This window comes from Mytilus trossulus, chromosome 6 (assembly GCF_036588685.1).
Source record: "Mytilus trossulus isolate FHL-02 chromosome 6, PNRI_Mtr1.1.1.hap1, whole genome shotgun sequence".
Taxonomy (NCBI): domain Eukaryota; kingdom Metazoa; phylum Mollusca; class Bivalvia; order Mytilida; family Mytilidae; genus Mytilus; species Mytilus trossulus.
Window position 1 is genome coordinate 52,582,844 of NC_086378.1, and position 72,089 is coordinate 52,654,932.

The following is a 72,089-nucleotide window of genomic DNA, read 5'->3' on the forward strand; positions in this document are numbered from 1 at the left end:
CATGGTCGACATGAAGAACGTTTTCATTTATTCAGCCAGGTATGAATCAAAAACTAATATGATAAAAAAGGTAGACACCTAAGATACGTATTGGTAAGGTACCAATTAATGTTAAATGATCGGTGTTTGCGACAATTGTATTAAGCTTTTTCTGGTTATATGTCTATGTTCCGGACCATACGAGTATTTGGACCATACGCGTATGGTCATGACCATATGGGTATATACTCATATGGTCCGACCATACGCGTATGGTCCGACCGTACGCGTATGGTCGGGGTAATTAACAGGTTTACTTCTAGTTGTCACGTCATTATTAAAAAGACACTACCAAAGGTATTTTTTATTATAGATCTATAAAAAAATTATTAATAACAAGATTAACAAAATGAAATAAGCAGTTTCACACAGTAAATTTCATCACTAGTCAAAACTACAGTAAAAACATTGTTTTTTCATTTTTCGATGTGTTATTATGAGTGAATGGCAAAATGTCGACCTGGGAAGATAACTTCTAAACATATCTTAATGAACTGTTACACAAGAAATCAATTGTTTTACTAATAACTGACATAAAAGTTGACAGAATAAAGAGTCTAATAATTTGCTTACTTTTGAAACTTTATATAATTAGCATTTATTTAGCAGTGCAATATTCAGAATTTGTATACTAATACGTGTTTTTGTTGTTAACAAAATGAATGACGTAACCGGCAAGGACCCTAGTTTAATTTTCTAAGTTGTCTGGTGATATGATGCACTTCAGTCGTGTTACGATATTGGAGATTTAGAGCTTTTTAAAAACATCGTAGACACATCGGAATGACCCAGTACCCAAGAAAAGCTATGGTACCGTATGGAAGTAAATGTCACTCTACGCATACAAGCAAGAATACCATTAGCGATGAAACGAGCTTTGGCATAATTATTTAGTGCTATTTGCATTGTAAATAATACTAATGCATGTAGAAATCATTGTTTTTATAAAGTTTTCTAATGCATATTATTGAAAAACAAATACCTATATGGTCCAAATACTCATAAGGTCCGGAACATCTATTCATAATATGTATCTAATAAATTGCAATTTTTTACAAATATTTTACAAATAAAACTTTATAACTGTACAAAATACAACTGTAGTATGTTCCTTCCTTTAAAAACTCATATAGCGGATAGACAAAATTCATCATACAATAACCAGAAAAGGAAATTTAGTTTAGCTTTCGCAAAACTTCGTTGTTCTCATTTCTGACCATTAATCTTTATGAACGGAAATTGCTCCGTACGATTGTTTCTCATCACAACAGTGCAAAATTTATAATACAAATAAAGCTGTAAAGATGATAAATAAAATAACTGTATGTTACAACACTATGGTGCAAACATGTCGTTAAATAAGGATATTTTATAAGAGTGTATTTCATCAATATGTTCTGATTAGAAACAGCCAACGTAATACAGACCAATGCTTGCCTTCATTTTCTATTGAAACGCATCAATAAATGTATGATATATATTTTTTGAAGATTTTTAGGTAGTATGTTTAAATTTTTATCGACTGTTCAAAACTGAAATGTGTCCGCTATGAATCATGTGGTTATAAGTAGAGACCCATATATATTTTCTGTTTTTAGCCTAAGTCTCACAATTTTGCATTAAGCCTTATATCAGCAGTGGGATGTGGAGTATCCATTTTCTTTTTGGTCATCACAATTCTGATTCATTATGTACTTTGGGGGTAAGTTGTAATATAAGTAAAAAAAAATGCATAGTTCTTATTAACATATTGATGTCCTAGATATGCATGTGGTATGCATTTTGGTATTACCTATTGGATTTAAAATATCAATCCACTATCTGGCATTATACTTTAAGATAAAAAAATTATTTTTAATTTCCATAATTGAACACAGTTGCTCTTTAATTGCAAGAAATTACAAACAGTCGGCATTTCGATGGAAATAACTTTGTAAAAATTTAACAACAGAAAAGATGATGTCAGCTTCCTGATGTTCTACTCCGAGACGCGCATGCATGCGGAGTATAATTTAATCGAACACCATCTCGAGTTAATTGATAGTAATGGAATATCTGTTTGACAGATGATAGAGGTTTTTTCTAACATTGTTACTACAATCCCGTATCTTTTCCCCGAATACGAATAACCGAATAGGAATTATTACTGGGATTGTACTTACATTAGCAACTCAACGGTACCACATGTAGAGCATAATTATCCTTTTAGAGCACTGGTGGTGTTGGTGTTGCTTAGTTTTTAGATTTGATGTTGTGTTTTTGTTTTAGAGTTTGCTATTTGTCTTCTTTTTTTTGCCATGGTTTTGTCAGTTTCTTTTTCGATTAATGAGTTGTATGTCACTCTGGTATCGTTCACTTCTCTTTCTCCAGTAGAACCTATCACATGCAACAGTCTATCGAGACATATAAGCAAATTGTAAGCACCTGATTTCTGGTAAAATAGTTTTATTTTGATACATAACGATCATATAAAAAAGAAGATGTGGTATGAATGCCAATGCGACAACTCTTCACAAGAGACCAAAATGACACAGAAAGTAATAGCACGCTATTAATAATCTAGTTTATATACATAATTACACAGCATATAACATCAAGGAAACTTTTTGACTATCTAATTTATTAGGTATGTTTAGGTCACGCATCATTGTAAATAGAACAGACGAGACTGTCAAATAAATGAAAGGTTTAGCGCAATACAACCAGGTTTTATCCACCATTTTCTACATTTGAAAATGCCTGTACCAAGTCCGGAATATGACAGTTCTTGTCCACTCGTTTTTGATGTGTTTTGTTATTTGATTTTGCCATGTGGTTATGGACTATCTGATTGGATTTTCCTCTGAGTTCAGTATATTTGTGATTTTACTTTTTATCATACAAATGAATGATTGAAACAGAACAAAAAACAAAGTCCTTGCGTTTGTTATAAATATCATTATTTGTACAAAAATATTAAGTCGAGCTCTTTTCAAATTATTTCAATGTTGGATCTTCAACAATGATTTCAGATGAACATTTTTTATTGGGTAATTTCAAAAGAAGTAAATAGCTGTCTCAAATAAGAAGGTTTCTAAAAAAATAAGTACTATTTGTACGCGGCAATAACTCGAGAGAAACAAAAAAAAATTAAACAAATAGGAATAATATTTTAGAATTTTGCGTTTTGTTATTCAAAGTGTGTTAAAAACTGTTAAATGCTTTTGTCTCTCATTATTTTTTGTAGATATGTGAAAAATGATAAAACAAAGATATTGATGAATTTATGTGTTGCTTTAATTCTGTCATATGTCATATTCCTAGCCGGCATAACACGCACAGAAATCAGGGTAAGAAATAATAAAAAAGGGAATACAGATTTTTATAACTTACCTACATGTACATGATGTAGTAATTATTATGTTTCTATAATGAAAGTTTTGACAGTATCCTGAATATATCACAGTTAAATATAAGTAAATTGATCACGAACGTATCATTCTGATTTCGTTACAGACGAAATAGACTAAAATAACAATGAGCAAGAACGATTGAAAAATTAGCGCTTTATTAGAGACAACACTTTAAATATTCAATAATAAAATATCAAAATTAGAAAAAATTACAATTTCGATAATCGTTGTCATTTCTAAGGAGAATAAGGGTAGAACTGGCTGTTGAAGGAAATATATAAGAGAGTGGCAAACATACCAATAAAACCCCTTTCAAACTCATAAGTCAACGCCATAACAAACAAGACCAAACATAACAAAAGACAAACTACAACACACAAAACACCAATGAATGTGTAATACGAACCCCACCGAAGCTGGTGGTGATCTCGCGTGCTCCCAAAGTGTAAGCAAAACATATTTACTTCTGCAACTTCACTATCACTTGAAAAGCCTTGATAAATCACATAAGGTATAATTAATAGAAAGATAGTTTTAATGACGCCTTAAATATTCATCATTCAATTCTTTGATTACGTCAATGTGATTGTAAATTTAATGTATATATTTGTTTTGCTTCGAAAGCTAATTCGCTGACCATTATAATTTATTATATGATATTCTTTTGGTAATTGGTTTATTTTATTCAAAGGAAGTCTGTACAGCGATTGCAGTAGCCTTACACTATATGTTCCTAACCGACTTTTGTTTGATGCTAGCTGAGGGAATTCAAATAGTGAGAATGGTTGTCATAGTATTTTCAACAAGATCTATTATTCATTGGTTGTTACCTCTTTGCTGGAGTTAGTATCCTGCTTTAGATATTCATTTACGTCGTCTACTTTTGACATTTAGTTCTTATTTGAATATTGCCAAAACGGTTTCATAACAAGTATATACATATAAGCAACCATTTTTCGTTTTTTCGTTTCTCACGATTATCAATAAATGTTTGTTAGAAAACTTTTTTAGAACAACGGTTGTACAATAAACAAACAAGTTTTTCTTCATGCTTTTGCACATACTATTGTGTCAAAACGATACAAGATTTGGTCGCAAAATTAAAAACAGTAGTTGAACAGATATTCTCAAATTGAATTAAAATCAGTAGGCAATACGTGTATTTCATGTGCAAAAGATTAAATTTCTTAAAAATACATGTATATAAATTCTACACAAAATTATGTTATTATAATGCAGTTGAAATAGACGTGATACTATCTAGACATCACCGGGACAAGTAAATAAAATAACATTGGATATGTTTGAATAAAAACTTCTATATTTCTAGTTGCACCTGTTATTATTGTTGGAATTTCGGCCGGCGTGACCCAACTAGAAGGTTATGGCAACTTTCAGTTGTACGTATCTTATGAGTATTAATTAAAATTACAATCATGTATTTCAACCCAGAAATGTTGTTGAAAGGTTTTAATTGTTTTTGTATTTATCTAATTAAAAGGATAATTTAGTTATGTCAATGAGGAGTCATTCCATACAAATATGATGAGAGTTGAGTTTTTCATAAAAATAGCTTGATCAATTATGGTAAATAAACAAGAAGAATTTTGCAGATGATGGGGCAAAAATTAAAAGTGCATCCCATCTCCATACATTTATTTCTGCAACAGCCTTATCTTAAAGCAGCATGGTCATCTGATATTCTATGATTAATTCTCCAAATATTGTACATGTTCCATTGAACAAGGGACTTATTAAACCAAGAATTCGAGATGGTGCAGTTGACATTATCCCTTCGTAAATTGTACGGACGCCATCACGTGTTGGTTGACTGTTATGGAATATCCCTTTCTCAGATGATATTGGATATGTTTCTTACGTCGTAACTACAATCAGTTCTCTTTTTACGAATGTGACCTACCGATTAGACAATTTACTGGGTTTATATTAACATGAGCAACACGACGGATGCCGCATGTGGAGCAGGATCTGCTTACTCTTCTGGAGCACTTGAGATTATTCCTCCCAGTTTCTGTTGGGGTTCGTTTTGCTTAGTCGTTGGTTTTCTATGTTGTGTCGTGTGTACTATTGTTTGTCGGTTTGTCTTTTTCTTTTTTAGCCATGGAATTGTTAGTTTTTTTCGAACTTTGTGTTTGGATGTCCGTCTGGTATCTTCTGCACTCTTTCATTAACAAATTTACAATAAAAGTCCTCTATTGTTATTATATAATTTAAATTTGTTGTTACAAAATATTATAAATTATTTTAAATTAAGGAATGTATCTCCCTCATGCAAAGCTCTGATTCCTTTCACGAATTTGACTATACTTTTTGGACCTTTTTGGATTATAGCTCTTCATGTTTTATATAAGCTTTGGATTTCAAATATTTTGGCCACGAGCATCACTGAAGAGACATGTTTTGTCGAAATGCGCATCTGGTGCAACAAAAATGGTACCGTTGATTTTATTACTACCACTGGGTCGATGCCTCTGCTAATGGACTATTAGTCTCCGAGGGTATCACCAGCCCAGTAGCCAGTACTTCGGTACTGGCATGAAAATACGGATTTTTTATGTTATTAAAATTTGTTGTTACAAAATATTATAAATTATTTTAAATTAAGGAATGTATCTCCCTCATGCAAAGCTCTGATTCCTTTCACGAATTTGACTATACTTTTTGGACCTTTTTGGATTATAGCTCTTCATGTTTTATATAAGCTTTGGATTTCAAATATTTTGGCCACGAGCATCACTGAAGAGACATGTTTTGTCGAAATGCGCATCTGGTGCAACAAAAATGGTACCGTTGATTTTATTACTACCACTGGGTCGATGCCTCTGCTGGTGGACTATTAGTCCCCGAGGGTATCACCAGCCGAGTAGCCAGTACTTCGGTACTGGCATGAAAATACGGATTTTTTATGTTATTAAAATTTGTTGTTACAAAATATTATAAATTATTTTAAATTAAGGAATGTATCTCCCTCATGCAAAGCTCTGATTCCTTTCACGAATTTGACTATACTTTTTGGACCTTTTTGGATTATAGCTCTTCATGTTTTATATAAGCTTTGGATTTCAAATATATTGGCCACGAGCATCACTGAAGAGACATGTTTTGTCGAAATGCGCATCTGGTGCAACAAAAATGGTACCGTTGATTTTATTATATGTTAAAAACAATACTTTTTTTATATAATACTTTTGTCCTGAGAAAGAAAAATGCAATTAGATAAAATAAAAATTTTGTAAAGTAAAGATAATATCAATGTCTTAATAAAATATTAAAAAAAATTATTTAAAAAACCAAGTCTCATTTATCATATATTTACACTTTGGTACATTGGTCGTAAAAGAGAAACACATTTTGGTTCAAACAACACATTTTTGAAATCAATTATTCAAAAAGTTCACTTGAAAGTATTTGGATTCAAATATTAAGTGCCAGTCTTTGTAAAAATCAGGCAATTTAGGTAAAAATCAAAACATGATAAGAAAAAACCCACCGAGCTAATCATACTATTTAATACTAACCATCATTCTGAGTTAAAAATTATTAGTCTTTCGTTTGTGTGTGTCTGGTAATGTCAAATAACTTGGTTAGAAAACGAGTTATCCCCCCTTATTCGTTAATTTCTAATGCATTTCAACCAAATTGTATCTTTTATTACCAGAACAGAAAACGGAAATGAATGTAATTTTTGTGCATTACTACATATTATGAACTGAAATCAATGTCAAATTGGGTGGGTTTTTTTGGTCATGTTTTCACCACTGCCTGATTCTTAGGCAGACTGGCACTTAATGACGATCTGCAAAAAAAATCTGCATAATACTGAAACTCATCAAATTAAACCAAGCTTTCAAGTGGTCTAATTAATTCGAATATATGACTTAATTATTTTTATTATCAATTCAGTTGCTGGTTGAGCCTTGAAACAAATCTAATATGGGCATTTATAGGACCGGCATTGCTTGTAGTTTTGGTACGTATCGAAAGTAAAGGTAGGGATTATATCTATTCGAATTCAGTTCTACTAACTTATGAATATAATTTGTCACAAACAGTTTATACCGTATACATAAACACCTGCTTTCATTCTGTATATTGCGGACACCAAGTGGCACTTTATCATTTGCCTATTGACTTCATATAATTGTGACAACAATGCTACCCGCCTTTCTTAGAATGTGAAATATCGAGTTAAACCATGCACCGGGTTTGTACTAGCATGTACACAGGACGGGTGCCCTTCTCGAGCACCTTGATATCAATCACAGTTTTTGTTTGTGTTTGTGTTGCTCAGTCTTTAGTTTTATATGTTGTGTTTTGCGTATCGTTATTAGTATATTCATCGTTTTTCGTTTTATTGCCATATTGTCCGCTTATTTGGTTTGATGAGTTCAAATATTCTTTTGGTATCTTTTACCTCTCTACTCTTAAAAAAACCTTGCCATAAACATGTGTGCAGTACGTGATCTCATAAATTCGGACGAAACGTGCATATCCCAACAGTACACAGGTGCTGTGTTATCTTTTTTTTTTTAACAAAATCATTGTGTATTGCAGATTAACGTTGTTATATTTGTTATAATGGTACATAAAATGTTGACTAGTAGGGGAATAGCTGGAAAAACACTTAAGGAGAAATCTAAGTAAGTTAATACATTACTTTCATTTTAGATTTGTTTTATACATTTTATAAAACGTTCCCTGGAATGAAAACAAAATGTTAACAAACCCTGTACAAGAATTATCAACAACATAGCCTATATAATCAAGGAAGAAACTTAAGAATAAACACAAATAACTCATACCATATGAATATTTATATAATTCTTGTAATCATGATCAGTTCATTTGAAAAGAGGAAGGAGTACAGAAAAGGCTAAGAAAATGTAATAGTTATCTAGCTACATAATGTATAACTAATATTCAGATGTATCGAAGGAAATACATGTATATAGAAAGCTAATATGAGAATGAAATTGATATCTGCTTTTAATCATATATTCCAAATGTGTTTGAAATACATCGCTACTATTCAATCAAATTTGAAAACTTTTATATCGTCTGCTCCAGGATTGGTTTGAAAAGTATCTGCATTATTTTGCCATTGTTTGGAGTAACATGGGTACTTGGTGCGGTTTCTGTGAATGATGATTTGGTCATGTTCCAATACCTATTTGCAATTTTCAACTCTCTACAGGTATTATTTATTTATCTACAAGGGTATCTATACAATCTGCATTTTTTTCTATGATGTCAATTTCAATTAAAAAGATATTGACATATATCCCAACGCATACATTACGGTCGTACCTGAACATGCTTGAGAGACATCGATAAAAAATATGACAATCTAAAATAATGAAAATAAACGACTGAAATCAACAACTCACTAGTTTTAAAGTCACCGTAACAAATACGTTTTATGAAACGATTTAGCTGTGTTTTAACTAACTCGCAACATGCCGTGCGCAATCAGAATAATCGTAAGATTAAACCGATTTCGTCCTGTGTCCAATCGTTTTGTTTCACGGTTGTGACATTTCGACAGGTGTCGATTCGGATTGCAGGAGAGATCCACGGGTAGCAGGCGATGCTCTTTTGTTTCGCTCCTGTAAGAGTTAAAAGGATTACATCAGTTTTTGTTTCTTTCCTTGATTTGTATCTGCTCGATCGATGATGAGATTTAGATATACACACAATTGTTGACAATTACAATTGATGTAACCTGCTAAATAATCCAACTCAATGTTAAACATCATTTTTGCTTTTGTATAATCATCAGTCATCTCGGAACATTTAAAGTTAGAATAATTATTTAAGTCAGAATGAAAATAGATGTATTAAATGGAGATAAATATTTTTATAACAGGGTTTCTTTATTTGTTTGTTCCACTGTTTCTATAATAAGCAGGTGAGTGTTACTGTAAAAATAGAAGAAATATTATAATGGGAAATAACTATTTAAGTTTTTTGTACCAATAGTCGATTGACCGCAATCAAAACAATCTTATTTACATCAGTATATCGTCGTGTTTGTAGCCGTATTTGTCTACTTCCCATTACTATTGATATACTTCTAAATGACGTTTTAAATCATTCATGAACAAGACACAAAACGAATCCGTCAAACTTGCATTAACATTGTACATGTGTTGTAATTTGTTTTAACTGTTACTCAATTCCTCAATGCTCTTCAACTTTGTATTTATTTGGCTTTTTAACTATTTTGATCTGAGCGTCACTGATGAGTCTTATGTAGACGAAACGCGTGTCTGGCGTATAAAATTATAATCCTGGTAATTTTGATAATTATTTACTCCCATCGGAGTATTCAGTGATCAGGTACTGGAATGACGATGATTTCTTAAAGTGCAAGTGCAAATTAAATGTTTAAAAATTAGTATCACATCTTTATTTACGAACATGAAGATTACAACTACATAACAATTAAATAAGATAAATACATTTGATTACACATATCTTTATTTTACTATTACGTTTATACATGAGAGTGATCCATAATTATAAGATTAATTGGCAAATGTCTTTAAATGGAAAAATTTGAATTAAATAAAAACCTGTAAAGAGAATAGAAAAATGACATAAATGATGATTATCATTTAAAGTAAAGTATACTAGAACTTACAATCATGGTGAGTGTTTCTATTTCATATTGCACTTATCTCTTATATAGATAAATTTTTCAACATGTGCATATATGTGTGTTAGTCAAGTTGTTGTTCACGTTTATTTGCAACTGAATGGTTGCTAACTGTAATGGTTCAACAACATTAACACTTACCATTCATGTATTGAATATTCGTCTGATATTTACATTGAACGATTATATTCCTTATTTTGAATATTTGAGTGATCCTGGATTTGAATGAAGATAGGGTGATGCATGCATTCAAGGACGCACTATTCATTTTGAAGTGAATGGAATCGTTTCTCTTGGAGTCACTGAATTAGTTTTATTTGGTTTTTATACAAGAGTATTCAAGCGGATTTTTTTTGTGATTCTAATTCTATTTGCGGACAAAATTATAAATGGAATTCTCATTTATACCAAAAAGCAACGCCAAAAAAATGATAAAAAAATGAAAAAAACCCATTAAAATTGCAGACCTAGAAAATATCTTGATATTTTTAAATCATCGAAAAATGACAAAACTGCAATATTCTAATGAACTTTCAGTAGTTTTTTATGTTTTTATACTATCTTTTATTCTCATTTGTTTCCATGTTGTACTTTGTGTAATTAAAATCATTGCAAGCTTATATTCAGTTAATACATCAAATAATTTTCATGTTATACTGTGCTTAGGTCAGACAAGGTTACAATCATTATCAGAGACGTCGAAAATCAAACCGTCTGGATTCTAAACTATCTACCAATTTAACTAATACTGTGAGTATATGAATATCTGAATAAGTAAAATTTAAAAACAGACATGAAGATTTATGTTGATTCAATAACAAATCACCATACTATAGTCATACAAGGATATTTTCAAATATTCAAACAAAATAAAAAAAAAACTTTTTTGTTTGATTAATGCCATTTACGGTAAAAATCGATTATCTTTTAATATTCTTTTCTTATCTATAACATGCAGATAACCACTCAAAGGGTATTAAAAAGAATAAACCGAAAACCAAGATTAATAAAAAAAGAAGTCCATTAAAAGAGGGACGAATGATATCAGAGGGACAGTCAAACTCATCAATCGAAAATAAACTGACAACGCCATGGCTAAAAATTAAAAAAGATAAACAGACAAACAATAGTACACATGACATAACAAAGGAAACTAAAGAATAAGCAAAACGAACCCTTACAAAACATAGGGGTGATCTCAGATGCTCCGGATGGGTAACCAGATCCTGCTCCACATGTGGCACCCGTTGTGTTGCTTATGTGATAACAAATCCGGTAATTAGTTTTATTCGTTAGGTCACATTCATGAAAGGGAAGGGGAGTGTAAATACGACGTAAGGAACATATCCGATATCATTTGTGAAACGGTTATTCCATAACGGTCAACCAACTCGTGATGGCGTTCGTGAAATTTACGATGAGATGATTTCAACTTCACCACTTGAAACTCTTGGTTAAATAGCTTTCTTGTGAGCAGCAACCCTCTATCGCGAAAATCATGATAGAAAAAGCAACCCTCTATTTTGAAAATCATGTAAGTAAATGCAAGCACAATGTTTCACTATATCAACCAACGAAACGAACGAACAACAAATATCATATTCTTGACTTGGTCCGACATTTTCCGAAAACTGGGATAAACCCGGTTATATAACTATATTTACCTCTTACTTGTATGGCAGTTGTGTAAAACAAGTATGTTTGTTCTACCATTTAAATTCAGACATTGTCCAATTGTCAACTTAGGACATTCTTTGAAATGGTACGATCACAATTATGAAACACAAGTCTGCTCTGTTTTTTCTCTCGTTTATATATTTATTTCCACTTGAAACGCATGAGGTTGAACATTTTCCAAAATAGTTCGGTATCGAGAATCACTGAAGATACATTATTTGTCGAAAAGCGGAACTGAGGAAGTGAATTGTGTTCCGATTAAAACGTCTTAGTATACGTATAATCGGAAATAATAAAAAAAAATGAATTCTAAACTAGTAATAAGATTCAAGGATAATGTTCAATTAGAAGATAAAAAAATATTAGACATTTGATAACATGGGAAAGTGAACATTGATATAAAACATCATTAAAAATGACATGAATGTTAATGTGCCTTCATGGGCTCCGGGAGTACCGATTTTTTTTTATCCTAGACCATTGTGCATCGTCATCCTGTCTTATAAGCTGTAACTTAGATAACCAAAATATAATAAAAGAAAGCGAATATTTAAATCTACACAGTACCAGCTAGATCGTTATTAAAAAACGACTTAAAACATTCATTATTCAGCTTAAAAGCAAGGAAAATATGCAACAGATCGTGTAAACTGTCAACCGAAAGCTGCGGAAACCGTTAGCTACATCAAAGAAATAAAAGAAGATAGAAAACAATTACTTAATGTAATACCAGTATACGTATGTCTGGCTTATTGAAAATATAGACACGTTTCTTCAATTTTTTGGTTTATTGTCTAAAAGTTTTTCATTCCGTCTTTTTGCTATCAATTATAATTTCTATGATTTTTTTTAATATAGGACAACACAAAAAGGACAACAAAATATCAACAACAATATATGTGCTCGAAGGAAGAATCACAGGAAAGAATGTAACAAACCATCTCAATCCCATCAGGTGCTACTTGGAAAGTACACACCAATTGTATTACATGTAATTCATACTTTGATGATTGAATTGGTTATTTGAATAAGTTGTACACTTCTGGTCGTTTTTTTAATATGCTTACTGTAATGTTGTTCATTTTTTATTATTGATAAGGGTGTGTTTATGTTTGTGTGTTTTGTGTATGTTGTGTGTTTGTGTGTGTGTTGTTTGAATCGTTTTATTTTCACACAAACAAACTAATGAATAAGGGCAGCAGTAGATTTATCACTGTTTGAAATTCATTAATCGATTGAGAAAAAGACCAAATCTAGGTTATCATATTATAAACCAAAACTGTGGGAAACACATCAAATATAAGAGAACTACTACACAACAGAAAAATAAAAAATAAAATGTAACACACACATATAAACGAACTTTAATATAACCATTGCCATTTTCTTGACTTGATACAGGACAATGTGATAAAACAAAATTGTGGATTGAACCTCGTTTTGTGGCATGCAAAACCTCCCGCTTTTATGGCAATGTTAAATATAACAATAAAATGACAACATTACATGATAGGACTACACTACATATATATGGAAAAACATATAGGTCAGAGAAACACGTAAATAATAGCTAAAAAAACATGCCAGGTTAACAATTTAACACGCCAAACGCGCGTTTCGTCCACCCAAGACTTACCAGTGACGCTCTGATAAAAAAGTTCAAAAACCCAAAAAAAAGGGTACAAAGTTGAAGAGCATTGAGGACCTAAAGGCCCAAAATGTTGTGCCCAATACGGCTATGATTTTCTGCTTGGGATAAGAACATCTTTATTATTTGTTATTATCTTACTTTGGCAAAATATATATTTTATAGAATTGACTGAATAACAGATATAAAGATATCTAAGTGTAAATATTGTATATGCATTTTAGATAGTCTCTCATAACTCTTTTTAGAGTGGCTCTTGTATGTTTTGTGCTGTTGTTTTATTGACTATTTGTATGCTTTATATAATAAAGAGGTGATACTTTAATGAAATATTGTCTTGTCTATAAATTATAAAACCGCTGACTAACTACAAAATGAAAACAGATAATGAAAACTTTTCATATATACATTCAATTATTCTTCTTATGATGCAATGGCGACAACTTGTTTTGAAATCCGGAGGCATCTAAAATCAGTACACCGTACACAGAGTAATCAGTACAACATGTAACGCCTAATTTACCTCAGCTTAAAGGAGAAGATATACATTTGATCAAGATTGAATAGTTAAAACGGATTTTTTTTTATCTATATCAGTGCTTATCTGCTATATATTTTCAATTATTTTCCATAGTATTCGATAACAAACACGTTTTCAAATGCAAAAACATAACATCATTAATAGGATACAAAATGTATTGGTCGGTAAAGGTTTGTCTAAAGGAGGGGCAAATTTTAATAACGATTGCAACATTATACACATGTTTAGATTATACCAGTGCAAATCTGTTGGTTATCAAAGAATTAAGCCACTTGTACAAATATTGAATGATTACTAGCTTCACAGGATGAAAGCAAGTACTTACTCCGTTCTGCCAAAATAATTAGCAGCAACTGTGAAACTAAATCTGTAAAATGTACACTTTGTGTCAAAAATCTGATGTTTTAACACGAAATTTCATTTTTATAAAATAAATACATTCTTTTTAATTATTCATTTTATAAACACTGTACAAAATGTTGTAAAACTTTTGATTTGAAATGATTATCTTATAAAAAAAATGTTAAGCATGCTTTTCTCAGTTTTTCACTATTTTTGACAAATTACTTGTCTTCAAATAATAAAGAGAGGCGAAAAACAGTATAATTATACTGAAACGCATTAATCAAAGTTTACGGCAACGCCATGGCGATAAACAAAAAACGACATCAAAGACAGACAACATTATATGAAACACAACACATGAAACTAAAGGCAGAGCAGCAAGAGTTCTACATAAAACGGATAATACCATTTTGAAATTAATGTTGCGTTTAAATTGTTTTGTTACACTGTCCTTCCCTGGATTACGATACAAAAGTATAACAATAGATACTGTATACAAAAATATATGTAAAAAGGAATGATTTCTCTTTTCAAATTATGCTTATTTAATGGACAGTGATATTAATTACTTTGGAACCGTGTTACAGCGTTTTCATATACAAAACTAATTAGCTACGTCTCTCTGTGTTGGTGTGTAGGTAAGCTAAGTACAATACAACATAATTGTAACCATGCCGGGCTTTGTTGTGTTATTATATATATTATACAGTCAATCACCCCCTGAAATGAAATATTGTAAATATACAATTTATAATCGTTTAAATTCCGAAAACAGCAACATGAACAGAGCTTCCCACGATTAGAATATTTTCACTGGGAACATATCTAGCACTTTTATTTATGGCATTATGCAGTCAATACCTTCTGATTTACCCTTCATTTAATTATTTTAAAGCCAAACTTCAATGCGTTTAAACTAGATAAGTCCAAAAATTCACTGTCAGCTATAGAATACTAGTATTTAACTTGTAAATAACGAATTGTTGTAAAGCATTTGACAAATGTTGTCACCCTTTCTGATTATGTTTACATATTTTATTCCTATATAATTCTTGATTTATGATATAAGAAAAATAACATATACACTCGAAACAACACACAGACACACACATATTACGAAACATAGAATGTAACACAAGTTTCCAAAATATATTGGTCCTTGAGTTCAATCGAGGCATCACACATTAAGGTCAGAAACTTTTCCGATAGGTAATAACTTTGGTCTGCCAAGTAAATATGTGTCAGTTGTAAATTGTCGGTTATCTATCGGTGGTAGCAATTGAAACTGTTTTGTTTCACCGCTTTCAAGCTCTCTGGGAAATGCATAACCCTCTTCGATGGTATCTTGCTCAACAGGAAGATTATTCATTTGTGTAACGTTCGATTCTTTCAACGTTGGATGGACCACACTAGAGCGTCTCGAAACTTTGTCAATTGATCGAGAATACCTTCTGTAAAAATCCAGGAGAATATATTATAATTTTAACAACATTATTGTCAATTAAAATGTTAAAGAGATCAAGAACGATATATACGAATATCATCTGTTTTTGAATTAATCAGTTCTCTATAATTGTCCTCGGATCTCGGTACTTTAGTTATTTTACTTTAAAGTTATTCTAAAAACTATCCAAGTTCACTTTCTCGGTTCATAAAAATACACGTTTTCAACTGTAAACAAAACATAGCTTCAAAAGTACACAAATGGCACACACAACCGGAAATGTATGTGTGACCGTAGAATGCAAACAATTTACATGAAATGTAATTACAAAATGCAAAAGAGTAAATGCGTGCTAATATTGGTCAATAAGTCGCAATATTTAAAAATTGTAGTCTAGCTTCAAAACAAAATTGAGAATGGAAATGAGGAATGTGTCAAAGAAACAACAACCCGACGATAGAACAGACAACAGCAGCAGGTCAGGTATAAGTCTTCAATGCAGCGAAAAATTCCCGCATCCGGAGGCGTCCTTCATCCGGCCCCCAAAACAAATATATATACTAGTTCAGTGATGATGAACGCGATTCTTTTTTTTATCATGAATGTTTGGCAGTATAATGGCATTATTTAACATTTTTAAAATATGAAGACTGAAGGTAAAACCTGCAAAAAAAACTGCAAATTATACACAAGAAACTAAACTGAAAATAATAAAAGCATACCTGACGTCACGTATACCTAGTAACCTCCTCTTTTCATTCAAGCGTACTGCAATTCACTTGTTTAATCCACAAAGTTTTTGATATATTTTTGAAGAAATACTTAAACATTGAAATACTGACTATTGAACCGCAGCCTTTAATCTTGGAATTAAACTATGCTGAAACTAGCATGTCTGATGACAATCTAGAGAAATCAGTTGTTACAACAATAGAATAAGCTACCAAGTTGAAATTAGACATGCTCATAAGGAAGTTGAAAATGACAACCCTTACGAAACCAAGACGAATTCTTCACAAAACGTATGTCAATAGTACCACCGACCAAAATCACCAAAACTTAAGAACATTTTTATAAAAATGCAAGTGGAAGGGCAGTAAACGAATATGAAACTTGCATTAAAAACACTAAATGCGTACAGCAGCGACAACTCAAAAAGAAAAATCTGTCAACACTAGAAAGAACGCAACAACAAAAAAGTAACAGCAAAACCAAAAGAAGTGAAAAGAAAATTGTTAGTCAGAAACATTCAAAACCAGGAATTACTACAGGTGTTTATGGGTCACTCGAAATTTAAGACAGCTGTGAACTAACTGATTTTGATGATGACGGGTATAACTTTCCATGTTGCATCTGCAATCGAAGATATAAAAAAAAAAATAAGATCACTGGACAAATCCTCGCTACAGTAACTGGTAAGTACATGATACATCGCAATTTATATAGGTATCCGATTCGACCCTGCTATTTGATACGTGAACAATAAAATTGACTGGAATGATATAATTTTTAATCTTAACCATTATCCCATATTATTTATATATCAATTTAAATTATTTAATTCGTCGTTAATACGTCATACCGGCTTATGAATAGGACCTCGTAATTTTTGGACTATAGATGTCACCTCTATGTATAGATAGTTACAGCATATGTTTAAACTAATACTTCGTCCTTTTTCATACACCAACAATGTGAAACATGCCAACCATAGACTTTTGAAACCTATAGGGAACTGATGACGTAGTACTTAGCATTACATAAACGTGAAAAATTACAAAATGTAGGGTTTCAAGGGGACAGCAGGTTTAGGGAAAATGAAGTTTTAATAATCGACAATCGTATTCTTATTGAAGTTCTTTCTTTTTAATAGCAATGTCTACCATTATTTTTTGTTGTTCTATCTATTTCATTCTTTATAACTATAACGGAATTTTCATGGGGACTAACTGTGCACTACGAATTTTATCTGTAATTTTATGAGTTTTAAAACAATTAGCCAAGACCCATCTTAACAACATCTGATTCAACAATTAATAATTGATATTTAGATGATTTATTAGCTCTCAATACTGACGACTTTAGTATGTACACTGAAGAGATTTATTCTGCAGAACTGACTTTAAATAAAGCTAGGACAATGTAGTAACAATGAACACTGTCCTTTCCTTTATCTTGATATCTATATCTTTGAGGTGAAGCTTTATACCAAAATTTTTGATAAAAGAGATGATTTTTAGATGTAGACGTTCCTTTGATCCTTTGTCACGATCGTATGGTGTTTATATATCTCAACTTGTACAAACATTTCGGCATAAACTTCAAAAGCTTACCAAACCTTTAAACAGACTTATTCGGAAAGGAAAAAGTTACAATACTATGGTCAAATCATTCAAGATTGCATATTTTGGTATATACATTGATTTAATCATAGGGTGTTTTCATCGGAAACAAACACATTTATTCTAAAGTGGGTTGTACGCATGAACTGGTTATGTTCTCAATTATGATATACTGGTATGATACTAAACCCCTAACGGGAGGTATTGTACTTGCTTGTCATATGATGAAGACATAATCTTTAAATCCGATTAATTTAGGTGCGTAGCTGTCATGTCAGTAGCTGCTAGAAGTCCCTTGTTAATTATATGTATCATCGTCGTTTTGCTCAGTTTCTTTTGTAACTTATTCTGAATTCGGACTCGAACTCCTTTTAAACTGAGTTTTACTTTGCGTTTTGCTATTTTATTTTCCATTCTACATTGGCTTAAGTTATAGGGAAGGGTTGAGAACTCACAAAACATGTTTACCCCTGCAGCATTTTGGGCTTGCTTCAAAAGCCTCTGATTTGTCTAACTATTGTATATTTTAAAAATTTTAGTTAATTTTTATGTTTTGGAGTTTAGAGTGACGTCCATTACCATTTGATTAGTACACAATTTTATTTAGAAGCCTCTGAGAACCTCCTCCGAGTGCGGAATTTTATGGTTGCATTGAGAACCCATTGTGTCTTCTCTTTAGTCGGGTTATTGTCTCTAACAAATTCCCAATTTTCATTTTCAATTGTGTTACTAAATGCAAATTCTACTGAGCTTTCAGTAGATGGGGATTTTTTTGTACTGGAATCTTAAACTTCATTATCTGCATCAATCCGATCTGCATTTGGAATATTTGTGTACAGGGAGGTGACTTCCATAGAGACAAACTGTGGTGTCTGCAGGAAGAGAATTTGGGACCTGTATTTTTCTAAGGTAATCTTTCATGTGAGATGGCAAGCCTTTAACTTGAATGTATTGAAAAATAATATGCCGATCACAGACAATACGCTTGTCGGTTCTTCATACTTACTTATATTTATCTCTTACAAGTTGTGCTGTAAAAGTAACCATCATCAAGCCAATTATAGTTCCAAGAACAGCAGGTACAATAACTTGATTGCCTAGAGCATATAAAGAATAACTCTTGTAACATGAAATTGAATACTTCTCTTTGATCATCGAGTGAGTTAACTGTAGTAAAGTTATATATAGAGGAGTGCAGTGATTGGACGTTTTTGTTTTCAGTTATTGAACTATAGGTGCAATACATGTAGCTGATTAAGAAAAAGTCGCTTATTTTTTTAGATTAAACGAGATGAACAATTTATCTCATGACCACACTAAACAGAAATATTAACCTGGATCAAAATTTATATATTAAGCATTTTAGCACTGTTGTATCGTTTTAACATTCAAAATGCAGATTTAAGTAAAAACGCAATTAAATGCGACTTTAAATGCAAAAGATCAGATTTGAACTAATGTCAGTTACTTCGTGCCATCTTAGAGATTAGGGACTTTCCATTTTGATTTTTTTCGGAGTTCATTTTTTTTGTGATTTTTATTTCTGAACTGTGTCTTTTTTCTTTATGTTAATATTTTTTATCGTGTATTCTTATGTTGTTCTATGTCAACCTTATTCCAAGTGAAGAAAGTGAAGTCTTCTTCCTCCGACATTTGAACCTCCCCACCTCCCCACAAAAAAAACCCTGTAAATCTAGATTTGAGTGTATTCATCATTTGACTCTGAATAATAGATAACAATGCGACATTAACTAATTGTACATCACTAACAACAAAAAAGATTTAACGTAAACAGAAAACATACAACTTATCAAATAATGAGGAAATGAGAATTTACCTGAACATTCTTTCATCGTAGTATCTTGAAAGGCGTTTCTTACTAAAATATATATTCGAAAATAACTGATAAAAGATTTTATCGCAGAGCTCATAAAAATGCTGTGTAAGGTATAATATGAGGCAGGCACTACCAGTGAAAGGGGACGAAGTCTGTATGATTTTTTTTTAATTCAAACATATTAAAAAAAAAGAAACGGAAATACCATAACGTTCCCATTTTGGTTCTGTTGTTATAGATTTTAGTTGTGACGTTAATTTTAGTAATGACGTCATATTCAATGTGAACAAAGAAATCCTGTCATCAGGTAACGTTTTGTTTTCATTTCAAACAATTATTTTAAATGAATTTGTTTTGAGTTCTTTCCTATATTACTGATAAATAAATATTTTATTAAAAGTCTCAGGCAAACAGAACAGGAAAAGGGTAGCAGAGTTCTGCGCAGATGCAGGGAATTGGAAAAGTCTGAAAAAATGTTCACGATTTTGAGGTCATCAGAAAAATGAAAATTTCGGGATTCTAAAATTATGCTTTTTTTATTTTTCTACCGTAATTTGGGACTAAAAAATGTTTTTAAGGTTAAATAGGATGCTGTAGAACTATGTGTAGGTAATACAAATGTCATATTATTAAATCAATTCTTTAAATATAAATAGGAAATATTAAAATAAATTTATCGTTGACCTAGGGTCAATATCTGCGTGTACTCTTTGATCTGCACTTTAGTGTCTTTCTGTCTCTGTTAATGGTTTTGTGCTACATGCCGAATTGCCAAATCAATAATTTTTCAATAAATTTTATAGTTTATCAATATGTTGCGCTGTTTTTCAGTTAACACAATGATCTTTTTCTTTTGTAATTATATCATCATTTACTACCTCCCCAGTCACACTAGACCACGATTGCACCACGCTTACCGCGATCTAAAAAAATCATATCGGGGTAAAGTCGCGATATGAGAAGCATGAAAATGTAGATTTATGTTGTTTTCACGTCGCTACTACTTCCGCATAACGCTTCTGCAACAATCCCGCAGCGATAATTCCACGATCTGATCACGTTTTTCTAAGACCTAATTACGATTATCACGACCGTACTACGCTCATCACGTTCTCACTACGATTTATCCGATTGCAATACGATCTTACCAGGCTTCTTCTGCGATTATATCAAGCTCTTACCACGATCATTATACGATCTTAGCACGTTCATACTGCAAATTAACTACGCTCTCATCAATAATGTCATCATCATTTTCCACATAGTAGTTTTCCTTTCCATATAATTGTCATTAATACACAGAACTCTCGAAAACAACACACTTGACACAGGCATGCCATCAAAGTCTACCAAAACTCGTGGACGTGGTGGTCGGGATAGAGGAAGAGTCAGATGGGACTCTGAGACAAATTCTGATCCAAAAGAGATGTCGGGTAAACCAATCAAACCTGAATCACAAAGTATTTCAGATCAATGACGCGCAATTGACGATATTTTATTGAAAAATAGTTGGAATGAAACAGATGTGTCAAGTTGGAAATAATGGACATAAGTTCTAAATTACATACAGATCATGATCATTCATACAAGACCACGATTGCACCACGCTTACGAGGTTCTTAAATTCATTCAGATCGTGATGATGGCACGAGTTTTCACGATGCTTTTACGTCCTAACTACGCTTCTACGACGACACGGCTACTTTTATACCACATTCTCACCATGCCTCTTCTGTGCCCTCATAACGATTATCACAATCTCACTACAATCATCACGTTCCCACTTCGACCATATTTGATTGCAACACGATCTTAGCACGATTCTACCGCAAATATAGCAAGCTCTTACCACGATCATACTAAGATTATACGTTCATACCGCCTTATTGTCCACATTATTTCAAACATTATGATTTGAGAATAAAGAATGTTTTCTTCAAAGACAATTAATACCAGTTTATTCTCTGGTAAAAAATTAGTGTAAAAAATACTAACATCCCTAACAGGATACGACACCACTTTTTTTCTTAGACATCGGCAACAGAAGATATCGTGTTTTACGATCTTATTGAGTGCATTCATTATTGCGTCTTTGAATAAAGGACAACAACGACGGATTAGTTATTTTTACATCGCCGCGATATAGCCTTTTTGTGCTAATGCGCCGTAAAGCAACCAACAATCAATCAATCAATCAATCAAAGTTTTTTTTACATTCTAAACAACAAAAAGCCATGGAACCATACATATTTAAGTGCGGTAAAATCGCAAATACTAGTAGATATTGAGCTCCAATTAGACAAAAGCAGTTTTTGCGTTATTAGTTTATCAAAAATGCCTGCTTTTTAATAAGATAATATCTAAAAATATCATTGCCAACAATGGGGTCAACATTTTGTACTTTATATTCTTCAACTTCACCACTAAAACTCTTGGTTTGATAGTATCAACATGAACAACCCATGTAGATGTCTTGAATAAATTACGATATTTGATTGACCTTGATCAATGTTGATGGCCGTACGTTGAATGATATTTGTTAAAATCCGCTTCAGTTAGACTCGTTTTGCAATAATAAATAATCTAATGGTGTTAAGCACACAGGAAATGGCAATACACTTTTCACAGTTTGTGTGTGCTAATAAACATTGTTTTGATTTTAGTAAACACTATGATGTATTTTTGTCATTATGTCAGCAATTACTAAAGTTTGATTACTTGGTACAGATCTAGATTATTTTCCACAATTTGTCAAAATTTCTGATTTTAAATTGGTAACATTTTTTAACACTAGACACATGACCGGTTTATACCCATATGAATGAGTAGTGTAAAAAGTACTAACATCTTCCAACTGATTATGCCATTACATCTACTTTTGTTTACGTTGAAAGATACTGCGAATTTAGATCTTATGGCGTTTAGTCATCATTGCGACTTGAATAATGGATAATATGAGATTAAAAAAAATTAAACCAAACGGCATCCAAAACTATTAACAAAGTATTGAGAAAATGAGAATTTACCTGTGGTTGCTGTCATCGTTGTATCTGGAACAGCGTTATTTACTAAAATATACATTCGAAATTAAATCCAATTAGAAGATTTAACAGAGGTTACAAATAATATCTTGTCATGTCTTGTCTATTATTTAATAAGGAAAGCTTTAACAATTAAAATAGAGGTGTACATAAGCATTATAAAATTATGAAGATAGTGAGAAATTTCAAATTAGGGTTATTATGCTATTAAACTATTTATAGATAATAATAACAATGTCATATCAATAAAACAATCCATGGAAATATATGCCCCGTATTCAGGCGCTGGTGAAATGTTGTTACATAGACAGGAATTGTTCACTATTGAAAATACTGAAATAACTTCTTTTGTTGTTGCTTTCAACCTACGCTCATGTCATTTTGTTAGTATAGGACAAGATATTTGGCAATTTTAGCGGTATCTTATGTATCCGTTATCTCTGTTGATGGGATAGATACGTTCAACACAGAAACCAAACTTTGATCTGATAAATCAATCAATTTTTAATATTTTTTAATAGTACATTCTTAAGTTGTGCTGTTTTAAAATTGTGCCGGGTAAATGATTTGTTTAGCGCTAACAAACAAGCGTATCCTCTTAGTGCCAGTTTCAATATATTCGCCTATAATTTGGTGATCTTCATTGTTTGTTGTCTGTCATATGCTTTTCGTTATAAGCTGTATCAATAATGAAGCAATAATAAATTCTTTTATGTTTTAAAGGTCTAAAATAAATGACGATATTGGATTGAGCTTGATAAAAAAGGAGGCAAAACGTTGAATGTTATTTGTTTAAATCTGTTGCATTTAGAGACATTTGACAACCAGAAATAATCTCATGGTGTTTAATATACAGGAAATGGTAGAATCAATACACTTTTTACAGTTTCTGTGGGTTAATAAACATTGTATTTTAATTATTTCATTAAATACAAACGTTTGATAACTATAGTGGCTTACAATATTTTGTGAGGATTACGAATTGACCTTTAAACGATCGTATTGAATCTTGATGTTCAAACATAGGCAGATCGGACATATTTTAATTTTATTTAATGACTACTTTAGTTTGGGAATAATTGTTATTAATTTATTCAAATGGGACTGAAAAATTTTCAGATAAACAACAATTTTACCGTTTTTTAAAATGCGTAAAATGTATTTCGGTGTTTCTTTTACAAAAATTACTTGTTTCGTTGAATAAAACGTCTTAATTGTAAACTTTCTCTTCTTTCATCGCAAAAGGCTTTTTAAAATAATTTATCAAGTGTGCATTCGAAAAATAATGTGGAAATAGACGAAGGGGAAATTTGACCTTTCATAACTTTTCTTTCATTTATAAAACATAAAATTGACTCGTCCAGATTCCAGTTTGATGGTAATGTAAGTTACTATACACATTCGTGCCCGTTCTGATTTAATCAATAGTCATGTGTGTAAAGCATACACAGTTTGAAGGTAAACTAAAAAATAACTTTAAGCAATGAAATTGTATAAATTTCAATAACAATGACCGGTCCACACCATAACAAATGATAGGAGTAAATAAGGTAGGGAGAAACTGTCAGAAATTTTAAGTTCATTATTTTGAAATAATTAATAAAAATTAGTCAACCAAAAGTTTTGCTATAATTTCGTAAACTTGTTCTCTATTGGTATAGTTTTTGAACTTTCACTTTAGCATGTTTAAGGCAATAGAAAGGTTGGGCTTCAAAATTTTACATAATTATTGATGTTATACAGAAAATTCGCCCTTTTAAAACATTAAATGTGCAATAAATAATACATGCATTCAAAGTTAAATCATTTCTTAAAACAATTAAAAAAAAATCATTCTGTTTGATAATATGGTATTACGCTGGAATAAACAGTGGGATAGCAAACATCGAATTCACACACTAATGGTGCATAGAATTTATACCACTTTGTCCGACTTCCGATTTTAAAGATCTGATATGTTTTCGCACAAGATACAACACCGGTTAATACGCATGTCAATGAGTAGGGAAAAACATACTAACATCTCCGACAGGATACGCCATGACATTCTTCTTTATCAGACATTGGAAAATTGATACTGTAATTTCAGATCTTTTTGCTTTCAGTAATTATTGCGTCTTTGAATAATGGATAACAATGTGCGATTAACAATTTGTACGCCCATTACATCAAAACATATTTAAGTCCAACAGTAGACAAACTATTAAACAAAAAAATCAGGAAATGATAAATTACCTGAGGTTTCTGTGATCGCAGTATCTGCGTAGTTCACTAAAGTAAACAATCGAAATCAAATTCAAGTCGAAGTACAAGCAGAGGTTACAAATAATGATATGTCTAACCTTTTATATACGTAGGAAAGCTTAAACAATTATTCTGAATAAAAGGAATGTGTACAACAGTATGATACAACAATTAATATTGTGAGACAAATATTTCAAAAATAGGTTTATTATGTTACAACCATTTAAAGGTATTATAAACATAAAAAACACCGAAAAGACAAACAGATAAATAACAGTAAACCGAACAAAGACTAAACAACACGAAATCCACCAAGACCGGGGTTTATCTCTTGTACTCAAGAATAATAAGCAGATACTGCTCCACATGTGACAACCATCATTTCAATACAAACCCAGTGATAAGTCTGCTTCAATCGGTCATTTTTTTGTAATAGAAGACATGAATTATAGTTACAATATTTGGAACATATCCGTCCGCATCTAGGATACAAATATTCCATAACGGAATATGATATGTTGTGCGGACCAAATCAACTTCACCATTTAAAACTTGTGGTTTAAAAGTGTCCCTATGAGCAGCAACCAACTACATAGGAAATCATGATCGAAAGGAATCGCCTGAATTTCTTCCGGGAAATAAATGCTCTATATGCAGATGTTGTTGGAATGTCATTACATAGAAATGAAAAGTTTACAATTTGAAATGCTGAAATCATCTCATCTGCGTAAAATGTTGTGTTCAATCTACCTTTATTGTGAATTTTAATATGACCTGCATTTTTTGCTTTATAAATAAACCCATACTCTAAATATAATAACATGTGTTTGCGCATGCATACACTGATTTATTAAACTCTTGGAAATGCAATTTTGTAAATACAAGTTTTAGACAAGATTAGTTCCAACATTTTTGAACAGCTGCCCCTTAAAAATGATAAATCTATATTTCTATTTCAAATTAATGTGCATGAAAACTTCTATTGTCATTTTGCAAACCATTTAAAAATAGCAAGCAATTTTATGCTTTCAAGTTAAACATTTAACAATTGGATGTAATTAGAATCTCGGGGATAAAAATTAAAAAAAAATACCTCAAATACAACTTAATGCTAAACTTAATTAAATCTACAAAAGAACGCTGACATAAAAAGCATCAGGGAGTGGTCGGTTTTACATTAAATGATGTTATACTAACAACTAAATAATGGAAAAAAATGTGCAATCAACAATTAGTATAATCAGTTTACAAACACGTTAATTTGATAAATCTGATATTCAAAAGTTGAAATAATACTCACTCCATGTACCAGTGACAGCTAATATGATCTGAGTACTAGATCCCACTCCCAACATATTTCTTGCATAACAGTAGTATGATCCAGCGTCACTAAACTGAGTATTTGAAATAGTAAGATTAGGATTGCTCACTGATGATCCGTTGTATTTTCCACCATTTATAGTTAAAGTTTCTGTATTGTTTCCTATAACTTTCTGCCAATATACTGAACTATGAGTTGGGTCTGCAGTAACTTGACACTCTAGTGTGATAGAGCTGTCAACATTGACCATGTACGCTGATGTTGTTACAGTGACAACTGGTATTACTGAAACGGTACCAAGGAGTAATAAACAGCAAAAATTACAGTATAAGTGTAGGAATTCAAAAATAAATATACACCTCTTCTACAACTTTACAAGTGTCTGGAAAACATGTTTCCTGCTATACTCTGAGTTTCAAGATACTTTAAAATATTCTTAAAAAGTTATTAACTAAGTGCCCACAATAATTGAAATAACTTACTTCCTTGAACAGTTAGAGTTCCTTGACTACTTTGACCAGTTCCAAAAGAGTTGGTAGCAAAACAGATATAATCAGCAGCATCACTTGTATCAGCGCTGATTATATAAAGTGATGGTGACGCCAATGTTCCACCACCATATTTGTTTGTGTTTGTCATGTCAATAGTTATCGCTTGTACTCCCGAAATCTTCTTCCAATAAACAGAAGTGTGAGATGGATTAGCAGAGATAACACACCCAATGGTCACATTATTTCCGAAGTCTACATTCATTGCATTATGGATCAAACTGACACTCGGAGCGTCTGAGAAGAGAATTGATAAGCATGTTATATAAGACTTAATTGTATTTCATATATACAAATCTAACATGTCTGATACATTTATGCTAACAAAAACATTCAGCAGTTAAATGATTGTCGTAATTCATATCAGTCACATCTTTTTTCGTAAATTGACTTATTTTTTTTAAAAATTATGCCCTCCTTTTTCTTTATTGATTTTTTTTCTTTTTCGCATGCCGTGGTATTTTATACGATATCAGTTTTTCATTGTGGAGCTAATATTTAGTTGTCTTTTTTTCAAATTCACAATGAAAAATTAAGTTATTTCAGAGCATATATTTGCATAAGAAAAAGTGTGTTTTGCTATGAACAAATAAAGTAAAGAATACCTATAAAATCTATAGTAATGATATATTCATATTGTATAACTTTAATTTATCTTTATAATTCCCTTTTATATGTTCATCAGTATCAACATTCGTAAATGTATCTTACATAGGCAAATGTATCTGTTATTACTCCTGGATTATCGATATTCACATAACCACCTTTTTCGCACATTCCAGTCTTTTTAAGATTCAGGCAATACAAAAAGTGTCAAAACATGACAGAAAAATATCACCGCCCTAATCACACTACCGTAGATTCATTAAAATTTTTGTTTGATACAAATTTTCGTGGATTTCGTGGGTTTACAATTTGAAATGCTGAAATCATCTCATCTGCGTAAAATTTTGTGTTCAACCTACCTTCATTGTGAATTTTAATATGACCTGCATTTTTTGCTTTATAAATAAACCCATACTCTAAATAAAATAACATGTGTTTGCGCATGCATACACTGATTTATTTGACTCTTGGAAATGCAATTTTCTAAATACAAGTTTTAGACAAGATTAGTTCCAACATTTTTTAACAGCTGACCCTTAAAAATGATAAATCTATATTTCTATTTCAAATAAATGTGCATAAAAACTTATATTGTCATTTTGCAAACCATTTAAAAATAGCAAACAATTTTATGCTTTCAAGTTAAACATTTAACAATTGGATGTAATTAGAATCTCGGGGATAAAAATAAAAAAAACCCTCAAATACAACTTAATGCTAAACTTAATTCAATCTACAAAAGAACGCTGACATAAAAAGCATCAGGGAGTGGTCGGTTTTACATTAAATGATGTTATACTAACAACTAAATAATGGAAATAAATGTGCAATCAACAATTAGTATAATCAGTTTACAAACACGTTAATTTGATAAATCTGATATTCAAAAGTTGAAATAATACTCACTCCATGTACCAGTGACAGCTAATATGATCTGAGTACTAGATCCCACTCCCAACATATTTCTTGCATAACAGTAGTATGATCCAGCGTCACTAAACTGAGTATTTGAAATAGTAAGATTAGGATTGCTCACTGATGATCCGTTGTATTTTCCACCATTTATAGTTAAAGTTTCTGTATTGTTTCCTATAACTTTCTGCCAATATACTGAATTATGAGTTGGGTCTGCAGTAACTTGACACTCTAGAGTGATAGAGCTGTCAACATTGACCATGTACGCTGATGTTGTTACAGTGACAATTGGTATTACTGAAACGGTACCAAGGAGTAATAAACAGCAAAAATTACAGTATAAGTGTAGGAATTCAAAAAATAAATATACACCTCTTCTACAACTTTACAAGTGTCTGGAAAACATGTTTCCTGCTATACTCTGAGTTTCAAGATACTTTAAAATATTCTTAAAAAGCTATTAACTAAGTGCCCACAATAATTGAAATAACTTACTTCCTTGAACAGTTAGAGTTCCTTGACTACTTTGACCAGTTCCAAAAGAGTTGGTAGCAAAACAGATATAATCAGCAGCATCACTTGTATCAGCGCTGATTATATAAAGTGATGGTGACGCCACTGTTCCACCACCATATTTGTTTGTGTTTGTCATGTCAATAGTTATCGCTTGTACTCCCGAAATCTTCTTCCAATAAACAGAAGTGTGAGATGGATTAGCAGAGATAACACACCCAATGGACACATTATTTCCGAAGTCTACATTCAATGCATTATGGATCAAACTGACACTCGGAGCGTCTGAGAAGAGAATTGATAAGCATGTTATATAAGACTTAATTGTATTTCATATATACAAATCTAACATGTCTGATACATTTATGCTAACAAAAACATTCAGCAGTTAAATGATTGTCGTAATTCATATCAGTCACATCTTTTTTCGTAAATTGACTTTTTTTTTTTTAAATTAGGCCCTCCTTTTTCTTTATTGATTTTTTTTCTTTTTCGCATGCCGTGGCATTTTATACGATATCAGTTTTTCACATTGTGGAGCTAATATTTAGTTGTCTTTTTTTCAAATTCACAATGAAAAATTAAGTTATTTCAGAGCATATATTTGCATAAGAAAAAGTGTGTTTTGCTATGAACAAATAAAGTAAAGAATACCTATAAAATCTATAGTAATGATATATTGTAGCAATTTTACCTGACTATATCGGGAAATAGGTATTTAGTCGGATCTTAACAAGTACTTGTGATTTGGTTAAAACCGGTTTTTATCTAAATATACGATGAAATGTCGAAATGTTCAGGACTTAATTTAATCCGTATTTCTGTAGGAAGGTGCAAGCATACGATTTTTATTGCGTTTTACACTTTGAGCAGCGAATAATATTTGACCATTTTATTCAAACATTGTGTAAAAACGTTAATTTTGAGCTTTGAAAGTCAAGTGGCTCGAGCATTTTTCTGAGGAAGTTTTAAAAAATTGCAAAAAAATATTTTTACAGTGGGTTAGCTTTCATTAGTCTTCACTATTTATAGATTAACAACTTTTGGTTATATTTATAATTAAGAATCATCATTGAAGGTGGCGGACGATTGCGCAGTAAAAATATTCTATTGTTGTGCCATTTGTATGCAAGAGTGACATTTCGTTGTATTATGTGTCAATTCGAAAAAGTTATGCGAGTATTCTCTCCCCTTAACAGGTTCATTATTTTATAATTAAGTTTATGTTTCTGATATAATTTCGAATAATTGCAAAATTGATCGATTCAATATATTTCAGTTTTTGTTATTGGTGTATCAAAAACATTGATGTACGAATATGATTTCATAAATTTGAAACGTTTAAAATGATTACATACCAATATAAAGAACAGTTCATCATTTTTGAAAAAGACTATGAATGAAAATCGAATTAATTATCTTCTCTTGATGATAGATTGATTGGGAAATGAACCAGCGATATCTCACGGTAATCACAGAGAGGGACCGGCAAGCAATTTTTAATTGAAGCTGAATGAACGTTAAAACTATTTTCCGCTATAAACGAATGTTACTTTATACAAATATAAGGACTTAGTTAGCTAAATCTACAAATTTTATTAGATATGATGATTTTTTATTGCAATAGATTAATAAATATACACCACTTCTACAACTTTACAAGTGTCTGGAAAACATGTTTCCTGCTATACTCTGAGTTTCAAGATACTTTAAAATATTCTTAAAAAGCTATTAACTAAGTGCCCACAATAATTGAAATAACTTACTTCCTTGAACAGTTAGAGTTCCTTGACTACTTTGACCAGTTCCAAAAGAGTTGGTAGCAAAACAGATATAATCAGCAGCATCACTTGTATCAGCGCTGATTATATAAAGTGATGGTGACGCCACTGTTCCACCACCATATTTGTTTATGTTTGTCATGTCAATAGTTATCGCTTGTACTCCCGAAATCTTCTTCCAATAAACAGAAGTGTGAGATGGATTAGCTGAGATAACACACCCAATGGTCACATTATTTCCGAAGTCTACATTCATTGCACTATGGATCAAACTGACACTCGGAGCGTCTGAGAAGAGAATTGATAAGCATGTTATATAAGACTTAATTGTATTTCATATATACAAATCTAACATGTCTGATACATTTATGCTAACAAAAATATTCAGCAGTTAAATGATTGTCGTAATTCATATCAGTCACATCTTTTTTCGTAAATTGACTTTTTTTTTTTTTTAAATTAGGCCCTCCTTTTTCTTTATTGATTTTTTTTCTTTTTCGCATGCCGTGGCATTTTATACGATATCAGTTTTTCACATTGTGGAGCTAATATTGAGTTGTCTTTTTTTCAAATTCACAATGAAAAATTAAGTTATTTCAGAGCATATATTTGCATAAGAAAAAGTGTGTTTTGCTATGAACAAATAAAGTAAAGAATACCTATAAAATCTATAGTAATGATATATTGTAGCAATTTTACCTGACTATATCGGGAAATAGGTATTTAGTCGGATCTTAACAAGTACTTGTGATTTGGTTAAAACCGGTTTTTATCTAAATATACGATGAAATGTCGAAATGTTCAGGACTTAATTTAATCCGTATTTCTGTAGGAAGGTGCAAGCATACGATTTTTATTGCGTTTTACACTTTGAGCAGCGAATAATATTTGACTATTTTATTCAAACATTGTGTAAAAACGTTAATTTTGAGCTTTGAAAGTCAAGTGGCTCGAGCATTTTTCTGAGGAAGTTTTAAAAAATTGCAAAAAAATATTTTTACAGTGGGTTAGCTTTCATTAGTCTTCACTATCTATAGATTAACAACTTTTGGTTATATTTATAATTTAGAATCATCATTGAAGGTGGCAGACGATTGCGAAGTAAAAATATTCTATTGTTGTGCCATTTGTATGCAAGAGTGACATTTCGTTGTATTATGTGTCAATTCGAAAAAGTTATGCGAGAATTCTCTCCCCTTAACAGGTTCATTATTTTATAATTAAGTTTATGTTTCTGATATAATTTCGAATAATTGCAAAATTGATCGATTCAATATATTTCAGTTTTTGTTATTGGTGTATCAAAAACATTGATGTACGAATATGATTTCATAAATTTGAAACGTTTAAAATGATTACATACCAATATAAAGAACAGTTCATCATTTTTGAAAAAGACTATGAATGAAAATCGAAGTAATTATCTTCTCTTGATGATAGATTGATTGGGAAATGAACCAGCGATATCTCACGGTAATCACAGAGAGGGACCGGCAAGCAATTTTTAATTGAAGCTGAATGAACGTTAAAACTATTTTCCGCTATAAACGAATGTTACTTTATACAAATATAAGGACTTAGTTAGCTAAATCTACAAATTTTATTAGATATTATGACTTTTTATTGCAATAGATTAATAAATATTCACCACTTCTACAACTTTACAAGTGTCTAGAAAACATGTTTCCTGCTATACTCTGAGTTTCAAGATACTTTAAAATATTCTTAAAAAGCTATTAACTAAGTGCCCACAATAATTGAAATAACTTACTTCCTTGAACAGTTAGAGTTCCTTGACTACTTTGACCAGTTCCAAAAGAGTTGGTAGCAAAACAGATATAATCAGCAGCATCACTTGTATCAGCGCTGATTATATAAAGTGATGGTGACGCCACTGTTCCACCACCATATTTGTTTATGTTTGTCATGTCAATAGTTATCGCTTGTACTCCCGAAATCTTCTTCCAATAAACAGAAGTGTGAGATGGATTAGCTGAGATAACACACCCAATGGTCACATTATTTCCGAAGTCTACATTCATTGCATTATGGATCAAACTGACACTCGGAGCGTCTGAGAAGAGAATTGATAAGCATGTTATATAAGACTTAATTGTATTTCATATATACAAATCTAACATGTCTGATACATTTATGCTAACAAAAATATTCAGCAGTTAAATGATTGTCGTAATTCATATCAGTCACATCTTTTTTCGTAAATTGATTTTTTTTTTTTTTAAATTAGGCCCTCCTTTTTCTTTATTGATTTTTTTTCTTTTTCGCATGCCGTGGCATTTTATACGATATCAGTTTTTCACATTGTGGAGCTAATATTGAGTTGTCTTTTTTTCAAATTCACAATGAAAAATTAAGTTATTTCAGAGCATATATTTGCATAAGAAAAAGTGTGTTTTGCTATGAACAAATAAAGTAAAGAATACCTATAAAATCTATAGTAATGATATATTGTAGCAATTTTACCTGACTATATCGGGAAATAGGTATTTAGTCGGATCTTAACAAGTACTTGTGATTTGGTTAAAACCGGTTTTTATATAAATATACGATGAAATGTCGAAATGTTCAGGACTTAATTTAATCCGTATTTCTGTAGGAAGGTGCAAGCATACGATTTTTTTTGCGTTTTACACTTTGAGCAGCGAATAATATTTGACTATTTTATTCAAACATTGTGTAAAAACGTTAATTTTGAGCTTTGAAAGTCAAGTGGCTCGAGCATTTTTCTGAGGAAGTTTTAAAAAATTGCAAAAAAATATTTTTACAGTGGGTTAGCTTTCATTAGTCTTCACTATCTATAGATTAACAACTTTTGGTTATATTTATAATTTAGAATCATCATTGAAGGTGGCGGACGATTGCGAAGTAAAAATATTCTATTGTTGTGCCATTTGTATGCAAGAGTGACATTTCGTTGTATTATGTGTCAATTCGAAAAAGTTATGCGAGTATTCTCTCCCCTTAACAGGTTCATTATTTTATAATTAAGTTTATGTTTCTGATATAATTTCGAATAATTGCAAAATTGATCGATTCAATATATTTCAGTTTTTGTTATTGGTGTATCAAAAACATTGATGTACGAATATGATTTCATAAATTTGAAACGTCTAAAATGATTACATACCAATATAAAGAACAGTTCATCATTTTTGAAAAAGACTATGAATGAAAATCGAATTAATTATCTTCTCTTGATGATAGATTGATTGGGAAATGAACAAACGATATCTCACGGTAATCACAGAGAGGGACCGGCAAGCAATTTTTAATTGAAGCTGAATGAACGTTAAAACTATTTTCCACTATAAACGAATGTTACTTTATACAAATATAAGGACTTAGTTAGCTAAATCTACAAATTTTATTAGATATTATGATTTTTTATTGCAATAGATTAATAAATATCCACCACTTCTACAACTTTACAAGTGTCTGGAAAACATGTTTCCTGCTATACTCTGAGTTTCAAGATACTTTAAAATATTCTTAAAAAGCTATTAACTAAGTGCCCACAATAATTGAAATAACTTACTTCCTTGAACAGTTAGAGTTCCTTGACTACTTTGACCAGTTCCAAAAGAGTTGGTAGCAAAACAGATATAATCAGCAGCATCACTTGTATCAGCGCTGATTATATAAAGTGATGGTGACGCCACTGTTCCACCACCATATTTGTTTATGTTTGTCATGTCAATAGTTATCGCTTGTACTCCCGAAATCTTCTTCCAATAAACAGAAGTGTGAGATGGATTAGCTGAGATAACACACCCAATGGTCACATTATTTCCGAAGTCTACATTCATTGCATTATGGATCAAACTGACACTCGGAGCGTCTGAGAAGAGAATTGATAAGCATGTTATATAAGACTTAATTGTATTTCATATATACAAATCTAACATGTCTGATACATTTATGCTAACAAAAATATTCAGCAGTTAAATGATTGTCGTAATTCATATCAGTCACATCTTTTTTCGTAAATTGACTTTTTTTTTTTTTTAAATTAGGCCCTCCTTTTTCTTTATTGATTTTTTTTCTTTTTCGCATGCCGTGGCATTTTATACGATATCAGTTTTTCACATTGTGGAGCTAATATTGAGTTGTCTTTTTTTCAAATTCACAATGAAAAATTAAGTTATTTCAGAGCATATATTTGCATAAGAAAAAGTGTGTTTTGCTATGAACAAATAAAGTAAAGAATACCTATAAAATCTATAGTAATGATATATTGTAGCAATTTTACCTGACTATATCGGGAAATAGGTATTTAGTCGGATCTTAACAAGTACTTGTGATTTGGTTAAAACCGGTTTTTATATAAATATACGATGAAATGTCGAAATGTTCAGGACTTAATTTAATCCGTATTTCTGTAGGAAGGTGCAAGCATACGATTTTTATTGCGTTTTACACTTTGAGCAGCGAATAATATTTGACTATTTTATTCAAACATTGTGTAAAAACGTTAATTTTGAGCTTTGAAAGTCAAGTGGCTCGAGCATTTTTCTGAGGAAGTTTTAAAAAATTGCAAAAAAATATTTTTACAGTGGGTTAGCTTTCATTAGTCTTCACTATCTATAGATTAACAACTTTTGGTTATATTTATAATTTAGAATCATCATTGAAGGTGGCGGACGATTGCGAAGTAAAAATATTCTATTGTTGTGCCATTTGTATGCAAGAGTGACATTTCGTTGTATTATGTGTCAATTCGAAAAAGTTATGCGAGTATTCTCTCCCCTTAACAGGTTCATTATTTTATAATTAAGTTTATGTTTCTGATATAATTTCGAATAATTGCAAAATTGATCGATTCAATATATTTCAGTTTTTGTTATTGGTGTATCAAAAACAGTGATGTACGAATATGATTTCATAAATTTGAAACGTTTAAAATGATTACATACCAATATAAAGAACAGTTCATCATTTTTGAAAAAGACTATGAATGAAAATCGAATTAATTATCTTCTCTTGATGATAGATTGAGTGGGAAATGAACCAGCGATATCTCACGGTAATCACAGAGAGGGACCGGCAAGCAATTTTTAATTGTAGCTGAATGAACGTTAAAACTATTTTCCACTATAAACGAATGTTACTTTATACAAATATAAGGACTTAGTTAGCTAAATCTACAAATTTTATTCGATATTATGATTTTTTATTGCAATAGATTAATAAATATACACCTCTTCTACAACTTTACAAGTGTCTGGAAAACATGTTTCCTGCTATACTCTGAGTTTCAAGATACTTTAAAATATTCTTAAAAAGCTATTAACTAAGTGCCCACAATAATTGAAATAACTTACTACCTTGAACAGTTAGAGTTCCTTGACTACTTTGACCAGTTCCAAAAGAGTTGGTAGCAAAACAGATATAATCAGCAGCATCACTTGTATCAGCGCTGATTATATAAAGTGATGGTGACGCCACTGTTCCACCACCATATTTGTTTATGTTTGTCATGTCAATAGTTATCGCTTGTACTCCCGAAATCTTCTTCCAATAAACAGAAGTGTGAGATGGATTAGCTGAGATAACACACCCAATGGTCACATTATTTCCGAAGTCTACATTCATTGCATTAAGGATCAAACTGACACTCGGAGCGTCTGAGAAGAGAATTGATAAGCATTTTATATAAGACTTAATTGTATTTCATATATACAAATCTAACATGTCTGATACATTTATGCTAACAAAAATATTCAGCAGTTAAATGATTGTCGTAATTCATATCAGTCACATCTTTTTTCGTAAATTGACTTTTTTTTTGTTAAATTAGGCCCTCCTTTTTCTTTATTGATTTTTTTTTCTTTTTCGCATGCCGTGGCATTTTATACGATATCAGTTTTTCACATTGTGGAGCTAATATTGAGTTGTCTTTTTTTCAAATTCACAATGAAAAATTAAGTTATTTCAGAGCATATATTTGCATAAGAAAAAGTGTGTTTTGCTATGAACAAATAAAGTAAAGAATACCTATAAAATCTATAGTAATTATATATTGTAGCAATTTTACCTGACTATATCGGGAAATAGGTATTTAGTCGGATCTTAACACGTTCTTGTGATTTGGTTAAAACCGGTTTTTATATAAATAAACGATGAAATGTCGAAATGTTCAGGACTTAATTAAATCCGTATTTCTGTTGGAAGGTGCAAGCATACGATTTTTATTGCGTTTTACACTTTGAGCAGCGAATAATATTTGACTATTTTGTTCAAACATTGTGTAAAAAAGTTAATTTTGAGCTTTGAAAGTCAAGTGGCTCGAGCATTTGTCTGAGGAAGTTTTAAAAAATTGCAAAAAAATATTTTTACAGTGGGTTAGCTTTCATTAGTCTTCACTATCTATAGATTAACAACTTTTGGTTATATTTATAATTTAGAATCATCATTGAAGGTGGCGGACGATTGCGAAGTAAAAATATTCTATTGTTGTGCCATTTGTATGCAAGAGTGACATTTCGTAGTATTATATGTCAATTCGAAAAAGTTATGCGAGTATTCTCTCCGCTGAACAGGTTCATTATTTTATAATGAAGTTTATGTTTCTGATATAATTTCGAATAATTGCAAAATGTATCGATTCAATATATTTCAGTTTTTGTTAATGGTGTATCAAAAACATTGATGTAGGAATATGATTTCATAAATTTGAAACGCTAAAAATGATTACATACCAATATAAAGAACCGTTCATCATTTTTGAAAAAGACTATGAATGAAAATCGAATTAATTATCTTCTCTTGATGATAGATTGATTGGGAAATGAACCAGCGATATCTCACGGTAATCACAGAGAGGGACGGCAAGCAATTTTTAATTGTAGCTGAATCAACGTTAAAACTATTTTCCACTATAAACGAATGTTACTTTTTACAAATATAAGGACTTAGTTAGCTAAATCTACAAATTTTATTAGATATTATGATTTTTTATTGCAATAGATTAATAAGTATACACCTCTTCTACAACTTGACAAGTGTCTGGAAAACATGCTTCCTGCTATACTCTGAGTTTCAAGATACTTTAAAATATTCTTAAAAAGCTATTAACTAAGTGCCCACAATAATTGAAATAACTTACTTCCTTGAACAGTTAGAGTTCCTTGACTACTTTGACCAGTTCCAAAAGAGTTGGTAGCAAAACAGATATAATCAGCAGCATCACTTGTATCAGCGCTGATTATATAAAGTGATGGTGACGCCAATGTTCCACCACCATATTTGTTTATGTTTGTCATGTCAATAGTTATCGCTTGTACTCCCGAAATCTTCTTCCAATAAACAGAAGTGTGAGATGGATTAGCTGAGATAACACACAAAATGGTCACATTATTTCCGAAGTCTACATTCATTGCATTAAGGATCAAACTGACACTCGGAGCGTCTGAGAATAGAATTGATAAGCATGTTATATAAGACTTAATTGTATTTCATATATACAAATCTAACATGTCTGATACATTTATGCTAACAAAAACATTCAGCAGTTAAATGATTGTCGTAATTCATATCAGTCACATCTTTTTTCGTAACTTGACTTTTTTTTTTTTTTTAAATTAGGCCCTCCTTTTTCTTTATTGATTTTTTTTTCTTTTTCGCATGCCTTGGAATTTTATACGATATCAGTTTTTCACATTGTGGAGCTAATATTGAGTTGTCTTTTTTTCAAATTCACAATGAAAAATTAAGTTATTTCAGAGCATATATTTGCATAAGAAAAAGTGTGTTTTGCTATGAACAAATAAAGTAAAGAATACCTATAAAATCTATAGTAATGATATATTGTAGCAATTTTACCTGACTATATCGGGAAATAGGTATTTAGTCGGATCTTAACACGTACTTGTGATTTGGTTAAAACCGGTTTTTATATAAATATACGATGAAATGTCGAAATGTTCAGGACTTAATTAAATCCGTATTTCTGTAGGAAGGTGCAAGCATACGATTTTTATTGCGTTTTACACTTTGAGCAGCGAATAATATTTGACTATTTTGTTCAAACATTGTGTAAAAAAGTTAATTTTGAGCTTTGAAAGTCAAGTGGCTCGAGCATTTGTCTTAGGAAGTTTTAAAAAATTGCAAAAAAAGTTTTTTCAGTGGGTTAGCTTTCATTAGTCTTCACTATCTATAGATTAACAACTTTTGGTTATATTTATAATTTAGAATCATCATTGAAGGTGGCGGACGATTGCACAGTAAAAATATTCTATTGTTGTGCCATTTGTATGCAAGAGTGACATTTCGTTGTATTATATGTCAATTCGAAAAAGTTATGCGAGTATTCTCTCCCCTTAACAGGTTCATTATTTTATAATGAAGTTTATGTTTCTGATATAATTTCGAATAATTGCAAAATGTATCGATTCAATATATTTCAGTTTTTGTTAATGGTGTATCAAAAACATTGATGTACGAATATGAATTCATAAATTTGAAACGCTTAAAATGATTACACACCAATATAAAGAACCGTTCATCATTTTTGAAAAAGACTATGAATGAAAATCGAATTAATTATCTTCTCTTGATGATAGATTGATTGGGAAATGAACCAGCGATATCTCATGGTATTCACAGGGAGGGACGGCAAGCAATTTTAAATTGTAGCTGAATCAACGTTAAAACTATTTTCCACTATAAACGAATGTTACTTTATACAAATATAAGGACTTAGTTAGCTAAATCTACAAATTTTATTAGATATTATGATTTTTTATTGCAATAGATTAATAAATATACACCTCTTCTACAACTTTACAATCGTCTGGAAAACATGTTTCCTGCTATACTCTGAGTTTCAAGATACTTTAAAATATTCTTAAAAAGCTATTAACTAAGTGCCCACAATAATTGAAATAACTTACTTCCTTGAACAGTTAGAGTTCCTTGACTACTTTGACCAGTTCCAAAAGAGTTGGTAGCAAAACAGATATAATCAGCAGCATCACTTGTATCAGCGCTGATTATATAAAGTGATGGTGACGCCAATGTTCCACCACCATATTTGTTTATGTTTGTCATGTCAATAGTTATCGCTTGTACTCCATAAATCTTCTTCCAATAAACAGAAGTGTGAGATGGATTAGCTGAGATAACACACCCAATGGTCACATTATTTCCGAAGTCTACATTCATTGCATTATGGATCAAACTGACACTCGGAGCGTCTGAGAAGAGAATTGATAAGCATGTTATATAAGACTTAATTGTATTTCATATATACAAATCTAACATGTCTGATACATTTATGCTAACAAAAACATTCAGCAGTTAAATGATTGTCGTAATTCATATCAGTCACATCTTTTTTCGTAAATTTACTTTTTTTTTTCAAATTAGGCCCTCCTTTTTCTTTATTGATTTTTTTTCTTTTTCGCATGCCGTGGCATTTTATACGATATCAGTTTTTCACATTGTGGAGCTAATATTGAGTTGTCTTTTTTTCAAATTCACAATGAAAAATTAAGTTATTTCAGAGCATATATTTGCATAAGAAAAAGTGTGTTTTGCTATGAACAAATAAAGTAAAGATACCTATAAAATCTATAGTAATGATATATTGTAGCAATTTTACCTGACTATATCGGGAAATAGGTATTTAGTCGGATCTTAACACGTACTTGTGATTTGGTTAAAACCGGTTTTTATATAAATATACGATGAAATGTCGAAATGTTCAGGACTTAATTAAATCCGTATTTCTATAGGAAGGTGCAAGCATACGATTTTTATTGCGTTTTACACTTTGAGCAGCGAATAATATTTGACTATTTTGTTCAAACATTGTGTAAAAAAGTTAATTTTGAGCTTTGAAAGTCAAGTGACTCGAGCATTTGTCTGAGGAAGTTTTAAAAAATTGCAAAAAAATATTTTTACAGTGGGTTAGCTTTCATTAGTCTTCACTATCTATAGATTAACAACTTTTGGTTATATTTATAATTTAGAATCATCATTGAAGGTGGCGGACGATTGCACAGTAAAAATATTCTATTGTTGTGCCATTTGTATGCAAGAGTGACATTTCGTTGTATTATATGTGAATTCGAAAAAGTTATGCGAGTATTCTCTCCCCTTAACAGGTTCATTATTTTATAATGAAGTTTATGTTTCTGATATAATTTCGAATAATTGCAAATTGTATCGATTCAATATATTTCAGTTTTTGTTAATGGTGTATCAAAAACATTGATAGTTATCAAAAGTACCAGGATTATAATTTTATACGCCAGACGCGCGTTTCGTCTACATAAGACTCATCAGTGACGCTCAAATCAAAATAGTTAAAAAGCCAAACAAATACAAAGTTGAAGAGCATTGAGGACCCAAAATTCCTGATGTACGAATATGATTTCATAAATTTGAAACGCTTAAAATGATTACATACCAATATAAAGAACCTTTCATCATTTTTGAAAAACACTATGAATGAAAATCGAATTAATTATCTTCTCTTGATGATAGATTGATTGCGAAATGAACCAGCGATATCTCACGGTAATCACAGAGAGGGACGGCAAGCAATTTTTAATTGTAGCTGAATCAACGTTAAAACTATTTCCCACTATAAACGAATGTTACTTTATACAAATATAAGGACTTAGTTAGCTAAATCTACAAATTTTATTAGATATTATGATTTTTTATTGCAATAGATTAATATGCTATATATTGTATAACTTTAATTTATCTTTATAATTCCCTTTTATATGTTCATCAGTATCAACATTTGTAAATGTATCTTACATAGGCAAATGTATCTGTTATTACTCCTGGATTATCGATATTCACATAACCACCTTTTTCGGACGTTCCAGTCTTTTTAAGATTCAGGCAATACAAAAAGTGTCAAAACATGACAGAAAAATATCAGCTGTGAACATGCAGATAAGTTCCCAATAGATTTTATTTTACCCTTCTTTAGCTTATGATATTACTCCAGGTTTTTGGGACGGTTTGTGTTGTTCATTACTTTTTCTGTATGGTGTTATTTATATACTTTTTTGTTTGTTTTTAGTTACTTGCTGTGGCATTGTCAATAGATATGAGAAGATGTAAAAGTAAACTATTATAGGTAAAAAAAAATGGCCTTCAACACTGGAGCGTTGACTCACACTGTGTAAAACCTCTCAAAGAGGAAACTAACAGTAAAATCTATATTTAAAAAAACGAGAAACACTGGTGAACCACAGCAACAGACGATAAACCTCTGAACAACAGTTTCATCACTTATAACTAATAGAACGAAACAAATGCAGCGGATTTTAATGTTATTACAGACACCAACCTTCATCCCAACCTGTTTTCGATGATGAGTTTGCATATCCTGTTTGATACCTCACCATCGAACCCATTTTGTGATTGCTCCAGTCTAAAAGATAGGCTAGGAACTCGTGAAACAAACGTCATGAATAATAATAAGCTTAAAGGGAAGATAATAAAAAAACTAAAAGTTTACTCTGTTTCAATCAATAATGTGTTTGAAATTGTATCATAAAGTTCTCATTGATGATTAGATCCATTCACTTTTATGTAAATATAGTTTTTCTCACTGTCGTAAGTACTACAAATGTGGCATGTATTTGTGATTACGAGTGTTAAAAAATTAAAAAATATGCGAGAGTAATCAATACAGTTTCAGATAATTCTCAGTCAAATGATGGTATTTAGATTAAGACATGTAAGACTGCAAAAATTTAATTTTGCGAAACCTATCCTTTCACATATTTTCGTAAATATAAAACATTTTTTAAATGTGTCTGTTTTTTTAAACAGTAACTATAAAGTGTTAACACGTGTTTATCTTAACTTGTTATACTATTTGAGTGTCTGATAATTTAAGCTTGCAGACTTGGTTGGAGAACCATACATTCTTATCAATGATTGAGAATGTAGAAAAATAACCATTTAAACTATAACTTCCACTGCATATTGATTTTTTTTTGTTATGTGATACTGCTGTGTTTATAATTGTCAGTGTTAGTCTAGTTCGCCTGTAATTTTGAAGAAAAAAGTATTGAATTTTTACAATGTCTTACAGTGACTTTTATTTTTAGTAAATTATGAATACTAGTAGCCAATTTTAAATGAAAATGTGTTAAAATACATTAGAATAATGCCATCGTCTAACGTGCTGACGGTCAATACTAGTCTTAATTTATTCATGTATTCTCTGCAATAAATAAGCAGTTATTATTGAAATAAAAAATACTCACAAGAGACAGTAATTTGTCTGCAGACTGTCTGTGGAGTACTTCCTAGTGTAGTTGTATGTGTTACATCACAGCAAATGGTATCTCCATTGTTAACAATTACGGGGCTCCAGGTAAGGGTACCAGTAACATCAAAGGATTTTTGATCTAATACACTGGAAGATGTAAACTCAGTAGTAAACTGAGTATTATTATTTTGATTTTTCATGGTCATTACACCAGCTGGATAACCATTAGCAGAAATACATGTCCATATGCCTTGTTGTCCTGGTGTCAAAGTGGATGGTCCAGTCAACGTTGCTGATACTGGTGAAACTATTCAACATATTATGTAAAACTACGAAATCAATATAACTTGATTGCATATAATATTGAACAGTTGGGATAACTTTTTCTGTAGCGCTGCTCTAATCTCAGTTTTACTCTTACTTTAGAAAAAAGTGATTGAATAGTCATTCTTGTAAAGACACATGTACGTTAACATGTTTAACAAAAGTAACTGTTGCAAAAAAAATCTAATGAGAATGTTTGAAAATAAGAGTGAAAGATCAAGTACCTGTTTATCAGATCAAATTCATGAACGATATTTTATACCAAAAAGTGTACATAAATATGGTTGTAATTGTGTTATCCCTTTTGAAGCCGTTTTAAAAAGATGTTATGCGAATATATAGCTGCAAACTGTTTTTCTCGAAATATGTGTGACTTATTTATTTCCTTTCGAGTGAATGTAATATCATTCTCGTAATGAATTGATAATATCACTATTATATTTATTGCATCCCTTCAATATCTATTTGGGATACTAGACACTTGAGATAATATAAAATCAGGTAAAATTATCGTCAGAAAGTAAGCGAGTGGCGAAAGATAACAGAGGGATATTTACACTCACGGATCGAAAACAACACCATGGCTAAAAAAATGGGTGACGGTTGTTGGACTGATCGATAAATGAACGGTAATCGATTACCCATAGAATTCGCTAGATAGTTCAATAAACTGTATTAGAGTAACTGTGACAACAGTCAGCAATTGATCGATAAACGAATTATATGCACAGTATTTACAAGACATATACGCAGACCTCGACTAAGACACCTTTATTCGTTTATTTGTAATCCACTGTGTCGCCTACCTAGCTATTACTTTTTACGAATTATCTGTATTTTACGTTGAATCTGGAAGATATAGAACATTAGTACAGAATAATGTTATTTTTTTATATTTCTACGTAAAACTCCTAGAGTTTTATTTGACTTTGAAGTCATATTATCAATATGGGACCCCTAGTCAAGATCGTTGCTTATTGTAACACTTTGATATATAGATACTGTCCTTGACCGACTCAAGTACATGGTTATGTAATTTATATTGAAAGAAGTTATAACTGCCTTTAATTTATTTGATGTAAAACGTGGTTATTATCAGAAGAAAGATGCACTAACTTAAAAAAAAAAGGCATCTATTTTTTTTTTATCATAATGGAAATCCTGAACTACCATTTTATTTATTTGCTCATTGTGCATCAGGATTGGTTGTTTTTCATAAAATGTATTGATCAAGTTTCTACAATTTTGTTTGCATTGTTTTTTCTTCATCTTTATGAGAAATAATCCAATGTTATTTACAATCAGTCATTATAATTGACTTTAGATAATAAGTTTTATAAAAGATGTTAATAATATTAAGATAAACATACTTTTATTTTTGTATGAGTTGAATAAAAATGCAAATATATCTTCCTCTTAATCATCTACCGCCATTTGATATTAGTAATTTTTGTACACCAGAAATGGTTGTCTTGTTCAAATAATGACATATATCACGAAAAACTGTAGTAAAATGGTGTTAGCAATGTTTAAATGTGCCAACATTTGTTCTTTGTTTTTATATTTACCTCAGTCTGCACCTCATTCTGAAAGTTCGTGTTACATGTATTATGAATTTCACTTCATTTCGAAATGATGGTCAATTTCAGATAAACGCAGGATTGCTATTAGTCAATCAAAATGATGTATTATAATGAAACATGCATGTAATCATTTCATTATGATCAAAACACTTTGAAAGAATTGTTTAATGGGATGATTTATCTACAAGCAAAATACATATAAATTTCTTTGATTAAATATGATACAATACTCTCACTTTGATAATCAAGATGATTTTGGTTTCTGAATTGTTTAAATAGATTAAGGAAGATGTGGTTTGAGGGTCAATGAGACACCTCTACATCTAAGTACTATGTACAATTTATAAAAGTGAATCATTATAGGTCAAGGTACAGCCTTCAGCACGGATCCTTGGCTCTCACCGAACAGCAAGCTATAAAGGGTCCTCAAAATTATTAGTGGCAAACCATTCAAACAGGAAAACCATCGGTCTTATCTATATCAAAACAAGAAACATGTATGAACTACATTAACATACGACAACCACTGTACATCAGATTACTGATTTAGGACAGGTGAAAACATTTGAAGCGGGATTAAACGGTCTAATGATACCAAACCTGCTCCCTTAAATGCCTTGCAACAACATTAATAGATTGACTGCATTGATGTCAATGACTTGCATGATGCATAGTGTTCGTAAGACAATTTGACATATACACTTAGAATTCGAAAATAGTTCTGTCCATCTCGTATGACATGATACGAAGAAAAGTTTTAAATAAGGGGACATTTATTACAGACTACCGTTAAGTACAACTATCTTGGTGATATGTTTTTTTTAACTTTAAGACTGTTCAGTAAAGTCCTGGTCACAACGAATCCACGACTCATCTATGCAGCACCCCGACATAGAATCTATTATTTGGTCAAATCACGGATCATCTGTGATCGTCATATGACAGTCGCATGATATCTTAAGCATACTGGCGCTTTCGTGTGCCGTGGGACGAAACATGGACATGCACCTTTTGTGCTCTTCAATTTGTTTGTGGCACAGTCTTGTTGTTGCCGTAAAAGTGTCTTCCACAGCCGTGAGATAAACACATTGTCATGGGTACCAACTCAAATAATTTTAGTAAAATAATCGTTCGACTGTCGTACGACAATATCACGTCTGTCGTAAGAAACTCGTGATACGGTAGAAATGTCTCACGAATATCAGATTTCCTACAAAATCGCACTTTTATTATCTGTCAAATTAATGACAATGGTACGTTCGTCGTGCCACATATTTTCATTTTATTTATAGCAATACAATTTGCGGGAATGAATGTTTGGAAAAATATACCGTTTGCCGTTTAAAAAGGATGACTACTCCACCAGAGCGATTACGCCTGGTCCTGCCGAATAGGCACCTTGCAGGACTCCGATAAGAGCATAATATCGTCCTGTTAGCGTTGATTCGAGCCCATGAATATAATAGGAACCAGCGACATTGGTGGGTTATGCCATGAATAGAACGGCGGCTGATGTTTTGGTACTGATGCAAGAGTTGGAACGGGAATCTGTTGTGATTTGGTTTGAGTCATGCGGATGACGCCTAGCCTGTTTCAAGGGCTTTTACTGAGAGTCGCCCAATGCTCGACAGTCGTACGACAGTGACACGACTGTAATACGCGCATCCCATGACATGAAAACCTGATAAATAGCCACATAGAACTAACAACTGCCGTATGACTGTTGCACAACAAACGGCAGTACAATGGCATAATGTTCCTTTCCTGTACCCAACGTGGGACCATCGTGGACAAATCGTAGCTGAGGTGACCCCTCGAAATATTTTTTGACATTTTGCACGATATTGCAACGACATTGATCTGTTGATACCGGGGCTTCAATGTTTAAATATTATCAAAAGATCAAACCGAACGCTAGGTGACATATTTAAGAAAAAACTACTGATGGTATATATTAGTCATTAAACTTCTTTTAAACATAATTTTACTGTGCGTAGCTGTTTTTTTTTTTTTTAATTGGTTGAAGGTATAGGGAAAGGTTACTAAACATGTTTAACCCCGCTTCATGTATGCACCGGTACCTAGTCAGAAGCCAATATGATGCTGAAATTATCAACACCTGCTATAAAATACAAAGGACAAAAAATATTTATCTATTGAGATATAATGTGTATTCCTATAGGCTATTGTATTTACAAAAATGGCAACACCAAATTGCAAAGGTGTCGTAACAATGTATATGCATATAACTACAAAATAAAACATGGAGGTTAAAAAAAAAATTCAATACACCAATTCATTTGATGCATTAAAATACCAAATGACGTCACTCTGAGTTTTTTTTTTTATTGTTTCACGTTATGCAGTTTACTAGACAACAAACAAACTGTAGCTACCGATATACTAAACCTTACAGTGTACAATATCCTAATATATAAAAGTCAAACTTACAGTGTACCTCAATATATTTAGTATTAGAAAGTGGGTTTTGTAGAACACCATTTTCAGCCTGACACTCTAAAAACTCTAAATGATAATTTTTGGTAGCAGTAAACGTTAGAGATGTTGTCACTGCTGTACCAGCAGTAGTTGTAGAAATGCCAGTTGTTATTTCCGAGTCGTCGAAGAACCATTTCACTGACGGTGGGGGATCACCTCTGGGAGACGTGCAAGTTAATGTTATCTGTGAATTAAGAACTATGACTTGAGGTCCGTCGATGACTGGTGATCCAGGAGGAATCTGAGATGAAGCTATAAATATAATTTAAATCGTTAACATTGAGAGTTGTTAAGTTCATAGATTTGTAAATTGCATTATACACAGTAGTACTATAGTTATTTTATCTCTAAATTCCGAAAAACGACATGAGGTTGAATCTGTTTAGAAATTTTTAAGAATGATTATGATTAATGTCATTCGTTAAAAGTGTATGATAAGTGAAGAAAACTAGATTTTTTTTCGAAATGATATTTTAATTCAATATAATTACATGAAAGCATGATATCATTTGAAGTAATAAATTCTCATACATAGCAACCTATTTTGTGTAATGTTACAAAGAGAGGTTAAGACCTGTATACAATATTAATGTTGATTAAAACAGTATCTAGTTATGCTTGTTCATATTGCTGTAATAGGTGTTTCGTCCGTTCAAATGCAATTCGTGATTTGTAGAATTGACGCGATGATGACTCGAAGTGATCACAACTACGAAATACAGAGTGTGGCCATATTTATTCGTCGATAGAGATTTTTCGCTATATATTGGGATAAAAAATACATTTTTTTTGTGATCTTTTTTGTTCGATTTAAAGTAACTTGGTACCAATTGAGGCTTAATTGACACATGTTTATTGTTATTTTGATTGTATTTTTCGTGTGGATCATTTTCATTATTTTCACAAAACAAACACAAATATTTTTTTTTTCTGTTCAGAAATTCGCTATATATTCAACCAAATTAAATTATAAAATTGAATTGCATTCGTTCGCGTCAAGAGAACACACACACAGCTAAAGACAAAAACATGACCAAATTAACAAACGTACTTCAGACAATTTAACATCTTTAAAGGTTGATAAAAATTAAACTGTAAATGTCTTGAAAATATTTGTTTCTAAACAAATGTGTATTTATATGAAATATATAGCAATCAAGTAAGGATGACGAGTACTTTCGGCCAGGTACTGTATCTCATGTATAACTGTTCTATAAGGATAAATGTTTATATGCACTTCTTATTTGCATTAAACTGACGTATCAGAAAACAGACATAAAACCTATATGGCCTAACGTTATATCCATCAAAAGAATATTTCATCCTAAATCTTCATAAACTAAATGGACATTTATTTGTTTTGAATAGATTGTTTTCTCATACATATCAGTATTCTATTTTTCCGCTTTTAAAAAAAGTATGATATTCAATGAGAGAATTATCCACCAAAGTTCAAGTACAGTAGGTGTGGATCAGTTATTTGAAAATCAAATATCTGAACGTAGAACTTCAAACCAAAAAAATGTAAATCACCCTTTTCTTTTATTTTCATATATGCTAAAAAATATGTTATACACGAAATAAAGAGATATGTTAAATAATTTGACAATGAATTATTTTCATTGCAGCAACATATAGATATAGGAAGATGTGGTGTGAGTGCCAATGAGACAACTCTCCATCAAAATAACAATTTAAAAAGTAAACCATTATAGGTTAAAGTACGGCGTTCAACACGGAGCCTTGGCTCACACCGAACAACAAGCTATAAAGCGCCCCAAAATTACTAGTGTAAAACCATTCAAACGGGAAAACCAACGGTTTAATCTATATAAACAAAACGAGAAACACGTATATATTACATAAACAAACGACAGCTACTGTACATCAGATTCCTGACTTAGGACAGATGCAAACATTTGCAGCGGGATTAAACGTTTTAATGGATTCAACCCTCCTCCTTTTTTCTGAAACAATAGCATAACATCACAACAGTGAAAAACACACGATAAAATATCAATTGGCAGACTTAACTCAATCAAAAAACGTATAATTACACAATGAACGAATAAATTTGATCTGCGATATCTGAATACAAATGCACAGTTAATTAAATATTAGAAACAAACATTCATTACCAACAAGCTAACAAACAAGTTCAAACAAAGCCATGGCAGGACATCACTGAGAAACATTTAACCAATCAAAATTCACTTTAGAAAAAAACTATTTGACATTTTACAAAGATTGTTAGTTGTTTGCCTTGACAAATGTAATACGAATTTCGCTGCCAGTTTCTCTAAACGCCTTAAATATATCATAAAAACGAGTAACTAAAAGCTAGCATGGACACGTTTGTAGAAATTAAAATAAAATAGTGACATCTTTTGTTTAGTCGAGTGAAATATTTCAAAACGACTCTTACAAAAAAATGTCTTAGTTGAGGACTTTTATAAACCTACCTAACATAAGACTCTATTTTATATTGTTCGATGACTTTTTTTTTTTTTTTTCGCCGCTAATGAAAAAAAAAAGGATTCCATCACTGCAGAATTCAATAGTAAGTGAATTGTGTTATTTACACTATTTCTATGAACGGAAAACCTACATGCATAAAACTTTTATAAGTGACTAAAATTACATTTCTGGTTTGTTTATGGTATACATAAGCAAAATTGCTATATGATTGTTTTCTTTTTTTCGTGGAATAATTGATTTTTTTTAATTTGCAAAAAAATATATGCAATAAAAATAGGTGGTGCTTAACTTTTGGCGGACTGTATATAAGCTGGGTCAGAAGACTTCTTTTGAATTTAGAGGGATCATGGCAGACATTATTACTGTCTGAATTAACCAAATTTGGTGGTGACAGAGTCTTTTCTTTACAAAAAGAAAAACTGCTAGAAATTCATGGCTTTGTTAAAAATCTTTTTTGGAAAGATGTTTTATTTTGCTTACATACTGCAAAGCCTTATACTAAGGCTTGTACAAATGATATATTATCGCTAGATATTTTAAATGGTGTGCCACTTTCAGATTACACTATTTATATGCAATGGAAGGCCTTTGGTGTACAGTATATAAACGACCTTGTAAATAGTCAAAACAAAGACTTCTTTACATTTGAAAAGATAAGACATAAGATTCTTACAAATAATTTTCTAAAATATTAAAGTCTAATCTCCAATATTCCAAAATTTATTAAAGATCACATAAAAGAATATTGTGATTCTCAACAGATTGAAAATGTCACCATCTCTGATGCTTTTTGTACTCAGATTTATTAATAATAAGAAACCAAAATTTGTGTATAAGAGTCTTATTGATCATTTATTTCAACCTCCCCTTGAAAAATTTCAGAAATGAGAGCAGTTGATCGACTCAGAAATTGATAATTGGCAAAAATATTTTATGCTACTAAGGAAGTCTTGCAAAGATACCTACTTAAAAACCTTTCAATACAAAATACTGCTCTAAATAATTCCTAAAAACTCTTTTTTTGTACAAGATAAAGAATTAAGATTCTAGTTCATGTACATTTTGTAAACTTGATGACGAAACTATTGTACATTTTTTCTATGATTGTCCAATAACATATCAATTTTGGTCATCATTATTACAGCAAATAAGATTGTATAGCAGGGATTTTGCCATCAGTAAAAAACAGATATTCCTTGGTTTCTATTCAGAGAGCTTATTTATGAATCTTTTATTTATATTAGCAAAAAATTTTAAATATAAATGTAAGTTTAAGGAACTTACTCCTAATATGTTTGGTTTTAAAAATAGAATAAAATAATATCAGTCATATGAATATTATATTGCAAAGAAAAATAATAATATTGATGTAAATGAAAAATGTTGGACCCCATTACAATATATATTTCCAACATAGAGTATGATAGAGCAATTCTTTGATGCATATAATTGTAAACAATAACTACAATGTATGTACATAATCAAGTAATGTATGTGTGTGTGAACATATATTTGTTCCGCATAATACTTGTTCCCTCTGGAACAAAACTATGGATAAGAAAAGTTCATAAATTTTTACCCTTTCCTTTTTTTTCTTTTTTTTTTTTGCTTTCTTATTTCTTAATGACCTTTAGTGTGTTTAATGGCTTATCTTAGTTATTTATTTTTATTTTATTTATTTATATTTTATTTTCTTGTGAGGGAGGAGTTAAAATTTAATAAAATCATTTAAACATTTATTGCTTTAAAAAGGGAGGGAAGAGAGACGAAAGAGAAAAAGAAATGAAACTTCTCTTGATTTATAATCTTTGTTTGATTCCTTAAAATCCAAAACTAAATAGTATGTCATTTATGAAGACATGTTTATTTTTTGTTTGTTATATAAGACATTTATGTCGAACCATCTTTATATTTGTTAGCATTTAACTTACATGTATTTATACCGGTATATTATATATATATTTGGTGAATATTACTAACAACCACTAACTCCTGTGTATATAAATAGCATTACTAATGTTAACGAGGCCGGGATAAGGTACCGGTAATCGATGTTTTAAACTAACAAGTGTAAAGATTTCAATAAAATATATAAACCTAAAAAAAAAAAAGGAAATGATGCATTATCTTTGAAACAAGGTCAAAAGGTAAAAAATGAACATTGCAATCATTTGTCGTTTGTCGTTTTAAGCATTATGTCATTTTTATGTTCTTTCGGGATAATTTTAAAATATCATATTTACCTCATAGAACCGTATACATTTCATAAAATCATACAAGTATCAAGACGATAATTGGACAAATTTAGCAGAAATAACTATGTTATAGTCTTTAAAAAAATACTTTCAAAAGAAAATGATTATGCTTTTACCATACTCTAGCTTTATTTATTCAATTTATACTTATTTAGACTGAGTGAATATATTAAGAAAACATTGAATCCTTTATGCCACTAAATTATTTCGCGAAATTGAAACAGATTTAATTAAACATTATTTTGTTTGCTGATGGGTTTTTTGACAACACTTTGTTAAAAGAGGTAATGGGCACATTACAAGAAAAAGAAATTGCAGACTAAGGAATGATATCCTCCTATCTGCCTTAAATAATGGAATTCTTGATATTTCTTCTATAACTTCGCTAATAGTAGATTGGACAACTCAATTTCAACATTTTAATCCATTATTCCCATGGTGGAAAGCTAACTCAGCGCGTAGCAGAAATAGTGCCTGTTCTGATCTCATAGCTGGAAGTGATAAACCAATTTCTTAATATATGAAAATAATTTAACTTAACTTTTCTTTCAATTTTAAAAAGATTCTTAAATATATGCTAAGGTTAAGGACGATTTTTTTTTCCAAGTTTTTGGTTTTCTTAATTGCACCTTTGATACTTTCCATTGATACAGTCCAGTATTGGATGTAACACTACATTCATATTGGTTGTTCATTAAATCTGTCCCTTGAAAGGGTAAGTTTTAGTTGTTGCTTGATCGAACATGCTATAAACAAAAACACGTCTCAGAGATTTAATTCTGACGTAAATTGTTGCTGAAGACCATTATGTTTTTTTTTTTGTGGATATCAATATTTTAATGCTTAGATAGATATTAGAATATGTAGTATGAGTGTCAATGAGACAATTTCGATCCGAAGTTACATTTTATAAAAGATAAATCATTTGAGGTCAAAGTACGGCCTCCAACACGTAGCATTGGTTGTCACACAACAGCACCAAAAATAAATATTGAAAACTCATGTAAACAGGAAAACAAACGGTCTAGTTTATAGACAAGAAACACCACACACGTATTAACCACATACACAAACGATTACCACTGAACAAACATTTCTATATGGAATAACTTCACTATATTTTTGATAGGCATGAGTCACGATACATGTACAATCATCCTTCTTTTCATCCCTCTTCATATTACAATATATTTTTGGCCAATGAGGTAATGACTGGTTGTAGTTTTTAATTGCTGCATAAAACAAAATATGCGCATTAAAGATAATCATATTTGGTTGTAGGCAAGAGGCTGATACAGTGACTTCAAATCCTTATCCTTGTGGAGGTCGAACCCTGAACAGTTGAGCAAGTTCTTTATAAGGTCAATATCCAAAATGTAAGAACATTGTTAAAACTAGCATATAATAAGAACACAAGAATTCAATTTATGATGAAATCAAACAAAACATTTGACCCTCAATGTTTACCAATTTAATAAAGGCGCCAACAAATCCAAAATCATGTGTAGATTTAGCATTTCAAAGCACCCAATGAATTTTACTTTTGTTGAAATCAAACAAAGTGTAATTTTGGACCCTGATTTGGAACACTTTGAAAACTAGGTCAAAATATCAAAAATTTAAATAGCGGTTTATATTCAACATTTGAAAGATATATGTATTTAATTGATTTTAAAATTTGGTTTTTAGACCAAAATGAAAACTGGGTGCAAAATCAGAGTTAAATCTGTCACTTGAATAAATTATAATTTTGTTAGTTGAAAATTTTTACATGTGAGTTATTGAAAAAAGGGAAAAATTATTTGTATGAAAAAACTTAGGATTCATACCTTGTTCTAATTCCAATACATGTTTAAATGTGTATATATAGTAATGGGGGATATCTATTATACAAATTTGGTGCAGTTGTATAGGAAGAATAAATATCGATTATTACGTATCGAATGGAAACTATCTTTGCAAATCTAGACTTATTCACATGATCTCAAGTAAAAAATAAACATTCACACACACAAAACAAATAAAGAAATAAAACAAATAAAACTGTGACATCTATATATACCTTTAAAACACCTAACTTTAAAAAAAAGGAACATGTAAATTTTTAACAAATCCTGTCAATTGAACAATTACAGTCACAAATAAGCTATCTATTCATATACTAAGCAATTACACCATTAATGATGAACGGGATAAACCTCGAAATGAATAAATCATAGAATAATCAGTTTTGCTACTGAAAGGTTTTCAAATCATATCAAGAACGCGTGGAAATTGAACTTGCCCTTAATTAAGACACAGGACACATCATATCTAGATTTGAAAGATTTCGCCAAAGAGTTTTCATTTTAATGAACGGACACATTTGGTAGCCGCCGACCTCCCGGTCGCGTACCCTACCGTCGAACATCTTCATATTATTAACGAATTTCTAAGTAAATAAATATTTGCCACGTGCTGATTGTAGATGCGCAACAAGTTTTACCCTGAAAAAATTTAACAAAGTTTTAAATGTTTGTTATCACTCATTAAGGTTCCTGCATGTTTCTTGTGCAACTGCTGAAATGTAAAAAATATTTGCGTTTCCTGAATTATTTAGTCAGAATTGAAGTGATTTTTATCTACTAGCAGATGGAAATTTATTCACAAATGTTGCCTTTATTTCAAACGGTGCAGAGGGCGGTCTTGGATCGCAACCCTTGACTAGCGAAGATAAGATACACTGATATTACGTTTTGTTTTAAAAAATATTAATGATTTTATGGGTTTTACCAATCCAGAGAAAATATTTTAAACATAGCACTTCACAATACTTCACAATACATGCACGCATTACAAAGGAATAATCTATTGAATGTTATTCGTAAAGTGGAATACAATTGCATGCCCATTTAAAAAATAAATCTATATATTTTTAAGGCAAAAAAATTGAAAATGGAAATGGGGAATTTGCCAAAGAGACCCGACCGACCAAAGAGCAGAAAATATAACAAGGTCACTAATGAGTCTTCAGCACAGCCAGAAAATCCCGCAAACGGAGGTTGATTTAAACAATGCAAGGTTTGTTTGACGATGAACACTTTTTCCCTGGTTTGTGCCTCAAAATAGGTTTCTATTAACCTGAAATTTTTAAATTGAAACATGAATATCCTTATGAATACTTTTAAAATTCAATAGATCCGTACACCCATTTTGTAATTCAATTGGTCTGTTACAAAGAAATATAACCGTTGATCGACTGTAAGTTATTCCAATAGACTGCACTAAAACTATTCATGGGGAATTAAATACTTTCTTAAATATATGAAATACTTACCGAGCATCAGGACCATATAGGTTATTACCAACAAAATCAAATAGTCCATTTCAACATGAAAAGGGAGTATGTAAGTTCTTATACCTCTAAGTACATCGTCGGGATTAACGAAGCATACAAGGTAAAACTACTCACTTATGTTCATTTGTTTTGACATTTAAACATTATTTTTCCAAATTTATAATATTGTTCGGTTTGTTATAAATATTTGCTATTTAAATCATTTGTGTAGTTGGTAAATACATTTCACCGATATTTGTTAAATTTATGAAGTTTAAATGTAAAGAATCACATTTCCATTGATCCTGGGTCTATCAGACTTTTGATCGTTTTGTTTATTTGTATGTATCGTCATTACCATTAAGTGTGTGGGATAAGATGAATTTTGCGGGAAAATCTGTATACCATTTTTAAACGTTTCAATAAATGGCACAGGCCCAGTGAACATGCCATGCCGTGCATCAATCATTTAAATTAATAGCTCGTGCAATATTTCGTATATTCGAACAATTTCCGTTTAGGTCATTTTGTTTTTGGTAAAAATACATGACATAAGTTTTGTCGATTAAATTGTTTAATATTTTGTCACGTTGTAGCACTTTATATAAATGTCTTCTGTACTATTATTTGTCGGTCATTTTTTTTAGCCATGGCGTTGTCAATTATTTATTTCTAACTATATGAGTTTGACTGTCCCTCTGGTATCTTTCGTCCCTCTTTTATACACCTCGTACGTAAAAAAGAGAATGTGGTATGATTGCAATTAAGATATTTTTTTATTAAAGAAAATTGACACATACACACACACTAATAAACTAATATAATAGGTGACTTTACAGCCGTAAATAACAAGAAAAACGAATATGGCGCATTTTCAGCTATAAATGGACCCGGAATGAAACATTTTAAACCAAGGGCACAAGTTTCATATCAGGAAAGTCGCCTCCAAAAACATCAATATAATAATAATGTAAAACCATTGAAACGAGATAACTAACAAATAATAAGCAGCACGGTAACAAACAAACAACCTCTTATAACATGTATACCCATATGACTTGGTTCACGTAATCATAGGTTTGGACGTTGTTTTCAATTCAGTACTAAGGATTTTTTTTTATCTCTTGCAGATATTACTTTATCCGTAGTTAGAATATACTTTTAAAATGTTAATCCTCAATGCTTTTCAACCTCATACTTGCTTCGCTTTCCAACTATTTTGATCTGAGAGTTTCTTATCATTTGATGGAGACGAAACCACGTCTGATGTATCAAATTATAAACCTGGTACCTTTGATAACTAACTACATAACTATATATTTAGATATATAAGTATGAACATTACACCCAACACTATTAGAATAAGATTATTTTTTTTGTCACTCAACGGTATTCGAACTCTCATCCCATATGGAATTTACTGACCAAATCTATATCGTATTAGGTCAATAACACACCTGATACATTGTTGCTAATAATCTGAACGCCTAAAATAGTACAAAACAACACTGATAACAAAACAAGGAAACATTAACTGTGTTAACACGGCATGGCATGTTCACTGGGCCTGTGCCATTTATTGAAACGTTTAAAAATGGTATACAGATTTTCCCGCAAAATTCATCTTATCCCACACATTTAATGGTAATGACGATACATACAAATAAACAAATAAACATATTCGTTTTTCTTGTTATTTACGGCTGTAAAGTCACCTGTTATATTAGTTATACATTAATTGTAATTGTCTATAAATATTTCAGATAAAAGATATCCTTCATTAGTATGATACCGATGAAAAAAGGACTAACAAACAACTCTGATTAAATGATAACAGTCTTCAAATTTATACAATAAAACAGTAAACACCTGTTCCAAAATGACGTAGGTTATATAGTTTGTTTACAACACAGGACCTAAAGATATGCTTCAAATAAAAAAAGTTATTTTATGAATGTATATATGATCTGTAACATTAACATCTACATGCCTTATATATCATGTACTGTAGTACGCCGCTAGATTAAAACTGACGTGAAAAGGTACCATATGGCCACCGAAAGCTCTTTTTTTGAGAGCCCAGGTGGTCGTGTGGTCTAGCGGGACGGCTGCACTGCAGGTGATTTGGTGTCACGATATCACAGTAGCATGGGTTCGAATCCCGGCGAGAGAAGAACCAAAAATTTGTGAAAGCAAATTTACAGATGTAACATTGTTGGGTTGATGTTTATACGAGTTATATATATATATATAGGGAAATACCAAAAATTTGCGAAAGCAAATTTACAGATCTAACATTGTTGGGTTGATGTTAAGACGAGTTGTATATACATTATGTACACAGCCATGTATCACCATCATTGATGGCGATCCGATGGATACATCTGTTGTAGGGTTGTCACTGACTCAGACGTACTTATATATATATATATATATATATATATATCATATACTTAGCATTGATATGATGGCTTTTGTATAATATGTGTAATGAGCAGAAGAACACAAGCCATAATTTCACACCGGGCTAATTATCCATATCAGCGGCATCTCGTGCACAAAACCCATACTAGTGCATCTCGTGCAAGTGACTTTCAGTATTTCCGGTAACGGTTGTTTACTTTTTCGATGTGACGTCAGATATTTTTTATGACGACGTCAAAATTTACGGGAACTTTTTTTGGGATAGTTAAGTACTTGCTAGCAAATGCCATTGACAAGTGTGAATATAAAATACATAGAGTTATAATGATCATAAAACTTTTTCAATGTTTCAAAATGCCTTTATTGAAAACAGTAACATGAATTAATATGGAGGGAGTGATGTTTTTGTTAGGCAATAAACGTATTTACACTTTTGGTATTTACCTGAATTTTGTCTCTAAATCACCTTAGATCGACTACGAGTAACCTTCTGACGTCAAACTACAATCACTTTTTTATTGTTAAGTCAATTATTTGAATTGTTATGTCAAAGTTTACGGGAACCTGTAAGATTTTACATTATGGCAGCGGAATACAAGTATAAGTACGTCTATTATAGTGTATTTGTTGGATTCATCATTCAACTTTTTTATAAAGTTTTTGACTGTTTTAGTTATTTTTTTTGCTAATTTGCCAAACATGTCTGAAGAATATGATGAAGTGATTAATACATTGCCTATTCCATATCAGCCCGGGTATCTTACCTTACTCGTCTCTGGATGATATGTTGGTCTCGGGATGATACCGTGGACGATATGGAAAAGGCCATATATTAATCTCTCTCTATATATAGCTTAATAAACGGTATAGAATGTGCTTTCAATAAAAGAACAAGAATTTGAAAAGGTCAGAGATATGTTTATAATGAACAAATTTATATATTTAAAATAACGCATTCCAATTCATAAGCCCGCATGACGTAAAAATGATGAAGACTACAACTTTAGATAACTTATTTACAAATATTGGTGTTGGTTGAAAATAAAAAAAAAGAATGATTAATATTACCATTATGTTCCTGGTCGAATCGGATACCGATTCTAACAGTATAGGTCACATAGGTCTGGTGTTGACAATGAAGATCAATAATGGGGTCATTTTTTATAGATCTAGATTTCCTGTTTACCAAATTTTGATTTTTTCGAAAAACTAAGGATTTTCTTATCCCAGGCATAGATTACCTTAACAGTATTTGGCACAATTTTTTGGAATTTTAGATCCTCAATGCTCTTCAACTTTGTACTTGTTTGGCTTTAAAAATATTTTGATATGAGCGTCACTGATGAGTCTTAAGTAGACGAAACGCGCGTCCGGCGTACTAAATTACAATCCTGGTACCTTCGAATCAGTTTTACGCGAAACTCAAGGCTGTAGGAAATGTATTTGTTTCTATAATTTGAATTGAATTGGTTTTTTTTTGTGCATAAGTCATGTTTGTCAAGTTTTAAAATCCCCCTATATATCAACCCGTACGTTTTGTAACAGGGATCCTTGCTTTAAGGGGTTACTAGAAAATATTGCATTATCAAGATGTATTGCTGACTACTTGTTTTTTTTATCAAATGATTTTTTTTTAAAGGTAATTTATAATTCCATTTAAGGTCAAGGAACAGTAAATGGGCTATGTCGCAGATTTTGCTAAAAAATGGCATACAACCTTGGCATGTTGAACTACAACTGATATTAAAAAAAAATACATTTATCTCTTTTATTATCTGAAAAATTGCAAATTGATTTCTTTTAATATTGGTGAATATGTGTATAGAAAGCACATAAAACCGGCGAAAAACCTTCTAAAATTTGTCTTAAAATCGCCAAATCTCTTATTCCACTCCATAGATTTTTCATAAAAAACTATATATTGTTGACAAATAAATTTCTGTTTTAATGATATAAAATAATCATAGGGTCACCGACTTCGTTTTTTGTCTAAAAATCAATTTGTTACCTTGTTGGTAGTGAAAAACGTCAAAAATCAACGTTTTACGGCCTGCAACGCGATAACGTTACGATTATTTCGACGTGTTGTTGGATTTTTTCACAAAGAACGCAACTTTAAATGAAGTATACCGTAAAAACGAAGTCGGTGACCCTATCTTTATTTTGCATCATTATAACGAAAATTTATGTATCAACAACATATAGTTTTTTAAGAAAAATCTATGGAGTAGAATAAGAGATTTGGCGATTTTAAGACAAATTTTAGAAGGGTTTTCGACGATTTTATGAGCTTTCTATACAAATGTTCACCCATTTTGTAAGAATTCAATCAGTAATATTTCAAATGATAATTGAGATAAATGCATAATTTTTTCGATTTTCAGTTGTACATGTAGTTCATTGAGCCAGAGTTGTATGCCAAATTTTACTGAAATCTGTGACATAGCCCATTTACTGTAACTTGACCTTAAAATCATCTGTCTTCATCTTACATTTTCTTATACATTGCTAATACTTTTGACTCAACTGCTGTTCTACAATACGTTTTCTTAAGCACTTTTCAAAGACAAACATAATTAGTTCGTTTTATATAAAATATTCTATCGCTATTATATTAACTTTTCCTTTGATCTTGCAAACTGATAATTTCCTTTCTCAGCGGAGTCGAGTGATATACATATTTAAAAAGTATCGATAGAAACTAAGAGAGAGCGTGTCTGTTGTCAATGAAATAAACAACGTCGTCACAGGAAAAATTCCGATTATCAAATTACCCTTCGCATTCTCAACTCGGATATTTTTTATCAATTTCCTCGTACCGCCTAAAGAGAGAAATTTAACCAATCTCGTTGAGAAAACCAAGTATAATCTATAAATTTTTCTTACCATATGGCAAAATCAAAGGTACTTTATTTAATTGATTTGCACCACGTGACTTTGTGCCTTTTGATCACATTACTTTCCTTAGCTTTGAATTAAATTATAATTTATTTTAGATATGCGGATAATCAAGTCCTGTTCCGTCATGTATCTAAAACTAATGTATCTTTAAATAAAATTGAGAATGGAAATGGGGAATGTGTCAAAGAGACAACAACCCGACCAATTAAAAAACAACAACAGATGGTCACCAACAGGTATTCAATGTAGCGAGAAATTCCCGCACCCGGAGGCGTCCTTCAGCTGGCCCCTAAACAAATATATACTAGTTCAGCGATAATGAACGCCATACTAACTTCCAAATTGTACACAAGAAACTAAAATTAAATTAAAAACCAATTGTTCAGAGAACAATTGCAGGTCTTTCCATCAAAACAATATATTTTGATATGAAATGTTGTGAAACTAAGTTTAAAATGTCATTTCAATCGTCAAATGATAGCTCCTAGTAAGCTGATTCCAAAAATAAATTGTTTCCATACGTTTTTTTTAAATAAGGGAGATAATTTGTTACTTCCGGTTTGAAAAATGTTACTTCCGATTATATTTTAATATTTACTTGACACTGATTCCAAAAATATCTGGTTCTATATATTTTTTTATTAATAAAGTACAAAAAATAGCTACTTCCGGTTTACAAAGGGTCACTTTCGGTTGTTTTTTTTCAAGGTTAAATGGTTTGATACCTTTTTCTAAAAGTTGTATATCTTTATCATGTATACATATAGAATAAAAGCAAAGGTCAAAATCTAGAACATCAAATTAAGCTATGACCTTGAGATCAATTTCAAGGTCATCAACCAAGGACCTCAAATCAAAAGACCATAGGTCTTAATTATATTTAGTTAATGAGTTATATCACCAAACGCGTATTTTTAAATACAAGAGGGGAGAAAACTCCCTTTTACATTCAACGTACGCTTGCAATCACAATTTACATCTTACGACATGTCGCAACTAACAATTTAGTAAAAATAATTTGTTGATATTTTATACAGTCTTTGGATATAAGTGAAAAAAAGCCAAATTCAAATATTAGAATATGACCTTGACCTTTGACCTTGACCTAATTTTCATTTTTTGGGACCAAGGACCTCAAATCAAAAGATCCTAGGTCTCTATCACTTATGGTTTATAAGATAGAAGTTCATATCACTTATGTTAGATGCATAAGGGGAAATAACTCTCATATGGAGCGGTCATATCGCTTCGGTCAAAATAGGACAAATCATGCGAAGGATATAACGAGCAATTTTATAAAATAAATTTGTCATAATCTTTTACGGTTGCGAAGGAGATGCGATAACAAGGAAAACAGTGTTTGGGGAGATAACTCCTACAAAGAAAAGTATTCGTTTACGCAGGGTAAATTTCAAAAGCGCATAAACTGTTCGATATCATATACAAAATATCTAAGCGACATATTGCGAAACAAATGTTTATCGCAAGAACAAAATTAGGCGGAAGAAAAAAAAAAATAATCAGAAGAAAAACAATAGGTCTTTCCACAGAAAAGTGGAAAGACCTAATTAATACAAGACTAACAAAGGCCAGAGGCTCCTGACTTGGGACAGGCTCAAAAATGCGGCGGGGTTAAACATGTTTGTGAGATCTCAAACCTCCCCCTATACCTCTAACCAATGTAGAAAAGTAAACGCATAACAATACGCACATTAAAATTCAGTTTAAGAGAAGTCCGAGTCTGATGTCAGAAGATGTAACCAAAGAAAATAAACAAAATGACAATAATACATAAATAACAACAGACTACTAGCAGTTAACTGACATGCCAGCTCCAGACTTCAATTAAACTGACTGAAAGATTATGATTTCATGATATGAACATCAGGCACAATCCTTCCCGTTAGAGGTTTAGTATTATACCATCATAACATATATGAGAAGAACAATACCTTGGTCATGCCAACAACAGTTTTTAGAATAAATGTGTTTAGTTTCGACGCAAAGACCTTATCAGTGACTCAATATTAACGCCAAAATATGCAATCTTTAATGACTTGACAACAGTATCGTAATTATATCCCTTCTTAATAAGTCTATTCAAAGGTTTTGTAAGTTTCTGAGGTGAATACTGACACCTTTGTGCTTTATAAAGAATATTTCCATAAAAAATTGAATGTGAAATACCGGAACGTATAAGAAGTCTGCATGTTGAGCTATATTTACGAATAATGTCTTTATACCGATGATAAAATTTAGTAAATGTTTTGACTAGTTTGTGATATTGAAAACCCTGGTGTAATAACTTTTCAGTAATACATAAATTTCTCTCGTTAAAATCTGAAACATTGTTGCATACACGAGCGAATCGTACAAGTTGAGATATATAAACACCGTAAGATGGTGACAAGGGAACTTTCTCTGACGGATATTTGCCAAAAAAAAATGTAATTCTAGGGGGAAATTTGACTTTTTAAGAAATGGGAAGGTTGAAATCATCATGTTTTTAAAAAAAATTGGCCGAAAACTTAAGAAAGCATTCAACTTTAAGATTCAACCTACAAGGTGTTTCCCTATATGAAAACAAATCATGAACGTTACATCCCAGCTCCTTTGTTCTAACAGGGGTGATCTGAGCCGGATCATCCCTACCAGATCACCTGATTTGGGTTTCTTTGTTATGCATGCTTTCCTTTGTTCTGTAACGTTTATAATCCTGGTACCTTTGATAACTATTTGGCGAAATGTCAAATCCACTATAAGGATTTTAATAATTGTAAATGGTTTTTCGTCTAATCTAAAAGAGCTTGGATGTAAAATAGTTTTCCCACTCGAACTTTGTGTGTCAGTGTAAGTGGTTATCAAAGTTACCAGGATTATAAACGTTACAGAACAAAGGAAAGCATGCATAACAAAGAAACCCAAACTCAGGTGGTTCTGTTAGATCACCCTTTGGGTTCCAGCCATCGGGGTGATCTTACATTGACACACCGCGTCCTTGTGGGATAACTGTTAAATATCCTCTTGCATATGTATTGATGTTTAGCATCTTTCTATTTTGCCATTTTCTGTCATTTAATATGATCCTTTACAGCAATTATACTATGGTTCCGCTACCGATTAAAAAGTAAAAAGGCCGAAAGATTTCAGAGTAGACAATGTCTATTTGTACACGGGCAAAAGACTAAAAACATGTACAAATCACCTATAGGTGTAATACCACCATTGATTTCCCCTATTAGTCTTTGTTAAATTTGCACTTTTCAAAAAATTGTGCAGAATTTATCTTTGTTTCAAATAAAGAAATCCCCGTATTCTATCTGCGTACAAGGTTTAGTCACCATGTAACCTCAAGATTACAAAATTTTCTATAGAAGTCACAAATAAAAAATAATGGTGTGTTGAAATACCCAAGACATATGTTTATGACACAGAAATAGTTTTACTGCAATAAAATGTAGGATTAATTACCTACAACGGTCAAATTCAAGGGAATTTTTTTTTTAGACCTACTTTCGTATGCAACTGGATGTGACGTACCATGATTTGGTGGTATTACACCTAAAGAAGATCTTTTTGTTCAATAAACTGAATGTGACTTTTTCCCTTTGTAAAACTGGTTATTTCAAGCATTTCTGTCAAGTTTTGTCATAATCAGTTCAATAGTTTGAGAAAAATCTGGTATATTGAAAGACGACATCTACAGCGATTCGAGCAAAATTTCTTCGACAAATCCTAACTAAGCCGCATCAAGATAGAATAGAGTGTGGACCAATAAATGATCAAATATCTATCTTATCTGCCTACAAACAGTTGAAAATGATACACAAGATGATTTTAGGAAGATAAAATACCACTAATAAACCTCTTTGTCTTCTTTATATGGTCTCTTTGGGTCAATTTATACCTCTCATTTCCTCAAAATTTCAACTTTTTAGGTCAATAAATAAAAATATTGGGGTAACTTTCACTCATTTATGGTAAAAATGTTATAAGAAATGAGTAATTGAAGCATTTTAGCAGAATGAACAATCCATATAAAAGTTTACTGTCTCCATGGAGGTTTCAATAAGTCCTTACGTAAAAGTTAAATTTACGCCGCGTTCCAAAGAAGGACATAAAAGGCTTCTCTTTTAGTGAATAACTTGTCGTTACAACATTAAAAATAATTTCATCTACTTATAACTATATATTTATTTAAGTACTACCTAAGAAGATGTTATATCATAGCAAAATATAAGAAATAAGGAGAAAAAGCCCACCCCCCTCCAAAAAAATAAATATATGCACTTAGTATGGCTTGTTCTGTCAACTGAATATTCATGGTACACTCCTATTTCAAGACAATTTTCTCATAAAATGTGTTTTGGAGACTCAATCCTCTCAGAATATTTCATATTTTGTATTATTTCACTTAAATTACAAGAAATTTTAACACATGAGATTACTCACAAGGCCATAGGTGCATGTACAGCTTCCCATATTAGGTGTAATACCACCATTGATTTTCCCCTATTAGTCTTTGTTAAATTTGCACTTTTCAAAAAATTGTGCAGAATTTATCTTTGTTTCAAATAAAGAAATACTTGGCATGAGTGAAGTTGTATCCTGTCCAGTTCTATAGAAAAAGTTTCACATAACATTTCATTGCATATAAGAAAATAACCATCATTGGAAGTTAACCAATCAAATTTCTCCCCTTATTCTATCTGCGTACAAGGTTTAGTCACCATGTAACCTCAAGATTACAAAATTTTCTATAGAAATCACAAATAAAAAATAATGGTGTGTTGAAATACCCAAGACATATGTTTATGACACAGAAATAGTTTTACTGCAATAAAATGTAGGATTAATTACCTACAACGGTCAAATTCAAGGGATTTTTTTTTAGACCTACTTTCGTATGCAACCGGATGTGACGTACCATGATTTGGTGGTATTACACCTATATGCGAACAAATTGTTCATTCTACATAGGTTTTTGCATATTGACATTTTTATTTAAGGGGATTATATAATCCAATTATAATGGCTGCCGTCATAATTAGCAAATTAACAAATTAAAAAATCACCCAAATGTTGCCATATGCGTTACCGAAGATGCAAAGGAAACGATTTTTAATAGTATATTGCGTGTAAAGAAACTTATATTTATTATAGTATTATTCTCTACAAAGTAGTATATATTATGATGAATTATCAATAACAAACAGTTTTTTCAAGTTTGAAGTATGTGCCTGTTGTCATCTGCAAATTGCTTTAAAGTAATTCATAATCAATGATATTAATTATTTTTATGTCAGGATCACCGTCTAATTTCAAAAAAAAAAAATCAACACCGTTTACATAGAGAATAATACATGGCAAAATCCGTATCATATGTCGTATCATCCCGCGACATCAATATCAGCCCAAGGGCCTTTGGCCCGAGGGATGATATTGGTAGAGGGTGATACGGATTTTGCCATGTATTATATGCTTTATCATATATTTCAACAGAAGAGTATTATATTATATGAACTGATTTCTGATCCATAGTACTGGGTTACCTTCAGTTCTACTTTTGTCTTGTTGAAAAGGCCTTAAAAAAACTCCTCAATTACTTATCCGAAGCACCTTACAGTGTGCGTGCTGTTGTTTTAAAAAAATATTTTGGCTATTTTTGCATTTATTCTTGTGTTTTGTACTTTTTATAGTTGCATTTATAGTGTGCCAAAAATATGAAAACTTGACGTTCGTGACGTCACATACAATATAAAAAACTTGATGTTCGTGACGTCACATACCAAACAATGACGTCATTCAAAAAAAATACCTATTTTGAGGAAAAATTTTCTTGAGCAAAAAAAACAAAACTGACTTAATGTAAAAAAAAAAAGAAAAAAAAAGTAGGGAAGTGATAAAGGGTAGGGGTGCGATAAAGGTAATGCGATAAAGGGTAGGGGTGTGATAAAGGGTATGCGATAAAGGGTGCGCATCAAAGTTGCGGGATACGGATTAAACAGTAGGCTATTTATCACATATGCAAAACTACTGTATTTACTACTAAACATATGATAAAAATTTATATTAAAAATGACGAAGACAATTGTCCAATTTTTTTAACACAATTTGATGTGTATCAGTATCGAATATAGTAATTCAATACAGATCAAAATGAAGGTGGCGTTAAATGTCTCCGTATCTGCAATCTCTTTCTTCATATCAAAACTTAGAAAAGTCATCAGAAATTATAACTCAACATAATGAACCCAAGTAAATTCAGTAGTTCAACACCTATTAAAATGAATAAAAAGTAAATGTGTCTCACTGTCTTCAACCTCTTTCTTAATTTCAAAATTAAGACAAGTGTCCAAAAATTATAACAAAATTTGATTTTTGTATTTCTATAAATAATGTTCAAATTGCAGAAGAAAACAACAATTGTAAGAAATCAAGAACCTTTTCAAAATCAACAAACAATTGTCGCTTTATGCAGCCGTTTCACTTTTTCTAATGCAAACGCGAAATCGAGAGAGTGAGAAGGCGAAAAAAAAATTGAAAAATTGAGAAATCGGGAAATAAGGAAATCGAAAAAGCAAAAGCAAATTAACCGAGTTCTCTTTTTGTCAGTATCCCCATTTTGCTTAGTTGATTTTACGATTTCCCTGTTCCCCGATATCCGGATTTCTCGATTATGCATGAAAGTGAAAGTGAAGTGAAAGTAAAAAGGAGTAAACGCGAAACGGCGAAATTGCCGCATTCGGCCATCATAACATACACCTGTCTTGTACAGTTATAACAAAGGCAAATTCGTAAAGTCGTTTCATGCGAAATTCATCTCAAACGAGGGTTGCTTTTTCAATGCAGTGTAAATTATCTCGATCATTACATGTCAACTTCCAAGCAGTAAATCGAAGTCTTAAATTACAAGATCAGCTAAAATATAGGCGAAGGTCTTCTTTTGAATGATACTTTAATCGTAAATTCATTGTGCTAATAATGTTCCTTCATACAAGCATATTGGATGTGCGGGAGGTTTGTCATTCTTTGACTTTGAACCTGAGGCTCGAAAGTAATAAAATAATTTTACTTGTCTGTGAGGGGTGAATAGTTATCAAAAGTACCAGGATTATAATTTTATACGCCAGACGCGCGTTTCGTCTACATAAGACTCATCAGTGACGCTCAGATCGAAATAGTTAAAAAGCCAAATAAATACAAAGTTGAAGAGCATTGAGAATCCAAAATTCCAAAAAGTTGTGCCAAATACGGCTAAGGTAATCTACTCCTGGGGTAAGAAAATCCTTAGTTTTTCGAAAAATTCAAAGTTTTGTAAACAGAAAATTTATAAAAATGACCATATAATTGATATTCATGTCAACACCGAAGTGCTGACTACTGGGCTGGTGATACCCTCGGGGACGAAACGTCCACCAGCAGTGGCATCGACCCAGTGGTGTAAATAGTTATCAAAAGTACCAGGATTATAATTTTATACGCCAGACGCGCGTTTCGTCTACATAAGACTCATCAGTGACGCTCAGATCGAAATAGTTAAAAAGCCTAATAAATACAAAGTTGAAGAGCATTGAGGATCAAAAATTCCAAAAAGTTGTGCCAAATACGGCTAAGGTAATCTACTCATGGGGTAAGAAAATCCTTAGTTTTTCGAAAAATTCAAAGTTTTGTAAACAGAACATTTATAAAAATGACCATATAATTGATATTCATGTCAACACCGAAGTGCTGACTACTGGGCTGGTGATACCCTCGGGGACGAAACGTCCACCAGCAGTGGTGAAGCGTACATGCATTTTGTTTATATAGATTAGACCGTTGGTTTTCCCGTTTGAATGGTTTTACACTAGTAATTGTGGGGCCCTTTATAGCTTATTGTTCGTTGTGAGCCAAGGCTCCGTGTTGAAGGCCGTACTTTAACCTATAATGGTTTAATTTTTAAATTGTTATTTGGATGGAGAGTTGTCTCATTGGCACTCACACCACATCTTCCTATATCTATGTAATATATCTGTTTAAAGAAACGAACTATAACCACCAGACCATAGATGGCAAGTGATATTGACCCTGGTTTATAAGCACCTGTTACATAATAACTTATTCACTGCTTCAACTTTATTTTTCTCCATGTTTCTATAATGGAGCGGTCTCACAGATACTGCATTAAAAGCATGTACCACAAGACCAATAAACGATGCAAAACATCTTACAATTACACACTTGATTAAAAACTTTTCCAAAGGAGATACTTTTGACTCATCTGTCAGAAAAAAAACCGTTGATTTACTCAGTATCAATGATGTGACCAACAACAACAATGTGTTTTGAAGGAATGAGGACAGACTTCTTATAACTTATTCTTAACGAATTTTGTTCGTAAATTTTTCAAATTGATAAACAAGCCTTAAAGACCATCTTTCTTAGGAACTTAGAAAATATTGGAAATGAACTAATTATACAATGATTCAACCTCTTAAATAGCTTCATTAGCTATCAATGTTTGTACTTTTTATGAAAATATTTCAACCTTATGTAAAGGGAAATGTATTTTATTTCAAAAAGATGAACCGTGTGTCATAACATCAAATTCAATTCTATAACTATTCATCATTGTATCTTATATCCATAGATCATATGTAATGTTTTCCAACTCAAAATAAATAAGTTCTCTGACCTGATCTACTAAAGATAAGATTGTTTTGGAAGCATACTTTCAAAGTTGTGATCCCTTGAGATCCTCTGTTACCTATGTGCAAACCTCTCCCTTTGCCTCTCAATGAGGGTAATTGCCATCCACCTTGTCGACCGACTGATATGGGAATCTCCCATAACTGTTGAGAGTACTATAATTGTTAGACCTGGAAGGAATCTATGATTTTTTTTTATAGAAATCTTGCAAAAATCACACAGTTCCTTCATTTGTTTCATGTAGTCATAACCGAAAAGTGATGAATGAACCAAATCATCAGATTAACAAAGTGGTGAAAATTGATTTAGATAATGTCGAAGAGCTGAGCGTATCTTAAGGGTTAAACTAGCAAACTAAGATTTAATGGCGCATTCTTACAACAGAAAATAGCCAACTGAACAATAGGTGTCAACAAAGTATCACTGGGTTTCCTGCATTTTTGAATCCACAGTGTGAGTGTCTAAGCAGTGTCATTCATATCTCTTCATTTACCCTAGATTCTCACGATTCTCAGGTTGATAGTATTTCTTCATTATCAACTTGATACTATCCTGATATGATATTACTAATATGGCAGCAAAAACAGTCTTACAAAAACCAGAAGAAAATGTATACCCAGTTTCTACTCTGTGTTCAACACAAGAAAATCCTCAAATAGATATTTTGCAGCTATACCAGAAGGACTGTACCTAAACTTTCTTTTGACAGGTTTATGTGTTGTGTCACTTGCACTGGCACTGCCTTTTAATTCTACCAGGTTGTTACATAAACATATAAAAGTTCACAATTGGGGAGCTGAATTCAGCTTTTTATTATGTGTTTATTTACGTTCAATTGGAATGATGATTTTGGGAATCGACGTGATGATGACTTTGATTACAATAAGAAAAAACACTCCAAACGAAGATTGTTCTGTAAAAAGACATGCGGGAGGGTTGAGATCCCGCTAACATGTTTAACCCCGCCTCATAATGTATGTATGTGCCTGTCCCGAGTCAGGAGCCTGTAAATCAGTGGTTGTCGTTAGTTTTCGCATTTGAATTGTTTTACATTGTCATTTCGGTGCCCTTTATAGCTTACTATGCGGTATGGGCTTTGCTGATTGTTTAAAGCCATACGGTGACATATAGATGTTAATTTCTATGTCATTTTGGTCTCTTGTGAAGAGTTGTCTCATTGGCTATCATACCACAACTTTTTGTTCTTATATGTAATACTTACATGAATTGTTTTATTGGAATTGAAATGACATGTGAAAAAAAACCCTGTTCGACCAACTATTAAAGGATCTGAATATTTTTAACGGCCTTAAATAAAAGCAAGTGGACACACTACATATATCTGATAAACTTGATCTGAACATAAAATAAATCAGATAATGAAAAATATACAGAACAGTTGTATAGTTGTTATTTATTCATGATATTTGACAAACATTAACCATAATCATTTGAAAAACATGGAAAGAGCTCAAGTCGTGATTTTTGGCATATAATGATATCGTCAGTAAGGGCACGATAATTTCATTTACTGGTACATAGTAATGTTAACGTAGCGAGTACATGTTTTAATTTATATTTCCGACGATATACATATATTTTATTTATCCTGAAATGTTTCCCAAAACTTGAAACTGTAGTTATTAATCCAAATCATTTTCTTTAATTTTTCAAAGAAATCGTTGAAACGCGGACCGCGAAGAGGTCACCAAAATGAACTGGTTAGGAAACAGCAATATTCATATAACGGTTTTCTCAACATGACTGTTGGGTAACAGGAGACTTTAGTTGTACAAGTACAAATAAAGCAAAACTGTATTTATTTACCTGCTATTTGTACAGTAGTTGGAAATTGCATGATAAAGTATTTTATCTATTCTACACTTTAATTGTCATGATTCGAAATCACGCATTATATCTGAAAATATCAAACTGTAAAAGTAATGAAAATGTCTTAAAATATTACAATAAAAACAATGTCATTCTTAATTTTGTTAGCCCGTCCTTGTAAATGTCGATCTTTCACAAAGAGATTTAACGGCCGCTCGAATGAAAACTATACTAACAAAGTACAATATAATTTACGAGGTATTTTAAGTTCTGTTGTAAATATGGAATACTTACCCATCATCAGGAACATATAGATTATTACCAATAAACACAAATAGTCCATTTCAAAACACTAGGCCGTAAATTACTTATACTTCTGTAAAAATTGTAATGACTAAAGAATCAGGTACAAGTTTTTTGGTAACCAAACGCAGTTATCTGAATATTTGTTGATTGCTAAACATTCTTTATAAATATTTATTGAAATGATAGGTTAATGATAAGGATTAGATAATTAAAATAATTTTGTTGTTGTTAAATTTGATTCACTGATCATTGTTAAATTTAAAGGATGAAAGAATAGAATTTCCTGTTCTCGTTCGGAGCTAAC

General features: G+C 31.4%; 1 protein-coding gene and 2 long non-coding RNA genes across 7 annotated transcripts; 2 read left to right on the plus strand and 1 right to left on the minus strand.

Moving 5' to 3' along the window:
* Positions 1 to 7,355: 7,355 nt before the first annotated feature.
* LOC134723528 (uncharacterized) lies at positions 7,356 to 8,635 on the plus strand. Its single transcript, XR_010108102.1, has 3 exons — positions 7,356 to 7,422; positions 8,007 to 8,092; positions 8,520 to 8,635. It is a non-coding gene; the product is annotated as an uncharacterized LOC134723528 (long non-coding RNA).
* Positions 8,636 to 9,313: 678 nt separating this feature from the next.
* LOC134721518 (uncharacterized) lies at positions 9,314 to 13,037 on the plus strand. The gene is made up of 3 exons (XR_010107871.1): positions 9,314 to 9,360; positions 10,777 to 10,860; positions 12,646 to 13,037. It is a non-coding gene; the product is annotated as an uncharacterized LOC134721518 (long non-coding RNA).
* Positions 13,038 to 13,139: 102 nt separating this feature from the next.
* On the minus strand, positions 13,140 to 55,820 carry LOC134721517 (hemicentin-1-like). Of its 5 annotated transcripts, none has more exons than XM_063584594.1 (18): positions 55,634 to 55,818; positions 47,537 to 47,836; positions 43,174 to 43,485; positions 39,826 to 40,128; positions 38,040 to 38,342; positions 36,259 to 36,558; positions 34,470 to 34,772; positions 32,685 to 32,987; positions 30,899 to 31,201; positions 29,115 to 29,417; positions 28,611 to 28,916; positions 27,033 to 27,335; positions 26,530 to 26,835; positions 25,221 to 25,256; positions 22,971 to 23,012; positions 19,945 to 19,986; positions 19,114 to 19,204; positions 13,140 to 15,772 (listed from the first exon to the last, which is right to left on the minus strand). In XM_063584594.1, the coding sequence occupies exons 1-18, from the start codon at positions 55,680 to 55,682 to the stop codon at positions 15,499 to 15,501; spliced, it is 4,179 nt and encodes a 1,392-aa protein (XP_063440664.1). In that variant the 5' UTR covers positions 55,683 to 55,818; the 3' UTR covers positions 13,140 to 15,498. The 5 variants fall into 5 exon arrangements, with proteins under 5 accessions (XP_063440664.1, XP_063440663.1, XP_063440667.1 ...); XM_063584593.1 differs by having other exon boundaries at positions 36,256 to 36,558; XM_063584596.1 differs by lacking the exon at positions 13,140 to 15,772 and adding an exon at positions 16,518 to 17,118 and having other exon boundaries at positions 36,256 to 36,558; positions 55,634 to 55,820.
* Positions 55,821 to 72,089: the final 16,269 nt, after the last annotated feature.

Excerpts from the sequence above, each read along its gene's own strand:
- LOC134721517 (XM_063584593.1), bottom strand. The coding sequence starts at position 55,682 with ATGGACTATTTGATTTTGTTGGTAATAACCTATATGGTCCTGATGCTC. Across the intron at positions 36,559-38,039 it reads AACTCTAACTGTTCAAGGAA|ACGCTCCGAGTGTCAGTTTG; the intron begins GTAAGTTATTTC and ends TTCTCTTCTCAG. Across the intron at positions 34,773-36,255 it reads AACTCTAACTGTTCAAGGTA|ACGCTCCGAGTGTCAGTTTG; the intron begins GTAAGTTATTTC and ends TTCTCTTCTCAG.